The following is a 70489-nucleotide window of genomic DNA, read 5'->3' as shown; positions in this document are numbered from 1 at the left end:
TCCGCTGCTTTCTTTAAAAGTGAATGCTTTAGGGAAGATTAGTGGATAATAACAATCTCATATCGCTCCGTGGACAATACAATGTTTTGATTTCGCAAAGTCAAGTTGATATTAACACGGCGGGTTCTAATTACACTGTCGTCAGTGAGTGCATTTCACTAAGAATTTGCATACGAAATTGATACCCTAAAATTTTCGCATTTCAAAATTTAGGAGTAGAGCCACTATAGATGAAATGTTTGGTGTAAGTCATCGCAAGTATTGTCCATTATCCTCTGAAAGTCCCTGGTTTGAAAGGCTCTGGGATGCAAAGCACATTTTGTGTTTGACTTTATATAGGACTGCGCAAATCATATGCCATTTATGTGCAGTATATGATGGCCAATTTCCTACCAGCGACGGAAGAAAATTTAGAACTACAACAGGAGAGACTGATTATTTTAGAAATTACATTGTGTTTTTGTTATAACTACTGTTAATGAGTCACTGGAAACATTGAATATGAATGTCAAGGTGATTGGTTGTCAACGATGTATAGGCCTATTCAAAAGATCAATTTGAATTATTTCAGTGGAACAAATCCACTGCATCATCATTGTATAATTTTACTTCGTACTTATGCATGATCACCTTAGCAACTTGTTTGTCGAAAAAAAACCCAGAATATTGGGCGTCTAAGCGATCACAAGTGATCGATTTCAGCTTTAATAAACTGGCATGAAATGTACATGAATCTGGCAATGGGCTAAATGTTTTTGGCCAAATTCTAGAACCTGTCGATCGTGTATTTACCATAGCCACCGCTGAGTTCCTAAAGTATCAACTCTCGTTCCTGTTGGATTGTGCTGTGTAGTACGGAGTCAACAGCCTTCATAGAGTTGTTATTTTCAGTATTAAAGCTCAAGTGTGTTTGTGACTACTGTTTGCTAAATAGATCACAATTTAACATTTGAATATCTCAAGAAATTTAACTGCAGAGCCCAACATGCCTGAATACACATTTGTTCCGATTGAAAATAACTTTAAAAGTTTGTAGAACTTGAAAAACAAGTCGATGTTAAGAACATTTAAGACGTGATAGCGTGAGGAAAAACTAGAAGGGTCCAGTCTTGGTTCAGCCTTGACTCGAATTTTACATGAGCTTACAAAGGTGTATGTACGTAAAATAATGCTTTGATTAAAATTTAAAAAAAAATAAGTGTTAACCTAGTGAGTCATCACAATGGCCTACCTTTAACGTGCAATAAAAGTTTCTTATATCATACTAATCGAAACAAATTAAAATTGCATGTACAACCACAGGTCGTCCACGCTCCTGGAGACCCGTGAACATTTTAATTGCTTAACGCAGCGTAAACATAAGAGTTTGTATGAATGATATATGGAGAGGACTGAAAACAGTAAAATTAACAAAACTCGCTAAAACCGCGTTGAAACGGCCCAGAAATGCCACGAAAACACAAGTAGCACAGACAGAAGAGTCAAGGCAACTCATCCTTATTGAACTTCTTTTCCATATTTAAAACTGTTTTGAAAGGACACAACTGAGAGTGATATATCAAAACGTTGACGGCTCCCGGGAGACTGGGAGACCTCTGGTACAGCCTATTTACCGCAAGGAAATTCAGTTTTTCTTTAAAAACGATGACTGAAGTTGTATGATACTAGTAATACTGTGGAAAACTCATAACACCGATTTAAGGAAAAATTAACATGACCAGCTGTGTATGTTCAATGAGTTCCTATTTAATTTATCACAATTTTATTATTATTTTTTTGATTTAATTTAATTTCATTTTTTTTTTGTTTTTTTTTTTGGTCTTTTGCTAAACCAGTTATAGCAATATAATCGGGATTATTAGTCTCCCTTTAATGATGTTGTAGCTTTAAAATTTACACTTCAACGTAAATCTTGATGTTTTCCAGGAGAATCTGTTTAGTACGTGTATGTTTTCGTTTCGTTTCAAGCGAAGGAAAACCTCGACCGCTGTGGTGATGTCTTCTTTGATATCAAATAAGCAAAGGAGCTTCGGCCCTCGCTATGTTTTAATACATTTCGGAACTTTAATAGGACTTTAATTGGGAGGCAGATGTCCCCTGCACAAACAATAAAAAGTGAATGTGCCGGCCTATTTATAGGTGATTCATTCTCTTACCTTTATCTTCTCTTGTCTTGTTTTAAGCACTTGCCTGTCACCCATATGAGTACTGACAATCAATTCTACAGGTTTGTAGGCGGTTCTCTTGCCTACATGATAATTCGCTGCTGATTGTAAGCGATCTTCACTCTAATTTCATTCATTATTTTGTGTTTTGATTGTTATTTTAGAGTGGGTAAATTAATGTCATAATGTAATGTATAAAGTGAAATGCATATTAATAGTTAAGTATTACTACTTAATATTATCACTAATCTTACCCACTTTAATTACTAATTAGAACACCTGGTGTGTAAAGCAACTCGTTATAATGGACGTTCGTTGTTGTAAGTATAGCAACAATGGACAACTAGTGGACCTACTACAAAATTGGATTAATTTAGGTTCACGTTCTTTACACAAATCCCCGATTTGTGTGAATAACTAATCGACAATGTGACTAAAAATGTGACTGAGCAGCACGGCTAATGCAATTGTGTTGTGACCATGTGCAAAGTGGGGATCATCAATCATTTCGTCGAAACTGTTACAAGCACTCATTGCAAAGCGGGCTTTTTTTCGTAACGAAGTGCTTCACACAGCTACCCTACACGAACAAGTTATACACCTATCTGACTCTTTATGTAGACTAACCTCAAACTAATGTGTAAAATAAAATACTAATGCAATTGTTCTAACCATCTCATTTCAGTCAATAGCACCAGCACAACCACACCCACTTCACTTCTGAACAAGACCTACATTCTCACCATTCTTCGGTCTTCAAACTTTCCTATCGTTGGTTCAACGGAGCCGATTACAATGGCGCTATCATTCGTTACCACCGCGGCACCCATTACTCAAAGCGTTGGGGGGAGTGTGCGTTCGCTGTTAGAAGCTTCGTCGCTTTCGATCACCGGATTTACCGAACCGCTTACATTAGCATTGTTTACGAGTAGTTCATTATCTGGGAATCAAAGCAACGCTTCCTCATCAAGTAGTAGTGACAGGAGTTCTGCCACCATAGTGCAGTTAAGTTCCAAAGACACAAACCCTTCGAGTTCCTTGCAAATCATATCGCCTGTAACGCAAGATGTTGTTGGGAGTTCGGCAGGAGATATCAGCGCAACAAAAAGCATACTTTCGAATTCTACAACAATTTCGGGTGGCTTATCTAGCAATTTATTTACTTTGACTTTGTCTATAACCAATTCGTTGTCAGGGCATCGAAGCAACTCTTCCTCTATGTCATCGCGTAGCAATGGCATTGCTTCACCTCATTCCTTTCAGTCAAGTATTCAAGAAGCAAGCATATCAACTTATTTTCAAGTTCGAACGACAATAATGCAAACGATTTCCACGGCAACTGGGAATTTCGTAGGTACTATAGATTCTACGGAACTGATACTTTCGAAATCTGTGACAGTAGCCAGTTCCTTAGTTCATAACTCACATACAAGGACATCTTTCGTTGTCAATAATTCTTCGGCGTTTGTCCACCAAGGTGATTCCACCGAAACACTCCTTAGCACTGAGCACGAAGGGAGCTTTCATTCCAATGCAACTCCTGGAACAACCAGTGGATCATACTCAGGTAGCCAATTGGAAACTTCAAACGAAAACCACCCGCTAACCTTGCGTACAGACTTGGCGTCGTATATCTCCTCAACTATGTCTACGCTCATGACAACTGTTCATGGATCTAAAGCTCCCGCGTCGAATGAGACGGCTACTCACAGTTTATCACCATCCATCTCAGTCTCCGAGCCGAGCCGCATTGGTGTTCACTCATCTTTTGCCACGGCCGTCAGTAATTCACCTCTTGGAAAAGGCAGTATAAAAACTCTACAGCTTAATCAAACGATGCATAGCACATTCGGAAACTCCAGATCCTCAGAAACCAGACAAAGTTCCGAGTCCATGTCATCGTCCAATCGAGTTTCAGTTACGGAGATATCCACCTTCGACTCATCCAAACAGACACCTGATGTCTCCTCCGTTGTGACGTCATATCCAACTGGATTTTCACCTAACACTTCTGTCAAAGACAAAGGGCAGAGTTCAACTGCATTATCTTCATTTACTGGACTAGAGACGTCAATAAAGCAAGCAAGCCTATCGCAAGCGGAAAGTACTGTAAATAATTATTATGTGTCATTTCCAAGTTCACCTGGCATTGCCAATTCATTACAACCACTTTCAACATCTAAAACTCTATTCGTGTCAAATGGGTCTCTTACATACAGTAGAAATTCGATGTCCACCTCAGTTCTCATGGCAACGAAATCACTCTCTGCTTCATTGAATTTCCCGCAGGAAACAGCTGGAAGATCTAGCATTTCGCCTGACTCAAGTCAACCAATGAAGACTACGCCTCATTCTAGTCAAGTACTACCCAGTTTGTCTTTTCAATCAGCTACGGCAACGAGACAGTCCCCTTACGCGTCCATTGCGTCAATCTCGTCTTCTATTGTGAACACTTCTTCGTTAAACTCCACTTCAAATTTGACGACGACTGCCGTACGTCCTTTGCCGTCGTCCGAGTATAAGAACATTTCTACTATGGGAGTTTCACTTCTGAGAGCATCTACAACTCTAGAGAATACAAAAGGTTCCGCGTTCACGTCATCCTCTTTTAATGTGACCGCCACCACCATCGATTCCACGACCCAAGTATTCGTGACAGCAACCATTACTCCTTCAGGCAGCAGCTCGGTTGCCTATACACTCGGACTATCTCTGAAAATATCGGAATTCCAAACTTCCACGTCCTATATTTCATCAAAATCACCAGAAGATAAAAGCATCGCCACTGTATCAGATCTTACGCCATCTGTTCTGCCCACGAGTTCTTCATACCTGGTCTCCTCTACACATTCAACAGGGCCTCCTTTGAAAAATTGGACAGTTTCGTTTTCCCAGCCTGACAGCAGGGAAGGTTCTGTTACAGCCACGTTTATCAAGAGGCCATCGACGTCGTTTACATCAATTACACCAATATTTAAGACATCTTTCTCAGCAGAAAAGATTACATCCGATTTCATACCTACGTTAACGCTACCAACAGTGACCATGGCAACCTCGAAGTCAGATTCGGCTGCCTCCCAACTGGTTTCTACGAATGCATCGCGAATGATTCCCTGTTTGCGAAACTCATCGAAGACTGAATCATTCTCTGTCATTAGTAGTTCGGTTACTATCAAAACGGTGTCTTCATTCTCTGTCGTAAATACAGCTTCATCGCGGTCAGATCAAAACCAAACGCACACTTCCAGTACGCTTCAGAGGCTTTCACTGGCGACATTTGCAGAAACTGCCTCAAGGACAGCAAGCCATTCAGTTTCAGTGCATGGAAGGTCTTCTTTTTTGCATGAGAAGTCAAGTAAGTTTCACAAATCCGAAACAAGTAACTTTAAATGAATAAATGTAAAAAAATGTAAAATGTAAACAATGAATAACAGTAATTTTAAACCTTAAGTATTTTATTGTTAATCACTACTTGAAGAGTGCATGTTAGACATATTAAAACTGACTTTATGGGTCAATACTGCAACAACAGTTTAAAAACAGCACTAAAAATGTTCTAATTTGGTACGCTCTTCTTCAAAATCAAAAAAAAAAAAAAAAATACTCTGAAATAGTTAACCACTGGGGATTTGCTAAATGCAAAAAGGAAGCAAAGTTTTCAGTGATGATTGGCTTTGTTGCAACCCTCTTACATGAAGCACGTTGCAGACCCTATTACCCGTATCACGAGTCATCATTGACTTATTAATTAAAGTGAACCATTATGTGAAACGGGCTCTTATCTACGGTGATTCCATAAACATCATTGTTGGGTCGCTGGAAGTAGGTCTATCGGTTACCATGTTCTTGTGTGAGACTCTTAAGTGAAAGTGTCCGCCGTTCAAGATCTGGCAACGGGTTATTCTATTAACTTTGTTTTATTATCGAATTCTATAGGCTTGGCTTCAACCTCGAGAACTGAATCTTCATCTGAAAACCAGAGAACAACAGCGACAGTTTCATTGATAATTACCACAGCAACTCATTCGTCTCAACCTCATTCATCAAGTTATGTTCCGGCTCTTCAGACCACAGTTCAGTCCCTGTCGTTGACGACTTCATCACTCTCTTCACCTTTCACTCCGCTATCGCGAAATTATTCCATAACCACAGCTGTGGATTTATCACTTAGCCGGACGCTTCTGTCAGAAGTTGGATCTGTTAATGTGTCAACAGCTTCGTCCCTGAAGCTGACACGTATCAGCAAGGAAACGTCAAGAAGACCTTCCGTAAACTCTACACAGCAATCGAGAGTTTTGTCCACAGCTGCCAACTCCTTTCAAAGTAAGTTTCAACAAACAATGCATACACTTCGCGTAATGTTGTCTCCTTTTAGTATATATGGCGAGAAAGAAGCGATGAAGTTTTGTTGCAGAATTTTAACATAAGAGGGGGCTAGAGTATAACTAAACTCTGACACTCGTGATCCCTTGTAATCGAGTGTGTTAACTTCAGAAATGTCAGGAAAGTAAAGTCGGTACTAATTACTTCTTACTCGCAGCTGTAGAGAATAAAAAAGAGCTATCAGTTGAAGCTAATGAAAGTGGAAGGTTCTTGTAGTGTTTGTTTCTTCGCGTCAAATCTTGCAGGTTCGCTCTCTACGTTGGCCACAAACTCTTTGTCAGGGAGTCAGGAAGTAACAGCCACCTTGCTCCTCACCTCTTTACCTACAGAATCTTCACCAGAACGGCCGAACTTTACAGCAACAGTAGCATCCTTAAATGTGTCAGCAACATCTTTGTTCCAAACACACCAATCAGCAGTGCCAACCTTACCAAGACCATCCTCTACAGAATTAGTCAATACCACTTTGTTATTCAATCGTACTTCAAGTGTGAACATGCCACAAAGCCAGAGTTATCTGGCAACAACACTTTCATCTCGAACTTATTCACCAAGTGATATTCCTGTAGTTACCACAGGTTATACGGCGGTTTCGTCTTCACTTCAACAATCCACTCCAGAACATAGTAAATTATCGACGCTTGCCACAGCTGTGAAAGGTTCACAAAACCAAAGTTTCACAAAAACGGTGCTATCTGTGAATATGTCTGCAACGTCTTCAGTCCTAGTCCAATCATTGAGTAAAGTCCCAGTCGTTACCACAAGTTACATGGCGTTATCTGTTACACCAAGATCATCCACCCTAGGACAGAGCGATTTACTGACACTGAGTGCGGTCAGTTCACAAAGTCCGAGATTCACAGCAACGGCAGCAAGTGGAAATGCATCAAGGCCACTGTCGTCCCAAATCCTTTCGTCAAGTGAAGTTTCAGTTGAGCCCACAAGTTACATGACACCCTCATCTACTCTGTCATCCACACCGTTTAGAAGCGCTCTGGAGGAAAGTAACTCATTAATGCAAACAACAAGTGTGGCTAGCGGGACGACACCCACACCCTCATCGCGAGTCTATCCATCATTGACGGCAAATACAAGTGTAGAAACATCGCCAAGCCAGAGCTACACCACAGTGGCATCAGTGAATGTGTCTGTAACACTTTCATCCAAGATGAATCAATCTAGTGAGTTTACCGCTCTTACTAAAATCTCGTCTACAATAAAATCATCCGTTTCAGGCCGAAGTGTTGCGGTAACGCAAATCTCAAGATTAGGAATATCACAAAGCCAAACATTTACAGCTGGATCAGTACTAGCAACAACAACAACAACAGCAACTTCATCTGTAAATTTATCAACGAAAGCCTCGTCCCAAATGGCTTTTTCAAGTGATGTTACTATAAGCGCGACAGGCTTTTCCCCAATAACAAAATCCAGTTCGGTCGCCGTTGTACCTCCAGGCACCTTCGTACGCTTCGTAATCAGTGTTCCTTTGAATCAAAACTTGAGTGATACAGCGAACCTGACGAGAGGAATTCTTACTGTTTATCAGAACGGCACTTTGGATGGAATAACAGGGAATGTTTCTGTAAACGTAAGTAAAAGAAAAAAAAATTGTGAAGTACTTTCTGCAGTCTACTGAGTCAATTTTGCGGATATTTTGCGCTACTGTTTTGTTACATATTGAAAAAATGATTCCTCTCAGCGTTTTGGCTAGCAGTGGACATTATTATATATCCACCACTAGCAGCCTGCGTCCGGGAACAATTTGTTTAATGTCTGTTATGTGCGGATGACAGATAAGGACGCTTTTCTAAGCATGCTTGGGCATCGCCATAAATTTCTTTAAAATAGTCATTACAAGTTGTGTTACGTATTATTACTTTAAATCTCATTTCCAGGTAGTTTACCAGTTTCATCGAAATTTTAATTAATATATTTATTCAACTTTTAATCTGTACAAATGCATCAGTATGCATTGCGTTCCAATGTAATGCAATGCAATTCAATGTATTGTAATTAAGGCAAAAATCATGAAACCACTGCAGGAATTGTTGTGTGTTAATCTCAATTGTATTGCTTTTGTTACGTTTAGATCATCAGCATCGACAGGTCGTCTGCTCCGAACGCTACGATGTCCAACGTGAATATAACGTTTCAAGTTCTCAATGCTACGGAACCAGTTCTTTCTTATTATGTTATTCAAACTATTAAGCAGGCGGATATCACATTGAATCAAACCCTTGGATACACGGTACTACTTCTTTGTCTATAAGAAAAGGCATAATCTCACTAGGATCAAACCAGTCAACAGATTACCAGGGATGCGTTTACAGTTCGCCCGTTGCGATTTATATCAATGGGTAAAGAATAGGCACTGCGAGGATTAAGAGACCACGAACAGAATACGGTGATCCCTGTCAGCACTCAATACCGAGTCCAAGCTACTGCTAATTTACTAGGCCAACCAGTAGCTCGTTAATCAATGTTGAAGTGATATATCAAAAACGAGTTTCATCATATTTTCTAACAACGAGATGAAAGTTGAAATTATTTTTGGCGAACTTCGAGGTCTTTGGAACCGTGATGAAACAAGCTGTTTTGTTTTTATTCATCTTCTCAGTAGAAACTAAAGCTGATGAGAAAACTGAGAAAAAATTGTAGAGTACTAAGCTAATTCGATATCTAAACCGCAGGTCATGGTTATAATTTTGTGTGTAATAACTTTATTTTTTCTGGGTGATTTTTTTTGTAAAGCTATTTATTGTTATTGTTTTAGGTTGTACAGGAACCTTTCATCGTTTACCTTTCCCTGACCTCGTCCTTTTCTACAATGCTGGTGACCTCTTCGATCTCATCATCATTCAGTTTAACAAACGCCACTTCGGCGGTGAAGGACTCGAGCATTATGGTAACGGTTACCTCTAGTTTACCTGCAACCGTCAAGGCCACAGCTGTTGTCTATACGACATTATCTCAACCTGACCTAGTAACATCAACACGCTTTCAGCGAAGTTCGTTTTCACAATCGAACGCTATATCTTCGTCCGGTTCCCTTTCCCATACTCCGCAGACGTTGCATTCTAGCAGTATGTTGTCTCCAATTTCAAGTTCTGTCGCAACAGAGGAGAACAAAACAGGTATTACAAGTCATTTCCCGTCAACAGTAGTGAGCCGTTCATCTGTAGTTGAGAGCCCTTCTACCTTAGTAATTTCCACTGGAAATTTCACATTTGCATCAAGACGCTCGTCACATTTTGTTTTATCGACTACATTATTGAACGAAACGGCATTTACAATACCGTCGCTGTCATTGCAGTCGATCAGTTCAAGTGAAACACTGCATCTGCCAAGTGGAAGTGCGGTTCAGCAAAACTCGACGTTAATGCTGACACCAAGTCAAAGAGTGTCCTTGTCCCCATCGAGTGTTTCGATATTGCCGTCGACGGGAGTGAGCGTTAGTACCCTGTCACCAAGTTACGTGTCAGGACAATCTGTTTCGTTGGTCACATTGAATTTCACCGTTGCAGCAAGCAAAACTTCAACTCTGATTTCCTTGACTGAACCGAGAAACGGTTCCGAATTAGCCAGCTCTGTAGCCCTAAATGGTACTGTGGTAACATCAACCCAAGGAAGCTCTGCCTTCAGGAGCATGGGTTTGAACGTTACTTCACTGGAGTTGTCTGCTTCATCGATGTCCAGAAGTAGTGCTTTTGCGTCGGTAATACCTACGCGGTCATCAATATTGTACAACGTCACTTCAACAATCGATTCCGTGCCATTCAGCTCGTTGTCGCTGAATACAAGTATAGTTTCACAGTCCTTCATGTTACAAAACACGTCTGTTGGTATTTCAATGCTGCCAACTACTTCCACGCCTATTAAAAGCTCACGAACTTCAATTATCTTTCCCAGCACTTTGTCTTTAAGTCTTTCACAGCCGAGTAGAAATTCGACAATGTCATTTGGACATTCTGCGTCGATATTGAGGAGCAGTTTCGCTGTAATTAGCCAATCATCTCCAGTAATTAGCACTGATGGGATCGACGATTCCAAGACGACCATATCCCTTTCAACATCACCGGCCTCGAATGTTAGCCAAATGAGAACATTTACGATGGACATGAGTGAAATATCCACATACACACCGAGTTCAAATAGGTCTTCCCCGCATTCAACACCTTATTCGACTGTGTTGAGGTCGAGTCAAACTACAAGCTTTGTCTACAGTGGGTCGTTGCTGACACCAGGCGTATCTAGTATGGAGTCATTGCAAAGCATCACACCAAGCGGCTCTACCCTAGGTACCTCTCTGAGTGTGGCTAGTATAGGCAGTGCCCCTTCATCATCTATGAGCATGATTCAAACCTCAGGCGTTACGACAAATTTGTCTCGACCACTAGAAACGCAAACTTTAGTTGTTGACGGGTCCCCATCTGTAACGTCTCTTGAAACTACAATACGTTTTTCAGAGGCATTCACACCAAGTCTACCACAAACAATAGTCACCACTTCTGGTAAAAGTATGAAACGTAGCATTACCTCTTCACCTGATCTGAGACCAAGTGTATCAGTGGCAAATGTTTCTACTAAAGAAGGAGTCTCGATTTTCCCGATTTCTACAGTAATCCATACAACGCCAATTACAGTGACGACGATTAAAGTGACACCAACACGACAAGTGACTTCACCTCCGAGCTCTGTCGAATACCGTACAAGCAGCCTTACAGCTATTGCCACCCAGGAAAGTTTATCCAGTCGTCGGTCTGTAGATGCAATCAGCTCCTCCCTAGCGAGAGGTTCAATGAACTCGACATCTTTCGTCAGCAGTGCCAAATCTATGAGGACTATTTCTAGTAGAATTGATGTACTTAATTCGTCATCTGCATTATTTTCAAGCAAAGATCGTTCAAAGATCATTTCATTAAATATTACTCAAGGGACCACCCAGAAGGTCTCTGATACGACTCTAGCGATCACATCTTCGCTCCTGAAATCAACCACAGTAACTCCATTAATCGCAAGTTCGTCTGTAACTCTCTTAACGCCAGTTACCAGATTGAGGACTACAGTTTCAACAGCTCAAAGTTCGGCTGGGTCCTCAGTAATTTCGTCGGTTACTCCTTCAAGCTCGAATTTTTCTGTTCAGATGCCAAGGTCTACTAAGCGTATCCATCCAAGTAGTAACTCCCTTTCAACAAGAACAGTTTCTGAAAGCTTGTCGGTAACTGAGAGTAGCAAGATTTTACTTCATACCTCTGTACTGCACGTTAAATCTTCGTCGATTGATTTAAGGTCGTCATCACTTAAAACGCCCCCTACGTTGTCGACGATGAGGGGCGTGATTACTTCTCGCCAAGTTTTAAAACCTACCAGTGTAACCGGGACCCTATTAAAAGTGTCAGATGTATCAACTTCGATTATCTCCACTTCGAAAACGACGACAATGTCGTCTGACCAGTTGTCGCCCAGCACTGTTGAAGATGTTTCAACGCTGACACCAGCAAGAAGCTCTTTATCCTCGAAAACGTCGTCTGTAGTAAGCCCATCAACAGGACCACCCACCGAGCCTGTTCGTCCGACGGCGAATACGAATAGCAGTGAAGGACTTGTCGGTTTACAAATACTTGTACCAGAGACCGAGGATGAAGGTAATGCTTCTTTCCGTCAGGTAATTGAGGTGAGACTTGCAGCAGCGTATAGGTGGGGACAGGAAAAGGGAAGTGAGCGGAGAAAACGGGACCTAACGTGGTACTGGAGAAGATCTACGGTTAATTTAGATACCACGCGCGAGTTTGAGTCGTGGAAGAAAAGTGCTTTATACCAAGTGCACGAAAAAAGAGGCAGGCGATTTAGAAGACAAGAAGACAACATTACTGTACTGGTAAGAAACAAGCATATAATATATTTCAATTCTTCCAGTATTTTAGCACTGCGTTGACTTTATCCTGTTTCGGTTTTTCAACCAGAATTACCGAAAACTGAATCAAACAATACGTATTTATCTTTGTATCTAATAATAAATATATTAGATTTAAAATACTGTACTCAATCTTGTTAATTCATTTAAAAATAAAGGTTGTCTTCTCTTGTATTGTAACAGCATTATTAAATAATTATCATTCGTTTGTCTCGATGTTAGGGGTTGTGGTTGAAAATTATGTTAGGGAAGCTTAGTAGAGAAATCTTGAAAAATCACTCCCTTCCTTTTGAATACAAAAGTTCCTTATCACTTAAATGGAGTGCCCTGTAGACTGATATAGCCCTCCATGGTGCATCGATAAGTAAGACGCGTTGTAATTTACATATGATGATCAGACTTCAATGAAACCCAACAGACTCTACTCACTCTGGTTCTAATCTCTCATTTTATGTTGCGTATTTTTTTATTTTGTCTGGAACGTTACTCAACGTGCTTTGTTTGTTTATCACCACAGGCAGAAACCATTAGGCGGGCCAAGCCAATCGTAGGAGAGGAAGTTGTCGACATAGAATACCGGGTTTTCGAAGGACTTGAAATGGTATCTGCCGAAGATGTTGTGGACACAATGAACAGGCTGAGTGAGGCTGAATTGGTCGTTACCTTGAAATATGCGGTGGGTGTCATACATTTGTTAGCGTTTTTGTTTAATTGCAATCTTTGTTTCTCGTAGATACGTATGTTGCCTATTGTTTTTGTTTGTGTTGCTTGTGTTTTTATGTTGTTTATTTTTTGTTTTGTTTTTTTTTTAGGGCGGGGGGCAATGTTAATCGCAATATATTGCTCCGCCCTCTTGTAGTGGTAGCATCAGAGTAGATGTCTTGTGTAGGAATCTAATCGAACTTAAGTTTTCAAACATTCTAGGTGGAAATGTCCACGACAATTTCACAAAACGTCGCTATTCATCCCTATTTTGATCATTTCTAAAGGTGTTCCATAATTTGATCTCCGTTAGAAAAAATAGAATCCATAAAATTCATCTTAGTTGAAACCATAGTATTGTTTTATTCTTTCTTTCAGATCACGTTGAGACCGTATGTCGTGAAAGAGGCACCTGTAGAGCCTACAAACGCTCCAAGGAGAGACTCAAAATGGGCCACTCTTATCCCAGCTATTGCTGTTCCTGTAGTGGTGGTCCTGTTTCTTATCTGTGCCTTTGTATGGACCAGATTTGCTGCCAAGAGAAAGAGGGAACAGAAAAAAGTCGAGCCTTTAAAGGTCATTCTCTTTATCAGTTTGTTTTAAGTTATTAGAAGCAGGAGGTAGCGTTGCGTTGTGGTTAGTGCGCTGTAATCTGCTAGGTTCCATATTGAAGCCTGCACTCAGCTACTAGATGAATTTGTTGTGGGTTAAGCATTGTTTTTACATCGCCTCCCTCGCGCTTTCTAAATAACGAACTGGTCTGCCTTCTGCCACATTATGTTCATTTGTAATTGTTTCTTTTATTGAGTGGCTTGCCTGAGAGCCGACTCTTTGTGGCTCTTCATGTAGGCCTGTTCACTACTAGAATCCTAATTTTAGTCATAATTTTAGTTCATGTGTTAAAATGCCGGAGATGCTACCGTAATGAAGTGGTTTTCAGCGGTTAAATTTTGATCTAACCCGGTGAAACAGCAGTTCATGCCGCACAACAATATGGAATTTTAAACATGGTTTGTAATTCTGGAGACCCATCGTTTCACTTTTATTGATGTTTTTTTGCTTATTGTTGATATTTTTGATGTTGTCGTTGTTTGAATACAGGAGCAGCATTATGAAAGCCTCGAGGTGAAGGTTACGTCCTCCCATGATGTTATTCCGCCTAAAAATCTCCAAGGAGCTCCAAGGAAGAAAAGATCAAGGTTTGTATATCTGATAGTCTAGTGTACAGTACTATATGTGTAAAACGCACCGGCAATGGGACAAACAGTTAACCCCTACTATGCGTTTCCAAAGAGTGCTAATGGTTACCTAAGGTTTGTCATTTGTTTGTTTGCTCATTACTAACGTTTCAAACGTTGGTAACATTTTTCTTTACCTTGCCTGTAATCAGCATTTCCAGCACAAGCAGCAGTGATGTTCCCTCCAAGCGTCCCAAAGTGCCCCATCCAGATTACTCTCCGCTTGGGGGTCCAGTCAAACATAATCATCAATACAGAAGAAGAACAGACATTAAAGATGCCGATCACAAACCTGCCAAGAGTAAAACCCCTCCTAAAGACGACAAAATTGTGAATGGACACATCAAACACGAACATCATGTCAAAACGTCTGACGACGCGCGGAATAGTATTGAGGTACTTGAAAATATTTTCTGCGCATCAACCAGATGTGATTTTAATACGAAAAATTAGGAATTAATTGGCTGGGTATTTTTTTTTTTTTTTTTTCTTGCTAAGTGATAAAAGCAAGGGTATAATAGAACAGTAGCACAATTTGTGGTACTCAATAGTTGGAAGACTGGCGCCTTTATCCGCTTTCCTTCAGCGTGAAACGACTAGGAGTATTACTACGCTCCCCCACCCTCCCCCTCCTCCACTTTGCCTGGATGCTATGATATTTCGCCATAAGGTTACCTCGAACACTCAAACTTAAAATTCGCCGGTACGCATTTATACACCTGGGTGAAGAGGCAATTTGGGATTAAAGTGACCTGCCCAAGATCACAACATCACGAACCCGACCAGAACCCGAAACACGAGAGCTCGATACGGAGTCTGGCGCACATACCATTTGCCACTGCGTTTCCCGCATTAAAAGAAATACCTTTTTCAATTCTCTTATTCAAGATGGGGCACTTAGCAGGCGTGGTAGAGAACTCTCCGCAAATGAGAGACGAAAAACTGGCCACCAGTCATGGTCGCGAAGAGTTATCAGTACGTTTTGCAAAGCTGCCACCGCTTATAGAGACTTCTCTAGTTGGACGAAAATCGTCGATCCCGGAGAAAGTAGTACAGGAGAACAAAGAAAAAGAAAGAATCATTGCTGAATCGGGCGTCCCGCAGGTAAAGTGCTTTCATTGCGTTACAACCATTGGTTTATGTGTTGATTATTGGTTTATGTGTTGACATGTTAATTTTTCCTGGTTGTTTGTTAAAGAGTTTTAACTTTTTCAGGCAAAGTTTTAAGTAACTAACTCATTCAATATGAAAAAGTAAACTTGATTGCTTCGTATATAACGAAACAATTACATAACCTAATCTACAAAATTATACTGACGTTCGATTCTTCAAATATCAAAGACAAAGTTACAAAAATTATATCTTTTGAAAACTGCTTTTGGTTTCATCAATCCATAAAAAATTGATCAACTCGTGCATGAACCTTAAAAATATATATATATTTATGACCACTTCCCCATTAAGGCTTTTCAGGGTCAATGGAAATAAAAAAAAAAAGAAGAAAAAAGACTGAAACGAATAACGTAAATAAACGTAACATGGTTAAAACTCCCAATTGGCAGGTGGGAGACCACTTGGCTAATTACACGTGTGGCCGAGGTGCTGCCGAGAACAGCACCAGCTAGTAATCAGAGCGGGACTTACAGCCACTATCTCCGGATTTCATGTCCGGCGTCCTAACAACTCAGCCACGCCGCCTCTTATCTCTGCCCCGGCGATTCACTTTAAAGAAGCTGATCTTAAAATAAACATAAATGCCGTATTAAATTATAAATACATCGTGCCATGCTAAAACAAGAGATTCCGTTAACGCAGGCAATGAGCTCATAAATTAAATTAGTTTATATACAAAACGATGGGAGACCTTGTATATCTATCTACAGGCATGGTTGGATAAAATGAAAATGATTGAACTTCAAAATATAGTCGCTGCCAACGATGCGGAACTAAATGATGACGGAGATACTCTTAATCTCAAGGTAAACTTAATAGTTTGAGCTTATGTCTTAAAATCATTGAACTAAGGTAATAACGGATGTGTGGTTAACTGAATGTGATGGTAATTTAAAAGGATTGCGGATTACTAAATCCTTATTTTGCTCTAAAAAAGTGGAACGCTTCTCGTGTTATTTCCTCTCTCTCTATCATATAACTAAACTGATGAAGAACTCCCATATTAATCAGGAAACAGATAATAGCGCGCGTGCTTGCCCAGCCTGACACGAGCGCAACGGAAAATTTAAGGGAATTCAAAATTTTGCCTTCATTTGATCCACAGGTAAGTGTTTACTTTCGAATTCTCCTTGACCTTCTTGAGATGTATGAAAGCAGAAAGCGTTTATGTAGCCTTTTCCAAAACGAGTACGTGTACTTAGCCAATCAGTACGCACGTTATTTGGTCAAAAATCTATAAAAAGTAATGCTACATGCAGCGAATGACTCTACAATATGCCGCTTTCTTTATAACGTTAGGCAAATGTTGAAAGATGGAGGAACAAGATGCGGCATCGAGAAAAACTGCGACAGGACATGAGGGAGAGGGAGAGGGAGAGAGAGAAAAAGTTGAAGAAACTCGAAAACGATGAAAAGGGAGACAACGAGGCAAAGAGAGAAGACATCGACAAATCAGAGGTAAACTCGATCATATCTGAGCAATAAACCAGTTCCGAGTTCACTTTTTCTCTTGATCGAAATAATGAAGTTCATTTTGTGAGGTGATAGATATGTGATTTACATGAAAGTGGGCGTGTCTACTGTCAGTGTTGAGCTCATTTCCAGGCAAAACCTCTAAAACGGCCAATAGACAAAACCTTGCAAACGAAAATAAGTTTGATTTGCATGAAAATGAACATGTAGGCGGAACACATTTCATATGAATGGTTTCGCACGAAAATTCGTTTTGTTACGGAGGCAAAAGGTAACTCAGAAATAGCCTATTTAATCATACATTTCGAAAACTAATGAGACAAGCATGTAGTTTAATTTACTTATGCAAACAGTCAGTTAGGCATTTCTCCTCCTTTGTTAATTAAGCTTCCTTCCTCTTGTAATCATTGAAAACCTTTTAAGTTCAAGAAGATATACAAGAGAAATAAACCTCTACTCAACATAATAGTTTTAACCAAGAAGGCTCGCCTGACAAGATGCAAATTACTCTAAGCAATATGCACAGTCAAGCATATAAGTATCGAAGTGTTCATTAAAGGAAATCATCGCCAAAAGGAAATTATCCAACGCTCGAAACCGTGTACGGCAAAAGGAAACAGAACTGTAATGGTGAGAGGGTTTCTTTATCCCTTGCAGGGTATGTCAACTATTTCACAGCGAAGCCTTACAGCAGAGTAAGTCACTATTTCAATTCATGTTGTTGATAGAAGTATTTTTTTGCTTGTTTGTTTTTTCCTGTTGTTGTTGTTGTTTTATTTGATGAATTTAGTAAAAATCCGTCCATCCATCCACATGCACAACCATCTTTGTGGCCCATCCATCCATCCATCCATCTCTCCACCCACTTAGCCACCCACCGCTTTCTTTCTCTCTGCCAAACTGCTTGAATAATCAATCATTTGAATAATTTAAACAGCACTGTTGCGCTTCAGCAGTACTATTACATGATGAGTGATGCATTTTGTTTATGTTTTATTAATTCCGGTTGCTTTATTTTTGTCTTACCAGGCGTAAACGAAGGTCTCGGTTAGACCGCTGGAGAAAACATCGGGTAGGAACTTCCAGTTCAAAGGGCACGAGTAGCAGTAACAGCAGTAGCAGCAGCAGCTCGGAGAGTGACTCGGAGGGAAAGGAGAGGACCGAGAAAGGAGAAAAAGAGAAAAGAAAACGAAGAAAGAAAGAGAAAAGGAAAAAGGCAAAGGTACGTGTATCGAAAATTCAACCTTGCTCAAACTTTGCATAGTCTCCCCTAGTTTAAAAGCCTCTACTTATTGATAGTCTGTTGACAAAACCTCCATTTGCTTTGTAGGTTCCACCCCTCGCAGCAGGCCAGTCCGCGAGAGCTACTGCGGACGAAGCATTACGGGAAACAGCTTGGACGATCAGAGAGACGCCTGGTGTACGTCTTGTATCTGTCAAACCACACAATGAGGTAAACAAGCTACTTAATTGTGTACTTATTTACTCGTAGACAGGGTACGTAATTCCCTGAGTCGCCATTAAGTTTGTGAGGCTTTTCTCCTCGCATACACGTACCTTGCTTTAGAGAAAAATATAAAGTAGATGGAGAGGACGTTTGTATACAACTGATTTAATGACCTCACTCACTGCCTCTCGGCTACGGCTTTTTCCTGTCGTCAGGGCTGGGAGCAACAGCAGACGGAGCCTGCGTACATACCGAATGGCGTGCCAGCTCACAGAGTTCAACAGCCACGTCCGGTAAGCGGGCTAAAATAAACTTTCGTAAAATATGTAATTGAGTATTAAAAGGGAGTGGTTGTCAGAATTACTCTTCTAAGGGTACGTCGCCTAAAAGAAGCTTTTTCTCCTTCAACCACCACATCGCGTTGGCAGAAGCTGAATAGCAATTTTGAAGAGTTCGTGAAAAACTAGGATCGGTCGACATAGAAAAACGAAAAAACATATTTTATGTCAAGTCAGTTCAAGTCAGGATCTTGACAGAATTGTTTTTTTTGAACAGGTTTCCTCACGATCACAGCAAAGAGAACGAGTTCATTACCTGTTGGAAACTGGTTATCCTGTTTATCCTGTAATGTCCACTCCCATTGTAGAACCGACTGCAACAAAATACCCCGAGGAAGAGGTTCAGTACGAGGATATGGAAGGTACGGTGTACATTGCTTGTGAAGCCAAGAAGTAATGGCAAGGATAGGAATCGTTTTAATTCGATCCCCTTCCTTTTTTGTTTTAAATCGTTAGCGTAGTTAGCTTTGGTGCCCGAATTCGTTTTGAGAAGATGGTCTCTTATAACGACCATTGACTGGCTGAGCAAGAGTAATTTACTGCGTATTGGCTTTGAACGATACTTTTAAATCTTTTTCCACTTTGAGATTCGTTTGCAGCGATGGACGTGGCAGCTTTTGAATCTTGTACATGTAAAAGGCCTAACTGTCTTGCAAACGTGGTACTCTGCACATAACATTAACGCTCGCCGTAGTGGACACTAGGCAGCGAAAAAGACCCCCCCCCCAGGAACACTATAACTGTCCCGGGGCCCGTTTCTCGAAAGCCCCGGAAACCTTTCGGGCCCGTAAAGCCATTCTTAGTTCATCCGTATCTAAACACGGAGAAGTGTATACCCCTGAAGCTTCTTGTATGAAGGAAACCTATGTTCATGTTAAGAAAATGTGAATAAAACAGCTCTGTAATCGTAGGGTTCGAGGTTTTACTATGGCTTTCCGGGCCCGAAAAGTTTCCGGGGCTTTCGAGAAACGGGGCCCCGGACCTCTATCTATATTGGCCTCTTTAACGCGCAGCTAGCTGCTGCTGCTTTTTCTGTTGTTTACCTCGTTTATTTAATGTCTAGCGACGATGCTCCAGGTTTGCTTCAAAGATAAACGTGTTTCGTTCTCGTTCTGTGTAAATTAGGTTTGGATCCCTACATACCTCAGTACGAGCAAGACATATATCTTAAAGACGATAGCATTCCAAATGGTCCTCCACCAGAACCAAGGCAAGCGTTCGTTGGCCCGACATACTACGAAGACGACCACATCTATGAAGAGCCTGTTTACACCCCTGCGTCACGTCCTCAAACCCGCCTCGTAACACCTCGACAAAACCAAACGCGAGCGCTGATTCCAACGCATTATGCCACTGGATATGTAGGAAGGCCTAGAGGCCGACCTACCTCGGCATCACAGCACCCCGAGACAGCCAGGCCAGCTAGAACCAGACCAATCTCTGCTAGGACGGAGTCAATGCCACGGTATACTCCCTCGCCTGTTCGCTCTTCGCCTCCGGACCGAAGTGCTGCGCCACCATCTTTGCCGGTAAGAGTCATCTCGCCTCTTTTTCGTCACGTGGCAAATTAGCTTGCCACGCGAGCAACTGTTTTCTCCTTCATCTTCAGGTAGCTCTTTCCTAGTCCTTGCCTTTCTTTGAATTTTGATTGTATTTTCCGGGTTTTTCAGGGTTCCCGTTACATGATAAGTAATCGTCCTACTGTAGCTACCGCTCCACAACCAAGCATTGGTACTTCTCCGCGTTATATGGTAGATCCTGAGCGGAGACAAGAACCCCCCAGCTCCTTTGACGGTGCTCGAGTTATTTTATCTCGTGCTCAAGCCAACGTAGATCGCTTTGAACAAGACAGCAGGCTCCACGCCCCGGATGAACCCGACGCACCACCAGCATCAGAACCTCTATATGCCACGCCACAAAAGAAGACTCAGCCACACACACAGCCCACCATACGACATGCTCGAGCTCCACTGCAAAAAGGGAACTTGCAAACTAACAATTCCCGATTAGATATGTCGGCAATGGAACGTCAGGAGTTAGAGGCACAACTGCTGGTATCGCGCGCCTTGGCTCGCGCCAGAACAAACGTAAGAACATAGTATTCCTTACATTACTCCGATTAATTGGTGTTGTTGATTCTGCTAAAGAAAAGCAAATGTAAAAAAAAAAACGAAGGGGGGCTAGAGTACTAAGACCCGTTGTTTCAATTTTCACAAATTAAATTCGACGTTTACAGCCCGAGAGAACTAGTGCCTTGATTGGTCGCGGGCGTTTATTTCCCAGAAAATTGTCAGACTCTCCGAACCTCGGTGGCTATGTTGACAAACAGCAAAGTGGTGCGATCACAACATGTTGACGAGGCATGTGTTGAAGCCATGCTACTTCTGATCTGAAAGTACGATCGGAAACCCTCCGGTTGCTAATGTTCTTCAACCGTTTATCGCGCCAAACGGTTGTAGCGCTTTGACTAAAGAAAACCTTTTTATTGTTGTCTGTTTTTATCCTAACGTTCTGTTTTCGTACAAATCGTTTTGTTTCTCTTTGTTTTATGACATCGCCACACGCTATTTTTGTTATCTTTTTGTTGTCTATCTCCCAATTGTAATGACGTCTCTTTAGTTGTTTAGGATAAGGCAAAAAAAAAAAAAAAAAAAGAGTAGAATAGTTACATATTAGTTTACAATTTTAGATATAGTTCATACACATTTAACGGCTGTAAAAATACGAATCGTGTTGGCTGCCTGTAAATATCAAGAATTAGCAAAGATGAAAGTTATAAAGAGAATATTTGAGCTTCTTTTATACATGAAAAGATCTGCTTATTTGATGAAAGATATTTTAATAACATTAATGTATGAAATGATTAATTTATGACTGAGACGTTAAAGATAATTAAAGCAGAATAATAAAACAGGTGATGGAAATAGATTAAAGATGTGAATAAAATTTCTTCAATGATATATAGTTTGTTGTGTTTCTGACATTCCTTTTTTGCTTCATTGAAAAAGAGAGAAGTGAGTTTAAGCCTGGAAAGAGGTCTCGTTGTAAAACACTGCACGGATAAAATTGCGTTATGTATTAACCAGCTAATAATCATCGTAACCTTTCTAATTGAAGATGTTTCTTTAACTTCAGTGTAACTAGTGCAAACTTTCTAATCATTAAAAGATATAATAATGTGATATTAATGATATTAATCATTCAAATCTATTGTGATCTAACTTAGCATTTAACAGCGGAGAAAGGTGTAACGTGCTAATACCAGAAGCCCTTAACTAGAGACTAATGCTAATGAATAAGTTAAATGATCACGAGAGATGATCAGCTGAACAGAGTATTCTCTACAGCCTTTAAGGTAAGACAACATGTACGTCTATGTTTTGCATAATAATCAAATATCAAATATCGCATATAAATTTCGTTGATACATTTAGAGTGTAGTTCTCTGTAATGTTAAGGTTTTATTTGCGTTTTACAGCAGTACGTAGTTTTGCCATCGAAGTCAAGCTATCGATTTATTTTGCGACAAAGCAATGTCTAACTATTCAACCATCAATTAGAGACAAACGGATACCTTAAGACAAAATTTAGGTTTTAAAATGGGCAAAAATATTTCCTAGTTTACTAACTGTCTGACTGACTGACTGACTGACTGATCGACCGATTGATTGATTGATTGATTGATTGATTGATTGATGGATTGATTGACTGACTGACTGATCCTGATTGAACGATCGATCGATCGATCGATCGATTGATTGATTGATTGATCATTTCTGATGTGACCTTGTTTTCTAAATTTCTGCAGAAGACGAAGGACACGAAACAGCAGGATACTACTTTGTAAGTGGCTTTTTAGTTCCATTACCATGTCAATTCATTTTTTGGTGATGTTAAGTAAAAAAAAAAAAAAAAAAGTACACGATCAAAGACTGTTATACAACAACTAAGGACTGCCAAAATGAACTAATTTTGTGAAGCTTCTGAAGGAACTATGACAAAATATCATCTTTCTGGTGTCCTTTGCTTCACCCAACCGCTTCCTTGAAGCTACATTTTTCTGAGATGGAAGCTAGGTAAACGATCGGCCCTTTTGGGCAACTGTTATTTATCATGTTTATGCTTCCTATGCAGGAAAACCCTCCAACTTGTCAAGAAGAGAATTGTGCAACATGCACTTAAGAAGGAAAACAAGAAAAAAACAAGCAGCAAAAGTAGTAGCAACAGCAGCTCAAGCTCCAGTACAGACGAAAGTAAAAAGGAAGTAAAGAAATCAAAGAATCAATTAAAAACAAAATCACCAGGCAAACAAGCGGTTGTACGCCCTCTTCCAAGCCCGCCGCGTGTTTCTAAAACATGAGATGTGGCTGTTAATTTGTCAGGTTATTTACCATGAGGGAAATTCAAAATATAAAGTAAAAAATACAATATAAATATATATATATATATATATATAAGAGCTGTTATTTATTACCAATTGTACTCAGGACGAGAAATAAATATTTTAAAATAGTCAAATCTGTCTCAGGCATGCATTTACTGGGATCATGCGAGAGCCGAATTCAAAAAGTTCAGATAACGCACAGATAACATATTTAGACTCGAAGTATTTGCATCGTTTTTCAAGGGAGCTTTTGCTGTTGCACGATTCTTAAGTTTTTCGGACCTTTGTGGTTTGCAAAGTTCTTCTGAGTGGTGGTTGGCTAATGGGTGCGTGTAAAAAATAAAAGGAAAAAACACTCTATGGATGAAGTGGCTTAAAAGAACAGCTACCCGAGCCACTAAGCATGCCGATAACCGACCCGCTAAACTGAAATCCCTCGCTTTGGCCTCAGTTCAAACTTTAGGCAGGCATATCGCACATTCCTTTATTTGCAGAAAAAAACGGAAAATTGAATAATGCTGGTGGGTTTTTGGTCGAAAGTTAAAGGGTTAAGGCTGGGTAAAAAGAGAACAAAATTGGAATCAAAAACTGGTAGACGCTATGGATTCAACGACTCTTTTTAAACGGTTATGTCGGGTAGTAGAGATATATGAACCAAACTAAGTCTCCCACAATTTAGTCAAAAACATATTACAAAAACGATATTTCTCGCGTAGCACTCGGTATAAAGGATAACAAATGCTGAGGAATTTGCCAGAGTGCTCAAATGCTGTAACGACAGACAGAGGCTTCTCTTAAAGTTCATCAGTGTTTGTTTCTCAAAAATTAAGTATTTGAGGACTCTTTACACATTTCTGAGTATTCTCTAAGATGTTTCAACATTTTCTAAATCTATGTTTTCCAACATAGATCAGGAGAATAATGAAGTTGAGAACAATTGGAAGGTGATGTGCGAATCCAGCTCAAGTTCAGACAGCAATATATATGAAAACAAAATATGAAACTGATGGAAACTTTTATTTATAATAGAGGCAAACTATACAATAATATTTCATCAAGTCTTCATACAAAAAGCTAGAACCATCCTAGATCAGATAAGTGGTGAACGTAATAAATGCTATCAATGAGATCTCTTTTTACCCGGCTAAATTAAACTAAACTTTGTCTTCATGACTAAAAATACACAGCAGGTTAATCTTCTGGCATCTTCTGATCCATGTTTTTCCATTGCATTGGAGTAAAGACGCTTTTCCCTTTGATCATTGAAGCGAACCAATCCCCAAAGACCCAGCCCCTCCAGACTTGGGCGGCACCTCCCGATCGTCCACAGCACAGCACCATGAATACACTCTCTGAAAAGCAAAACGTACATTGGGTAAGAAAAGAATAACAGACAAACCTCGAGTGCCATTTGTAATTACTCTTTATAGACTCGAAGAATGGAAGTTTACCAGGTTTGTCGTTATTGACAGTTCGCCAGTGTAAAGGACCGATCAGTTTGCCAAAATAATTAAAACACACGCTAGAGTTTTTTAGGGTCGATACTCAACTCATATTAGAATTCTAAATTAGTTCTGGTGTTTAGGGGGATAAAGCAAAATAAATTTCTTTTTCATTATTTTGACCATCGGCGCCAAGTTAACGTTTGGCCTAAATGTATGTTCCTTGAACAGGGGCTGGAGAACCTCAAAATTGCGAGTCAGCTGGAAAAATGCTAATAAAAGCACTGATGGATAAGATTACATACTCACAATTTCATTGAAAAAAGCATGTAGTCTCTATCACATTTTGAATGTCGCACGGTCTAGGGAACAATGTTGGATGGTTGGCCTGAACGCAGACACACACACACATTCGTTCATGTTAACAAAACAAAATATAACGAGATTAAAAAGGTAAGCGTACTGTTAACATTGTAAGGCTTCATGGCTTTTCCTTCATGTTTAAGTTTCAAGTTGTCAGCGACGTATTTTCCCTGAATTTCAGCACCGTAAGCGAGCTTGATTTCAGGTACATCATTACAGTCACCAATAGCATAAACATCTGGTACGTCTTTTACTTGAAGGAATTCGTCAACACTGAGACGACCTAGCCGGTTCATTTTATCCCCTGTAAGAGAAACCAAAACCGACATACTGTATGTGATGGTATAACTACACTGTACTCTCTCAAACTATTGCCGGATTACAATAACGAATAGAATGTTTAACTCATGAGAATAAACACTAACCCAAATTGTTCTTGTATGCTTCAGTGTTGACTTTTAACCCAGTACAAGGAATGACTAGGTCTACTTTCATCTTGGTTCCTTTGTCTGTTACAAGCATGACGTTCTGAAAACCCTTTTCTTTCACTTCGTCCATGTTCACCACTCGTTCTCCTGCATAAATAAGAGAAATGCATAAATGAGCTAAAAAAAATGTCAAGAACTACAGTTGTCTACAGCTTGGTGATCTGAGGTGGAAAAGACGAATGCTTAGTCAGTTAAAATCACTTTATGCCAATTCACGCCGGCATCAACATTTACCGCTTTAGCGTTCGTTAATGAAAAGAAAAAGTCACCTGAAAAGTTTGAGAGGAATTCGGGGGAAACTAGCCTGGTGATTATTTTTCATTGGAAATAGGTGCCAATTGTTCAAGATATGTTAAGGAAAAATCACAGTCCATCTTATAGATATCTTTTGCAGTATATTACAAGGTGGGATATGTAATCAGTAACACAAGAGTACTCTTTTAAAAGACTCCCAAACTTCTCTTCTATATTCTACAACGTACCGAGAACCATGTTGACGCCTAAACTGATAAGCTTGGCCTTTATTGTGGACTGGAAGGACTCATTAACCTCATCGTTGACCAAGTTTTCCCTGGGATGAATCAGATAGACGTCAGCCTTGTCTTTATAGTCCTCCATGATGTCTCCCGCTATTTCCACGCCGACAGCTCCACCACCTACCACGCCTATTTTCATAGCGTCTTTAACCTGGGTGAAAGATTAGAAAAAACGATGAAGATCGCGACTCGTTTGGAGTGAAACAGACTCTGTTAAGCTCATTAGTGATACTTCAAGTTAAAAGTGAAGACCTCAACATCATAACAGTGTCTGGAAATATGTTCTTGCGTAATAATATGGATTTTAATTTTATGATTTCATATCTCCGTTTCCCTCTTAAGGTAGAGTTGAAAATGTGTTTCATCACATTTGGAAACATCTCGAATGTCTTCCATCAATCAAGGTCTTAAGGTCCCAGATTCTTTCTTTCTACTTTTTCTACTGAAAAGCTGTGGGTATCTTAAACATGCATTCAAAATTTGCAACATTTACCGTGTGACAGATCGTGAGCCATACAAAACGTCTGCAAAATTGAAATCACTTACAAGCTTCACGTAATCCTCGTATCTTTGCACAGCCTTCTCCTTGTTTACATCTAGTGGAAGTTTGGCAGGAAATGGCCCCCCTGTGCCAGTCGCAATAATGAGGTCATCATAGGCAAGTTTTTCGCCACTTTCCAGCGTAATCACCTTAATGGATGGATTGACGTCCACAACTTTCCCTCGCTTGAAGTTCTCACCAAATGTCGGTTTGTAGGGAATTAAACATTTCTTGGCAAAACCTGTGATTTCCAAATGTTAACAAATAAATAAAATATATACATATAATAACCTCAATTAGAGTTCAGGCAAGAAGAATCGGTGCATTTTATATGTTGTTAAGTATTCTCTAAGCTTATTTTATAACCGTTTCCTTAAGATAACAATACAGAGGACAAATATCGTCGCTTATTTTAGACCAAGTTCCGGATGGCAAGCTTCATATGCCGGTGAACTTAATGCAAATGACCAAAAGCTATTGTTTTTGCTCATTTACTCGTGACGTCTGACTTTTGTCCCTCTTTAATTGACGATTTTTCAAAACTTTGCAAGGGGGGGGGGGGGGGGGAGTTCAATCTGGAACCGTGCATTTTTTTTCCACTGCAGCCTAACCTACGTGCAGTTGTACCCGACCCATGATTTCCATCCATCCCACCCCTTGTTATGTGAAGGGTGTCTTATTCTTCATTAATTTTATGAAAAATTACAAAGAAAAATTCCATCACAAAGTGCTTTATTCCTGCATCTTTCTCTCTTAATGGCGCGAAAATCACAAAAGACTGTACCTGTCTCGACAGATGATCTCTGTGCGCCCATATTATGGTGAAACGCATCTCTGGCATCGATTAGGGTGACCTTGCACTGATCCTTCAACTTTTTCGCAGCACCAATTCCACCATAACCACCTCCGACGATGATAACATGGGTGTCCTTAAAATCTTTCAGGTTTTCATCTCGGGCGTGGACAGCTGATGGTAAGATTAACAAGTATCAAACGACTAATCACGGATGGCAGTAGCAGCATTTATGAATGGTCGTCGTCGACTTCAACAAGATGTTAGATGCAAGAGCAGGAGAAAATGGAAGTTACATGGTTTCCTCTTTTCAGTTAGACTGAGAGAAAAGCGAATTGCCAGATTGACACTTAAAAACTAGATTGTTAGTACTTGGAAAATACAAACAGTTATTATGAAATTAATAGTTGTTATGACTGCGAGCGAGGGTCTACTGGTTTGACCGTTTGGTTTATAACAACAAATCGTGTCACTGACGGCAAAACATGCCCGTCACGGCCACGCAGCTCAATAAGGTTGAAACGTTTTGCTTCACTTTAGCAGCGCAGACAACATTCATGATACCCGCCTGGGATAATGAAATGTGCTAATTTGTAGATGTTATTGTTCACGTAAATATTTTTCGGTACAAAGCCATGCCAACATCGTTTACATAATTATGTAATGTAATTAATGGTTCTCGAATATGATTTTACTTGAATCCCTCAAGTATGTTTTATCGTGACTTCGAACGAGCTATTTCGAGTCCCACTACAGACTCATCTGACTTTGTCAATAAATATGCAGTTCCTAGAAAGCGCTATGTAATACAAATGCGCATATTTTAGATAATTCACGCATGTGTTTGTGGTACAGTCCTGCCAAAACCTAAAAATAATTTAAAATCATTGTTGAATGCCTCAGTTACATAAGGCGAGCTTAGTTGATTTAAGAACATTGCAAAGCAAAGCTTGATGCGGCTGACTTGTTTCGTGTGGGTTAGACTTAATAACTTTGATCTCAGGTCAAAATATTTCTGTAAATATTTGCACCTAAGCAGCAAAAGTGAAATCGCATTATGAAGCAAAAGCCCTTTTTTGTCCGCAAGTTTAGCGCAGCCAAAAACATTGCAAGCGGATAATGACCTTCTCTGTCTGCAAATATAACTACAGCAAAAGCTGGGAGTTCAACATCATAAAATGTCGTGAAAATCTTTTTTAAAATGGAGAATTTGCTGTTTTGCGTGACAATTTGATATTATTATTATAAAGGTGTGCTGAAAAGCCGAGTGACATTGTAGGTCACGAAAAGTTTTATTACTCCCAACGATCACCTTGGCCACAATAAGATTCTAAAAAGAAAATTCCAAGTTGACACCTTACAATACAGTTACCAAGACTACCGAATGAGAAGTCTAGCCAGAAAGTCTTTGTAACCTATTCAATGTAGCAGAGCATGTTGTTTACAGCAGGCGCCGGCCATGACACGCGTGATCGATTTAATGCTAAAGCACATGCAAATTACAATCACTTAATTTTGCTGCAACTGATCTGTTTTAGCCCTCTTTCCATTGATTGACACCACAGCAAAATAAGGTCTGGTCAAAAGAAAACTACCCTGTAATGTAGATATACCAAAACCAGAAGCTAATTCATGTCTTTACCTGTGGAATAATGAGCTTGGTATCCCAATAAGGCCGCCGATCCCGCCGCCAAACCTGTAGCTAAAAATGGTGCTGCATTTCTCAGGCAAGCCGCTATCATTCTGTTTTAACCAAGAATGGTGAAACCAGTGAAAGTAAGAATCACGGGCGAAAACAAAACCCGTTCGACACGCGAAGGTGCTACTGTTGAATATTCATAAATATTCAAATTATGCGAAAGTGCCGCTGACAAAGAAAACATAAACTTGCGTGCACAAGTCACTGCCAGACGCCGCCAGATTGAACAAAAAGAGAGATAAATCAATGAGGACTGAAATTGTTGGCAGAGATGACAACACAAAAATAAAACGATGGGTGGATTAACACCTCAGGCCCGGTTTAAATGTCGCATTTTACATGCACCGAATCTAATTGCTGAATTAACTGCATGTAAAATGCGACGTTTAAATCAACATGACGGGACACAGGGAGCTTCTACTGGAAGTACCGCAGAGAAATGGTAGGAAATTTTCCTAGCATTCCTTATATACTCTCACTAGGGTTCTTCATCTTGCAGCCAGGGAAGACGTCATAATCTGTCTCAGTGACATGTTGATGATATCAAATAAAAAATAAACCAGAAAGGGCCGATGGAATATGACACAAGCTTTAAAATGAATTTACGCTGATATTAATAGTGTTTAAAAGTAAATAGTGCGTTTGAGTCCGGGGGGGTACTTCGGGAATTTCTGGGTGGGGATGTGCCGCTGGGACCCTGGAGCCCTTAGCCTATACCAGCTAATTGAGCTGAATTTTGCTACCCTATACTAGAGTAAACTCCCCAAATCCCCCCCACCCACCCCCCCCCCCCCGCCACCATCTATCGACACTATTGCGGCTGATTTGCGTAAATTTGAACTTGCCGATCTGATTTTTTTTAATATTTTTGACTGGCACTTCCTGGTTTCCTTAGTCTAGATAAAATCTTCAATTAACTAGTCAGTTTTGGGAAAAATGATTCCCTATTCTAGACCCAAACGCTCTGAGTTATATACCTTATGCTAGAGTATAAAAGTACTTGGAAACCATACCCTTCACAGCGACACATACCTATATAGCCCGTATATGCTAGTGTACCCCCCCCCCCCCAAACGGGCGTTTAAGTCATTCCCGAAGCTTTCAAATGATGGCGGACTCCACCAGCGCCAATAATCTGCAACAAAACAAAGCCATTATTATCGGATCACGTCTAAACACACGTGAAGAAAGACTTGGGCTAGAAAAAAAAGTGAGCGGACAAAACCAGGGAATCCCGATAAATCAAGTAATCCCGCAATGATGAACGTATTACACAACATGAACCTTCCTCTGCTTCTCTCCCCTGAACCAAGTTCAGATCTACGAACTGAACTTAAAGATAACAAAGTGCCTACGAATGGATGTTGGGCGCGGCGAGCAGACGTAAATGTCTTGTTTACCCAATGAAAGCCATCACAATAAACTCTGAGCTTGCATCGAGATGCTTGTCCGGGCGTAAAGGAGCGTTTGAGTAATCAATCTAACACAGATCTTAATGAATAGAAACCCAGATGATCTGGAATACCTGTCTGAGTATGTCGTTGGCAGTGGGAGCCACGTGCAGTATTATCATGCTCGGCAATTGAAGTTATTGTGTAGAAAATATCGCACAACTACACAGTCGAGGGCAAAAAAAAAAAAAAAAACCGCGAGGAGAAACTTAGTACACGGAGCTAAGATAGATTGTCAATGCTTTAGTAGACCATGCACGGCTACCAATGGCTTGGCCAATCGCTTGGCCAATGGCTCGTGCACGTAGCAAATCCTACAAGTCCGTAAATAACGACCTCCGAAAGAAGTGAGCCCACGCCCCATCCCCTTAAAATAGAGGAACTAAGGTTCAAAAGTATAACTATTTTTCCAATCAATAACCTGAATAACGTACCATAAACTGATGACGATTCAACTAGGGAAGGTATAGCTTATTCCAGGAGGCGTCATAAAGCGCCTTGGTAAAACAAACCCCGCAAAATTTTCATCAAGTAACAAGAAGGTACTAACAGGACCTTGTCTTCAAATTTAAATTCCTAAAATTGACAACTTTGCATCATTATTATCAGGAACGCATTAATCATATTGAAATTAAAAACTCGACCAGAGCATTTAAATATTTATAAAGCAGACTAACGCAGCAGTGCATCATGAACAGTAAAAATAGTTCCAGGTGTCTTACATCACGGTCTACATATAACGTGCCCACCCATTTGCCAGCAACATAAATTTGAAATGGATTGAAGAATTTCTAAACGATTTACGAGAGCTCGATGTTTGTACGAATTACACCCACAGACTTACAGGAACACACCCCTGTTTTCATAGAATAATAATAATAATAATAATAATAATAATAATAATGATAATAACAGAAAGAGATGATTACAGTAGAAGTCATTTGCGTCCCCTCACGGGGTGAAAGATTCTCGCCCATATCAACTTTCTTTTCTCTTGTAAGTTCTGGCGCGTTTAGAGATGCACCACACTCGCGTTTTAGGTGCGGGAATCCCAACCAATGCTTACCCAACTTTTTAAAGGTGCTACTTTTAGCCCTCCTCCAAATCTACACACGTATATTTCACTTGTGGAAATCTGTGGATTAGGACAGTGCTTGGGTGAGTGACTCTCGCCTATATTAACTTTCTTTTCTTTCGTAAGTTATTGCGCGTGTAGAGCTGCCTCACAGTCCCGTTTTAGATGCATGGATCTTAACCAATGCTTTCTTAACTTTTTAAAGATACTACTTCTAGCCCCCCTTCAAATCTACACACGTCTATTTTACCTGTGGAAGTCTGTCGCTTTGGACAATGCTTCGGTTAAAGATTCTCGCTCATTTATATCATTTTTTCACTCGAGTGTTTTCGCACCTTTAGCGATGGGGCAAACTCTGGGAATCCCAAACTATGCTTACAAGGCCTTTTAAAAATGCTAGTTTTGCCACTCCCCCAAATCTACACAAGTGTATTTTACTTGTAGAGGTCTATCGATTTGGACAGTGCTTGGGTTAGATATATCTTCCCATGTCAATTTTCTTTTTTCCCGCGTGTTCTCGTGCGTTTAGAGATGCGCCACACTTGCGTTTTCGGTGCAGGGATCCAAACCATTGCTTACCGAAATTTTTTAAGATGCTACTATTAGCCTACCCCCAAATCCACCCACGTGTATTTTACCTGTGGAAGTCTGTCGCTTTGGGCAATGCTTCGGATAAAGATTCTCGCGCGTTTATATCTTTTTTACACTCGACCGTTTTCGCGCGTTTAACGATGCGGCACACACGCGTTTTTTTGTTTCGGGATCCCAAACTATGCTGTGCATAAAACGCCTTTTAAAAATGCTAGTTTTGGCCCTCCCCCAAATCTACACAAGTGTATTTAATTTGTGGAAGTCTATCAATTTGGACAGTGCTTCGGTTAGATATTCCTTCCCATGTTAATTTTCTTTTCTCCTGCGTGTTTTTGCGAGCTTAGAGATGCGCCACACCCGCGTTTTAGGTGCAGGGTACCAACCAATACTTACCTTACTTTTTAAAGATGCTACTTTTCGCCCTCCCCCAAATCTACACACGTTTATTTCACTTGTGGAAAACTATCGATTAGCATAGTGTTTGTTTTGGAGATTCTCGCCCATATTAACTTTCTTTTCTCTTGTAAGTTCTCGCGCGTTTACCGATGCGTCACACTCGCGTTTTAGGTGCTGGGATCCCAACCAGTGCTTACCTAACTTTTTAAAGGTGCTACCTTTAGCCCTCCTCCAAATCTACACACGTGTATTTCACTTGTAGAAGTCTATGGATTTGGACAGTGCTTGGGTGAGAGATTCTCGCTTATATCAGCTTTCTTTTCTCTCGTAAGTTTTCGCGCGTTTAGAGATGCGCCACACTCACGTTTAAAGTGCGGGGATCTTAACCAATGCTATCTTAACTTTTTAAAGATGCTAGTTTTATCTCTGCCTTCAATCTACACACGCGCATTTTACTTGTGGAAGTCTGTCGCTTTGGACAATGCTTGGGTTAGAGATTCTCGCCCATTTAAATCTTTTTTCTTTTTTTTTTTTTTTTTTCACTCGCGTGCTTTCGCGCGTTTAGCAATGCGGCACACTCGCGTTTTTTGTGTTGGGATCCCAAACTATGCTTACAAGGCCTTTTAAAAATGCTAGTTTGGCCCTCTCCCAAATCTACACAAGTGTATTTCACTTGTGGAAGTCTATCGATTTGCAGAGTGCTTAGGTTGGATGTTCTCGCCCATATTAACTTTCTTTTCTGTGGCAAGTTCCCGCGCGTTTAGAGATGCGCCACAATTGCGTTTTAGGTGAGGGGATTTTAACCAGAGCTTACCTAACTTTTTAAAAGTGCTACTTATAGCCCTACCCCAAATCTACACACATGTTTTTTACTTGTGGAAGTTTATCGATTTGGACAGTGCTTGGGTGAGAGATTCTCGCCACTATTATCTTTCTCTTCTTTCGTAAGTTCTCGCGTGTTTAGATATGCGCCAAACTCGCGTTTTAGGTGCGAGAATCTCAACCAATGCTTAGGTAACTTTTTAAAGTTGCTACTTTTACCCCTCCCCTATATCTACACACGTGTATTTCACTTGTGGAAGTCTATTGATTTGGACATTGCCTGGGCAAGAGATTATCGCTTATATCAATTTTTTTTTCGCTAGGAAGTTCTTGCGCGTTTAGTTATGTGCCATACTCGCGGTTTTGGTGTCGTGATCTTTAACTATAATTACTGAACGTTTTAATGATGCTAGATTTGGCCCATTCTCAAATATATACACGTGCATTTTACTTGTGGAAGTCTGTCGCTTTGGACAATGCCTGGGTTAAAGATTCTTGCCCATTTATATCTTTTTTTTACTCGCATGTTTCCTCGAATTAGTTTAGAGTCCCTTGGACTCTGAAATATCGCCCAAGTTCCTGGAAATCGACTCAAAGTAGGTCAATATCATGCTGCGCGCAGCCCGGTCTCGGCGACTTTCTAGAAACTAAGTGGCTATATTTCGGTCAGACTGCTCATAACGAAGCGTTCAAAAATATTTCCTCTGTCCATTTCACTAAAAAATCAAAGTCTTTTCGAGTTAGTTTAGAGTCCCTGGGACTTGGAAATATTGCCCAAGTTTCTGGACATCGGCCTAAAATTGGTCAAAATCACGCTGCGCGTAGCCCAGTCTCAGCGAGTTTCTAGTCACTAAGTGAGTTAAGGAGGGGATATATTACGGCCAGACTTCTCATAACCAAGCGTCCAAAGATTTTTCTTCTGTCCCTTTTACTGAAAACCAAAGTCTTTCGAATTAGTTTATATCGCACAAGTTCCTGGAAATCGATTCGAAGTAGGTCAAAATCACGCTTCGCATAGCCCGGTCTCGGCGACTTTCTAGTCACAAAGTGGCTATATTTCGGCCAGACTTCTCAAAACCAAGCGTTAAAAAGTTTTTCCTCTATCCTTTTCACTAAAAATCAAAGTCTTCGCGAATTAGTTTAGAGTCCCTGGGACACGGAAAAACCGCCCAAGTTCCTGGAAATTCACCCAGAGTTGGTCAAAATCGTGCTCCACGTAGCCTGGTCTCGGCGACTTGAAGCACTCTCCAAATCGACAGACTTTCACAAATGAAATACACGTGTGTACATTTCGGGCAGAGCTAAAAGTAGCATCTTTAAAAGGTTAGGTAAGCATTGATTGGGATCCCCGAACCTAAAACGCGCGTGTGGCGCATCTCTAAACGCGCGACAACTTACGAAAGAAAAAAAAGTGTATATGGGCGAGAATCTTAAACCAAAAGGTGTGGAAATCGATAGTTTTCGACAAATGAAGTACACGTGTGTAGATTTGAAGCAGGGCTAAAAGTAGCATCTTTAAAAGGTTAGGTAAGCATTCGTTAGGATCCCCGCACCTAAAACACGAGTGTGGCGCATCTCTAAACGCGCAAGAACTTCCGAGAAAAACGAAAGTTGATATGGGCGAGAATCTCTGACCCAAGCACTGTCCAAATCGAAAGACTTCCACAACTGAAATACAAATGTGTAGATTTGGGGGAGGGCTAAAAGTAGAATCTTTAAAAAGTAAGGTAAGCATTGGTTCGGATCCCTGCACCTAAAAGATAAGAAAATTGATAGTGGCGAGAATTTCTCACCCAGAGCACTGTCCAATTCGATAGCCTTCCACAAGTTAAACGCACGTGTGTAGATCTGGGGGAGGGCTAAAAGCAGCATCTTTAAAAGGTTAGGTAACTATTAGTTGGAATCTCTGCACATGAAATGCAAGTGTGGCGCATCTCTAAACGAGCGAGAACTTACGAGAGAAAAGAAAGTTGATATGGGGAAAAATGGCCAACCAAAGCACTGTCCAAATCCACAGACTTCCACAAGTAAAATACACGTACGTAGATTTGGGGGACGGCTAAAAGTAAAATCTTTAAAAAGTTAGGTAAGCATTGGTTGGGATCCCTGCACCTAAAACGCGAGTGTGGCGCATATCTAAACGCGCGAGAACTTACGAGAGAAAAGAAAGTTGATATGGGTAAGTATGTCCAATCCAAGCATTGTCCAAATTGATAGACTTCCACAAGTGACATACACGTGTGTAGATTTGGGGAAGGGAAAATTTTGCATCGTTAAAAAGTTAGGTAAGCATTGGTTGCGATCCCTGCACCTAAAACGCGAGTGTGCGAATCTCTAAACGCACGAGAACTTACGAGAGCAAAAAAAGTTGAATGAGCAAGAATGTCCAACGCAAAGACTGTCCAAATCGATAGACATCTACAAGTGAATCACAAGTGTGTAGATTTAGGGGAGGGCTAAAATTAGCATTTTAAAAACGTTAGGAAAGCATTAATTTGGATCCTCGCACTTAAAATGTGAGGGTGGCGCTTCTCTAAACGCGCGAGAACTTTCGAGAGAAAAGAAAGTTCGTATGGGCAAGAATCTTAAACCAAACAGTGTGCAAATCGATAGTTTTCCACAAGTGAAATACACGTTTGTAGATTTGGGGGGGGGGGGGGGGGGGGGTCTAAAAGTAACATTACGTAAGCATTGGCTTGGATCCCCGCACCTAAAATGCGAGTGTGGAGCATCTCTAAGCGCGCGAGAACTTACGAGAAGAAAGAAAGTCGACATGGGAAGGAATGTCCAACCCAAACACTACGCAAATCAATATTTTTTTACAAGTGAAATACACGTTTGTAGATTTGGGTAGGGCTAAAATTAGAATCTTTAAAAAGTTAGGTAAGCATTGGTTGGGATCCCTACACCTAAAACGAGAGTGTGGCTTATCTCTGAACGCGCGAAAACTTACGAGAGAAAAGACAGTTGATAGTGGAGAGAATCTCTCACCCAAGCACTGTCCAAATCGGTAGACTTCCACATGTTAAATACACCTGTGTAGATTTGGGGAGGGCTAAAAGCAGCATCTTTGAAAGGTTAGGTAAGCATTAGTTGGCATCTCTGCACATAAAATGCAAGTGTGGCGCATCTCTAAACCCGCGAGAACTTACGAGAGAAAAGAAAGTTGATATGGGTAAAACTGTCCAACCCAAGCTCTGTCCAAATCCATAGACTTTTACAAGTGAAATACACTTGTGTAGATTTGGGGCAGGGCTAAAAGTAGCATTTTTAAAAGGTTAAGTAAGCATTGTTTGGGATGCCTGCACCTAAAACGCGAGTGTGGCGCATCTCTAAACGCGCGAGAACTTCCGAGAGGAAAGAAAGTTGATAAGGGCTGGAATCTCCAACCCAAATACTGTGCAAATCGATAGTTTTCCACAAGTGAAAAACACGTGCGTAGATTTGGGGCAGGGCTAAAAGTAGCATCTTTAAAAAGTGAAATAAGCATTGGTTGGGATTCCTGCACCTAAAACGCGAGTGTGGCGCATCTCTAAACGCGCGAGAACTTTGGAGAGAAAAGAAAGTTGATATGGGCGAGAATCTCTGACCCAAGCACTGTCCAAATCGAAAGACTTCCACAACTGAAATACACGTGTGTAGATTTGGGGCAGGGCTAAAAGTAGAATCTTTAAAAAGTTAGGTAAGCATTGGTTGGGAGTTTGTCGCATCTCTAAACGTGCGACAACTTACCAGAGAAAAGAAAGTTGATATGGGCGAGAATCTCTCTCCCCATGAGGGAACGCAAATGACTTCTACTGTAGGCATCTGTTCCTGGTGTTTTTTTTTTTTTTTTTTTTTTCTTTTTTCTTTTTTTCTTTTGAATTCTATGAGAATAGGGCTGTATTCCTCTAAGGCTGTGGGTGTAATTCGTAAAAACACTGAGGTATTATAAATCGTTTAGAAATTCTTCCATCCAGTTCAAATTTATGTTGCTGGCAAATGGGTGGGGACTTTATATGTAGACCGTGATGTAAGACACCTGAAACTATTTTTACTGTTCATGATGCACTGCTGCGTTAGTCTGCTTTATAAATATTTAATTGCTCTGATCGAGTTTTTAATTTCAATATGATTAATGCGTTCCTGATAATAATGATGCAAAGTTGTCAATTTTAGGAATTTAAATTTGAAGACAAGGTCCTGTTAGTACCTTCTTGTTACTTGATGAAATTTTGCGGGGTTTGTTTTACCAAGGCGCTTTATGACGCCTCCTGGAATAAGCTATACCTTCCCTAGTTGAATCATCATCAGTTTATCGTACGTTATTCAGGTTATTGATTGGAAAAATAATTACACATTTGAACCTTAGTTCCTCTACTTTCAGGAGATGGGGTGTGCGCTCACTTCTTTCGGAGGTCGTTATTTACGTAGGATTTGCTGCGTGCACGAGCCATTGGCCAAGCGATTGGTCAAGCCATTGGTAGCCGTGCATGGTCTACTAAAGCATTGACAATCTATCTTAGCTCCGTGTACTAAGTTTCTCCTCGCGGTTTTTTTTTTTTTTTTTTTTTTTTTTTCCGCCCTCGGCTATGTAGTTGTGCGATATTTTCTACACAATAACTTCAATTGCCGTGCATGATAATACTGCACGTGGCTCCCACTGCCAACGACAAACTCAGACAATTATTCCAGATCATCTAGGTTTTTATTCCTTAAGATCTGTGTTCAGTAGATTGATTACTCAAACGCTCCTTTACGCCCAGACAAGCATCTTGCTGCAAGCTCAGAGTTTATTGTGATGGCTTTCATTGCGTAAACAAGACATTTACTTCTGCTCGCCGCGCTCAACATCCATTCGTAGGCACTTTGGTATCTTTAAGTTTAGTTTGCAGATCTGAACTTGGTTCAGGGGGAGAAGCAGAGGAAGGTTCATGTTGTGTAATTCGTTCATTATTGGGGGATTACTTGATTTATTGGCATTCCCCGGTTTTGTCCGCTCACGTTTTTTTCCTGCCCTTTTTTTTTCTTCAAGTCTTTCTTCACGTGTGTTTAGACGTGATCTGATGTATAATGACCTTGTTTTGTTCCAGATTATTAACGTCGGTGGGGTCCGCCATCATTTGAAAGCATCGGGAATGACTCGAACTTACTATTTACTTTTAAAGCATTATTAATATCGGGACTTTATTTTAAAGCTTGTCTCATATTCCATCGGCCCTTTTCTGGTTTATTTTTTATTTAATATCATCGACATGTCACTGAAACAGATTATGACGCCTTCCCTGGCCGCAAGACGCAGAACCCTAATGAGAGTATGTAAGGAATGCTAGGAAAATTTCCTACCATTTCTCTGCGGTACTTACAGTAGAAGCCCCGTGCGTCCCGTCATGTAAATGCGACACATGTCAATTAAATGCGAGTTCAGTCGAGTATTCGACTGATCCAGTCGAATATACGACTGAAGTTCGACAGTTGATTTAAACGCCGCATTTTACATGTGCCGATAGGCTTTTGTGCATTTTACTTTTATTTCCCCACTAAAATGCTTGGTTTCCCCCAAGTAAGTCACTAAAATGCTCGGTTAATGCTCATTTATAGGGCTTTTTAAATTTTAATGATTTTAACGCTTCAACACAATTAACAGTTCAGAGTGCTTAACAAAAACGTAACAAGTTAACAACAACGTATGTAATAGTTTTAATGTACCAAAAGATAAATGAATATAATTCTCTAAATGATCTGTTGTTCTGTTAATCCTTTGCCCTCTTTCAGTGATACTAAAGGGAAGAGGCTGAGTTAAAAGTCTTCATTTTCTCGTAAAAAAAATAATTGTCATTTCTATTTTCTGCGGAAAAAAATACTAATTTCCCGGGAAATGCCGCTAAAATGCTCGAATAATGCTAGATGCTTTTGCCTCACTAAAATGCTCGAAAAAAATGCTAGCATAATGCACAAAAGCCTATGTGCCGAATCTAATTCATAAATTATGTTAAATTATATTTTACCATAATATCATGGGTGACAAATTGCTCCTTAATTTTGGCGCGAAATTTCAGCGTTAATTCATAATTTCACATGTGAAATTACAAAATTGCTATGACAACATCGCTTGTATCTCGATCACTGCCAAGATGGCGTCGAGATTTAAGACGGTGACCATTGAAGAAGTTACGGAATTAAAAGAGGCGGTAGAAAACTTAAATTCGTGAAAGAGCACAGTTAACTGGGTGAGGGTTTTTGAGAAGTGGTGAGACGAAAATAGACTTGAGAGAAACCTAGAGATGAATCTTCCTGAGCAGTTGGATGACTGAAGTACTCGGGCGGTTTCACGCCTTCGTGTGTAAACAAGACGGAACCGATTACGAACCTGGGTCCCTAAAACTGATTATCTAACCACTCAGTCCGGAAAACGGTGGTCAGAAAGCTGAAGACCAAGGGAGTTCCAAACTCAGTGGCCACGTTTACAATTTCCACAGCTGTAATGTGGTGATAAACCAAGGACATGCCGGGCAGGCTAACGATTCGTGCACAACAAGCCGCGATGTATAATTTGTCCGCAACCATGCTCCTTGCCAGCTCTGAAGGTTTTTCAACTTTGTACATTTTCGCTTGACTCAGTCATTTAGGCAAGTTTTCTTAGACCATAAAGTAAATTTTAGTGATAATTTCACTTCAAAACAAACTGTCAAAACTTTATACGGCATCGGGCAAAATTTTAGTTTCAGCTCATTTCAACGAGCGCCGTTGTCATTTCATTCATCAGTTCATGACGAATTAGAGCCAATCATTTAAGAAAGATTTGACAGTTGCCTTAATTTTGAAACATTATGAACAAGCACGAAGAATTCGAAAGGTCTTTTTTCGAGAAGAAACTCAGAAAAATGACGAACTTTAGCAATAATGTGTGCTTTAAACTAAAACTATATTCTTCTTTATGTCCTCGGTTTTCTGGCGATAGAATAAACCAATAAAAAAGTTATGGTTGTGAGCGTAATTTTTCACCCACGATATTAAAAGGTAATCAAATGGTTTTCTCGTAAAATTAGGAAATAATTTCACTTGCGTTTTGTCAAAATTCTGATAATTTCCCGAGCCTAAAATGGCTCGGGAAATTATCAGAATTTTGACAAAACAAGTGAAATTATTTCCTAATTTCACTCGTCACCATTTGATTACACATTCTAACTCCACAGTTTTGTGCTGCATGACATAAGCACAACAAGCTGAAGGGAATTTTTGGCGGCAAATTTCAATAGAAAGAGTGGCGGCTGTTGAGGATACCAGTATGTGTGTTTCTTGCTTTGCTTCAACAAAGTAGGCTGGGAGAAGTGTAGCTATTGTGAAGCCTGCTTTCGGGAGAAGATGGAAAAGGAAGCCGAGAACGAAGTCAGTGGACAGGAAAGTGAAACAAGTATCAGTTTGTCTTCTCGCTCAATGTGTGGTGGTAAATCATTGCAAAGCACGGCAAAGTGCAAGAATCTACGAAAAAGGTATGTACTGGCCTTGCAAGCGAGACCGAGATGTCAAATTCGTGGCTTTTTGTTTTATACTGTTTGTTTTCTTGTTTCCTTATGTTTCCTTCACTCTGGACTGATAGCATAAGCTTAAAGCTTTTCTGTATTTTAACCCGTACACACCTGGATTGTACAGAAGGATCAGAAGGTGTTTTTTCGTTAATTTCATGAATGACATGAATGAAGTTTAAGAAATAGATTTTATCGTAAATAGTGTTGAGCTATTTTCAAAAAATTCATACGCACTAACTTTATTCTGAAAAGGCAAAAATAATGGCAGCTCCAGGCTGATTTGGATCACAGCTACAGCAATAGTTACAAATAAATAAATAAATAAATAAATAAATAATATGCTACTTTTTTATTTGGTAGAGTGGAAGATGATAAATTGGAAAATGATGACATAGCCGAGAAATCCAGTGTGATGATGAGGTTGAGGAAGGAGGGTCACTAAGAATTTTTGTTAAGAAGTCTAAGGGAAGGAAAGAGAAATCTGGACGTAAATCACCTTGGAGCTCTGGGGACATTGACGACTTCAATGAAATTGTAGTGAGCAGTACTTACTGCAAGAGAAAGCTCATTTTTACTAACACCAAGTGTCAAAGGAACGGTAAAATTTATGCGGAAATTTTGACCGAATTGAAAAAAAGGGCTTCTGCAAGGGGTAAAGAGTTTAAATTCAGCGTGAACCAACTGCGGACAAAGTTCAAAAAATGTGTTACTGACTGCAAACAAGCAGCACTCACCATACGAATACCCACGGGGATCAAGAGCTTCCAGGAAGACCGAGGGCATGGAAACTGGTTTAAGCCTCTTTTTGAAGTGGTTCAGACAAGGGATTCTTGTCAACCAGATCAAGCCATATAGCCTTCTTCGTTAGAGCAGTCCACGAGTTCAGAGAAGTCTTGCAAATCAGCTGATTCAGATAAATCTTCTCAAGATCATCTGGAAAATAATGAGGATTCTGAAGGGGGACTTTTTGTTCCTATCAAGAAAAGGAAGAAAGGAAAACCGAAGGAAAAACTCGAAGCTGCTATTATGGAAACCACGGAGCTAGTTAAAGAGGTTGTTAACAATGATCCAACGAAAGAGCTGATCAACTTCTTGCGAGAAGAAATGAATAGATCCCGTGAACATGAATTTAAAATGATCCAGCTTCTAACCCAACCACATTTAGGGTCTGATAGCTTTCATTCTGGAAGTGCACATGCTGATTACAGAGCATTTTTTCCAAATGTATGAAATGGGCCAGGATTGCCAGAAGGGTCCTTCAGGTCTCTCACCCCAACATATAACATGCCATCGGCTTCAAATGAAAACTTCCAATTTGGTGATGGCAATGTGTTTCAAAATTTGTAAGGCAGAAACAAACTACATGTCTTTAACTGCTAGGCAAAGTTGCAGTTTAGGCTTATCATTTCACAATCAGATTCTTGTTTGATTATAAAATGCATGGGTCTATAAACCCTTGAAAGTCCCATTACTGATCAGGCTGCTTGAAAAATCAAGGTCTTTAACAAAGACACAGGTCATGAGAACACAAGGATGATGACTAGAGAAGACTGTTTTGACAACATCTGAATACAACAAGATATATTTGGAGACCATTCAGGAGAAATTGTTTGTTGATGTTGAGCCTTGGGGGATAAACAATATTGTTTTAATGGGGGGGGGGGGGGGGGGTGGGGGGAAGGGGCAATTTTCTGAGCAAGAAATTTTGTCCAGCATCAGGTTGTGCAAGATTGCTATGTTTGTTTTGCATGGCTCCCTTTGAACCATATTTTTTACATTATTCCTTTTGCCAGAATGTTATTTTTGGTGATTGCTTAAACCCCACCCTTCCGCTTCCCCTTCCCCCGTCAAAAATATAATGGTTTATCCCTACCATTTAGAAAGGCATGCACTATGGACACTGAAATTTTTCCATTTCTCACATATTGTCAACTAAAAACCCTTTTCATATGTCCTGCTCACTGCAATGAAAGCATTTGTTGACTGGTTTCTTTCCACAGTAAAGAAGTCAAGACACATGACAAGTGTAACAAACATTTACAACTCGTAAAGTTAACACTTGGACTACAGTTATGGGAAAGTTAAATTATTGACCATGACTAAAGATGGTAGCGTGCTTCAGAAGTTTACCTAACAAAAGGATAGCTTTGCCTTTGTAGTCATATAACCTGCAAACCATGCAAATGGGTTGTAAGTGCTTTCCAGTTATCAAATGGTTGGGTTTCAATTACTTTAAATGGAGTTTGCCACCACATGTTTTGAATAATGATGATTCAAGAAATTTCAACTTCCAATAAGTATTCCTATGATGATGATAATTATAATAGGAAGGGCAATAACAACACAATATGAATTACTGGGCAAAAGAAATGTAAGTCCTTGTTGTAGTTTATACTTACTTATACCAAAATGGCAACGTTAATATTTCAAAACTCAGGCAAAGACAGCAGAATATCTGTTACCCTTTTAGCTGCAAACTAATTCATTGGTGATAATTTCGAGGTGAGTCTATAAGTTTACACTTGCCTGTTAGTCTTGATAATGTTCTAAGATGGATATTTTGAATGAATGTTGTATGTAGATCCTTGTGAAGAAATCCTTTGAATTGTGCATTTGCAATGTTTATGAATAAAAAGTTGATAAAACTAACTGCTGCAAAAATACATGAACTGTACAACAAGTGTTTTCAACTAGCCTGCAAATAAGCTTTATTGCGATGTGGAAGAGAGCTTGCTCACAGACTAGTTTTTAAGCAGGTTATAGAATCAAGTTAAGAAACTCTCCCAGTTTCTCCCTCTACCCATAACTTCCCACAAAGGGCATCTCTGACTCTAGTGGCCACTCCTGAAACATCATTCACACTTTCTCACTCTCACATGAGTAATAGTTTCTTGATTTCATCCCTGTTTCTTCTCTCTTTGCCATCGGGACCCAATGATAAGTCAAGCTTTCTTGGAATGGAGTCTGCTTGCAGGAGACAAACATTGTGTAGTACCATACATGTGAGTGTTGCTGTGCGGGCATGTTCCTTGCCACTTTCGTTTTTCCGAAGCAGCACTAGACTACGAGTAATCCCTCTTTCGCTTAGTCCGTCGTGCGTGACGCGAAAGAAAACCGCGAGAAAAAAATGACCGCGCGAAATCCTGCGGGCGAGGAGTGCTTTGACATTTCTTTGTGATAGCAAAAGCATAACAAGAGAGCAACCATGCAGAAGCGTCTTCGTCTTGCTAAACGGTTATGCACTGTCATTTGCATTAAAAGACGCCGTTTCCTGTTAGCACGAATTGCGTTTGCTAGGAACAGACCACGCAAACGTGAAACGCTCTCGTTGCATGGACTTTTGTCAGCCATATTGGCGGGATACTTAGAGCGGAGTCTGTGAAGAAACATCTCATTCTCGTGCTCGGCAATTAAATTCGGCAGAATTAAATGCGACGTTTAAATCAAATCAGCCGAACTTTCACTCGAGTCGACTAAAATTAGTATTAGATTCGTCGCATGTAAAATGCGACGTTTAAACCGGGCCTCAGTAAAGGGAGAAAAGAGCTGATCGAAATGTTTTGTATTATATTAGTTTTTGGATACACTTTCGATGAAATAGTCTACGAGAGAAAGAAACACCTCTTAAGGGTTATTTTCAAAATTTCCAAGAAGCACTCCCGTCCTTTTTGTTTCGTTTCCCCAGAAACGAAACGGTATTGTTTTCAGTTCAGGGGTGATCTATTTACATAGTGATTTGTAATATCCAATCAGAGTAAAGTTCGTAATTGTTAATGTAAATACGGCGGCAAAATTTCAGCCAAAACTTGGTGCATCGCAACAAAATGTGTCATTTGCAACATTTCAGTGAAACTCCCGTTTTTCGGTATTATCTTACACAAGAAAGCTGCGAACTGGACTTGATAGTGATAGTGAAAAAGAAATTTGTTTCCGAAGTAGAGACACCGCTACACCACGCGATTTGACCACCAATGCGATATTTTGAGCCGATGGAAGCAGTTGGTTTTGTTTAGTTCAACAAAAAAAATAGTACTGTTTTCCGTTTCAGAGTGATTTATTAACATAATGAGTATGAATGTTATCCGGGTAAACACTTGTAATTCACAAGGTAAACATGTTCAGCAAAAAATAACTTCTCGAAACCGAATTTTATTTCCTAACACGGAAAGAAAAGGAAATTAAAATATCATGCAGGTAGAAATAATTGGGGACTTAAATGTTCCTAAGTCTTACTGAAACGATGTATTCTAAAGAAACGAAGATATCTGTTTCCGCGCTTCATTTAAATGTGATTAAGATCACAACTACGGCGACATAATTTTGGTCAATCAGAACACTTATCAGGAACTGAACAATCCCGCCCCTTTTCTGTGGCTGTTTACGGGAAAAGAACACGCACTTGGTGCGTTTGGACGATACTACAGATACGATATATTGTGGAAGGTAACTAATTCATCTTATTATATTGCTAGCTCCGCGAGCGGGCAAGATGAAACAAATCCTGCGCCGTGATTGGCTACCCGAGCGGGCAAGATGGAGCTATCTTGCCCGCTTGGGACTACCCGCCGTGTCCCGCAAGAAAAATTTCCCCGAAATCCATATAATAAATTCTTTATTGACCAAGCTTGTTCGGTCAAGATGGCTGGATATTAGCCTCGTTCCTTTTTTGCGAGTTTATGGACCTCGACTCCGTCTCGGTCCATAAACTCGAAAGAAAAAAACTTGGCCAATATCCACCCATCTTGACCTCACACTTGGTCAATAACCCATACATATTGTAATTTAATTAAAGTTAGTATATCGCAAAATAAGCACAATATGGCCATTTTATGAGGTTTCCTTCATATTGTAGGTGACGGCATTTTCCAGATTTAGTTGAATTTCTCGAATTTTCCGCCACAATTCCGGTAGCTTTACTTCTTAGAGCGCGCTTTCAAAAATAAGAAAATTTGTATTTCGACATACCGCGGCATATCAAGAGCAGGTTTCCATGAAAACACCGATAACATTTGTATTTTAGCCTCATAATATTCAAGCGAAAGTGGAGGAATAATTACACAACTGTCGTCACACACGAGACGTCCTTTTTGGAAAGAAAATATACTGCGTCACTGACAACGAAACGTAGAGTGCCGCATCCATTCGAATGAAGGACTGCCCGGCACAGACATGGAAAAATTATGCGTCAAATGCTTTTGCCTCTTAGCTTTATTTAGCCTCACACACAATACTCTGAATTTCTAAAAAAATTGGCGTGGCTATGCGGCCCTCTCCCCAAAGCACTTACCCTATTTAAGACCCAAGTCTGCGATTTTTCTAACCTATTTATGGCCTGACCCTTAAATTAATACCCTGTTTCAGACCTGCCGTAGTTCTCTAGTTCAGAATGATGTTAAAGGTATTGTGAATTGCTTGAATTGCTGGTCGTAGCGATAATGATGAAAAAAGTAGCTTCTTCTAAAAAAACATACCTAATTCAAGACTAGAATGCAAAACCATACCAGTTTGAGACCAAAATGGCCAAAATCGATACTCTACTTCTGACTAAAATGTCCTAAAAAAGACATGTCCCTCTGACGCTGAACATATCTATATAGCCGATATAAGGGAGCAGCCCCCCCCCCCCCCCTCCCTTAGGGCAGAGTGAGGGTGAAGTATCACAGGTAAATACATTTTGAAGCGCGTTGACTGTAATAGCGGAGCTCCGCCAAGCGGAGCCCCATACTCATATAGGAAGGAAAACGAAACCCATGAGTTGATTTTCTCATGGTTATCATGGCTAGCGGTATTGCTCGTGGGCGTGTACGCACGACGGTGACGAGTGGCCTAGGAGCTACGCTTTTAGGCTGTTTTAAATCTGTGTATTATCGAACGAGATAAACTAACTAGTACTACCAAGGAAAGTTCTCGAGTGAAGATTTTGTGTCAGGATTTCGAGTCAGGATCGATGGTAAAAACACGGTATCAGCGATACAACTCGGCTGTCTCACTCTTGCCGCTTGTACTTGGTAACCTTGGTTCAAAAAATTGAAAATGACATTGCGACACTGAAATGGGTTGCCACGTACGCTTCAAATTGCAAAACTTTACATGGATCAATCACCGGTAATCTTTTTATTTCTTGTTTCTTGCACAGCTCAACTTCTACTGTACACAGGTTCACCTCTAGGAGCTATTCAGAATAAAGGGAGCTTGATGTAGGTCATGAAAGGCAGGTAACTGTTCTTAAGTATTTAAGGTGGTCGGTTTCTTCGCTCTAGATGGCTTAACCTTGAATAAAAGAAAAGAAAAGGAAAGCTGAAAAGAAAAGTACAGAAAAGAAAAGAAAAGAAATATATTACTTTATTTTAGCGTGGAAGTGTTTAGCACTACCGACTGTACTAATTTAGGCGACTGGGTGAAATAACTAAACAAACCTTATAAATTAATTGAATAGAAACTTGTTAAAAACCTCAACCGGCTGGAGGCTGACCAGTTGGCTATTTGGAAAGCGCAAAGTAGTTGAATTCGGGACCACCAAAAACACATCCATCTACTGGTAGGGAGGAGGATTTGAACCCGGGACCTCCGGATCACAAAGCACGACGCAGAAAGCGGAGTGCTTTTATTGTTTCGAGGTGTTTGGAACCCCTGATGAGACACGAAGCACAAGTTTTTTATAGGGCTTCTAAAAGTAATCACACTTCTTTATTAATTGGGGGGGGGGGGGGTATTGTTTCAGTGCTGTAATTTCCCATTCATTTTTTTTCATTTTATTTATTTATTCTATTCTAAAATTACAAAGATAAATATAAAGTAGACAAGTAAGAGGAGAAATGGAAAAGGGCACAAATATAGCAAGCTAATTAGATGCCCTTGTTTAATTGACAATAATAATTAGGGTAAAAAAGAAAAAAAAACTTAACATAGGAGAGGAAGAGGTATGAATTAATTAATACTGAGCAAAATAATACTGGAAGAGTGCTTTTTTAAAACGTTTTCTAGTCGCTAAGTAATTTCCCAGGAGATTATGTGTTTAAAAAATAATCAAAATGTGGGAATTTGTTGTTGTTCCTTGTAAGTCATGTGGGAGTGAAAATGGTAGAGTCTTTTGCAGCGAATACCGTAAGCCGTTTTCGTCATCCAAAAACTAAGGAGGAAGAATCAAGGTTGTTGCAAGGGAGTATTCCTAGTCAACTCCCTACAAAATCAAATGGGCGATTAAAATTTTTTACGAATGGCAGATTAATAGAAAAGTTACAGTTCCTGTATTTGATGCTGGTGGCGCTTTTAAAGATTATGCAGATTTGTACAAAGCTCAGTCATTGAGTACAGATTAGACAAATATGGGTGCCAACACTTTCAACTACTGGCTGAGTAAATTTCTCCAGGTGGTTGCTAATGGTAAAGGGGAGGTGTATCCAGCAAGGCCCCTTTAGGGGATTATCTGTGGCATCCGAAGGCATTTACAAAAAACTGTGGGAAGAGAAGTATTAAATCCTTTAGATGCTTCGGATAAAAGGTAAGAGGGGACACAGTATTTGTTATGATACTATTTTCTTCGAAGACTACAATTAAAATATAGGTCGATCTTTTTTTAATCTTCCTATGTTTTATTGTAGAATTTTTATTTTCCGTCGTTGTCTTGACGCCGAGATGAAGAATGGCACACGGCAAGGTGTGAGTTTGCAAACAAAGAAAGAAGTTAAGGAAGCTGTTACAGACGAAGACAAAGAAAAGTTCTGGAGTGGAGGATTATTTGGCAGTGGAACAGCTAAGCAATGATTAATTAGATACTATTTATTTCTATAATGGTATCACGTTTGGCTTGCTTTGTGGTGAACATAAGAAGATTTGTGTGAATAACTTTTCTTTCAGGCCAAATGTTATTAATTTCGAAGACAATGTATGTAAAACTTTCCATGGAGTTATTAAACTGAAGTATTATTCTTGTGTTCAATTTGTCTTGTTTTCATGTCCAATGAGAAGACAGACAAAAACCATGCGTGGTTTTGATATGTGATCCAAAACACGTATGGCTCTCATATATGTTTTCATTGGGCATTAATACTCATGCGCGTGACGAATTTAGCCATTTCTTATTGGCTATGAACTTATGAATTGTTATAAATTTGTATAAATTTAACTCGTGAACGTACGGTTGGGAATCCTTCTGCGATAAAGGGCCAGACTGTTAACATCAAGAATTTGCGAACGGGACTCAACGCTCAATGCTCAACGAGTTTGCCTTAGAATTCTAAAGGTCTCTGAAGAAGGCCGAGACGAAACGCCGCGTCAGACTAGCCACAATTTTAGCTTTAAGCGCTTATAACTCAAAAACGAGTTCGGTGACCCCCATTTCCCTCCCATTTTTTTGTAATCAAATGATAAGATGCAGCTTTTTTGCAAAGTTTTAGAAAATTATGCGAAGGGAGTTCAAAGCCACCTTAAATTTTCGAAGATATAAAATTATTCAATAACTATATGAGTCACTTATTATCATTATTATTATTATTATTATTATTGTTATTACTGAGTTTGTCTTTCTTTTAGAATCGGAATGCTGTAGTTGAAAAGCTCACATTTCACGAAACTACTACTTTAAAAATTTTCCGTTAAGTAGTCCATGCTTTCGAAAACGAATTTCGCGTGAAATAAGTTTGCATCATCTTGACCAGGTACCAGTCAATGGTTGCATTCCAAGAAAACGCTCGAAGAAATGTAAGCAATAAAAAAAAAAAAACAAATATATATTCAGTTTTAGTTCAGACTGAGAAAATAACCATTCAAAATCTGTATAATTATCATTATAAATCTGTATAAAAGTGTGTAAATCTGATTAGCTTCTTTTCGCTGTGAGGAAGAAGAAAATGGTTTCCGAAAAGAGTTCTCAGCAGTGTACAGTATCAGACGCCTAAAAGCTGATCTGGAGCTGCGAAACCAAATTTATCTCCGGACATCCAAAACATTCATTTAATAACAGTACTTCTAAGGCTGTCTTGTGAGTTTTTCTTTGAAATTGTTTTTTTCGCTCTTGCAGATCTCCGGTTGATATTTACAGACATGCACACTTAATTATGTATGACAAACATTTCCGTTCCTCTTCTTTAAAAGAAACCCAGCTGGATTCGAGTTTTTCTCTTTGCCGTAAAGCATAAGAAAAGTACTAATTAAGCAAAAAAATGTCGGGATATGCATCTCCTAAGCTGAACTACCGCGGGTGATCATCCCAACAGCTCCTTCCATGCGTGTCAACGACGGGTACAATTACGGCGAGAGTACACTTTCCCAAGTTTTTAATAGGACACCTAAATCTTTCGTTTGCCTATGTAATTCCATTTTTCGATTCATACCCTTGGCCTATGTAAGATGTGAAGTCAGCTTCACAACTAAAACCCACGACAGCGTTAGACATGAAGTACTGGAAGTCACGTGATCGATTTTTTTAGTCAGTCTGTCATGTAGCTAGGCATGAATTTGTTCTTCAAGTATGGATCATAATAATAGTAATAAATCTCTTTCCTTACCTAGCAGTCGAGTAGTATCTGATGAAGAATCAACAAAGCACGTAATATTTGGAGACGGAAATTTTCATCTGACGTGTCACTTGTGAATCACAGATATCTTTCTAGTTACCCGAGCAGGTTGTCGACAAAAAAGGTCATGTATATTGGGTTGAGAGACAAATTTTGACCAATGATAGATCGACAAGTCCTTAGAGCTCATAAGATTTGTTTGTTTGTCTGTTTAAGATTCAAACGAGCTAAAACTTGAAAGCGCAAGTTTCTTTACAGCTGTGAAGGTTGGTAGATTACTTTGAAAACACTTATAAATTGACTTTCTTAAATGTTATCGTTTTCAACTTATTTTAGATTGATATAACTCAAGATAACTTTATCTGATCTCATACATATTTACCAGTGGGCTCTCGAGTTTTCTTATCTCAGGGTTTGTGCTGTTAACGGTTTTGTTTTTGCCTTACTTTTCACATGAACACAATTAAGAAATTTTACAAATCGCTGTTTACTGAGTCTATTACCAGAACGAGTAATTTCTTAGAAAATTTAAGTTAAATGTTTCAACAGCGCCACACCCGTTAGCTTCATGAGAATACCCACTGATTAGTTACAAAATGAACGTAGACTAGTTGAACGACAGTATGGTCAAATCCAATGTAAACATGATTTTTCCTTTGAAAAAACTTGTTCTCCTAAAGAGTGCTCTTTTTCTTTCTTTCGTCGAAGCATTAAGCGTTGGCATTTCTTTCGTATACGTACATACATGTTTATTTGTCACAGGAACAAAATTTTGATATTTTTCAAATCTCTTTTCATTGGGATCATTATAAAGGGGTGCTATTTCTTTAAAAAAATGTAGGCTAAATGGGTCCCACGCCCGCCAGTTTCACTAGAATTCCCCTGAATAGTTAAAAAAACTACTCTAGACAAGTCGAGGGACAATGTGGTCAAATTCAGTGATTGGGTTGAGCATGTCGCCGTACAATTGACGATATTTGAGCTCAATCACCACTGTTCATCGTCATTCTCTCAGTAGAATGGAATTCTTTTATCCAAGACAAGACATCTACATTTCTTTGTTTGCCTTTATTTCGTAATTCAATTGTAAATACCCCTGGTCTATCTACGATAACCTGTCCGGTCGGCAATACTACGGGAACCATGACAGCCTTAGACATAGAGAACTGGAAATCACGTGATCGCCTATTAGACTTTTTTTCTGTCAGCGGACGTGTCAACCAACACATTTCATCAAGCAAACCATTAGGTTTTTCTTCAAGTATGTATCACGTAATAATAAGACCATCTCACGGATCCTACAGCCCTACAACATCCGTGTAGCCCACAAACCTACAACTAGGTTACGACAATCACTGACCAACGTTTAAGACAGGGACGAACCTAACAACAGACAGGAAGCAGTTTACAAGATCAGATGCTCCGACTGCCAGGCTTCCTACATTGGTGAGACTGGCAGAAACCTTAACACGAGACTGACTGAATACAAACGGGCCACGAGAAATGGTGATGCCAACAATCACATTGCTGTACGTCATCAACTGTCAAACCACAACATTGACTGGGACTCTGCTCAGTGCTTAACCTACAGTACAAAATATTTTCAATGACTGACTCTGGAAAGCTGGTACACTAACCTAGAACAAACGCCTCTTTACAGATGTCAACAACTACCGGCGCCTAACAAACGACTTATCCACGACGGAAACGAAACCGACAAACGGACTTCCAACAAACCGACTTAATTTGACTAACAATAGACGGACCAAAAACAGACCAATTTGACTAACAATAGACGGATCGAAACCGACCAATGACTGATGACAAACTTCATACGAGTCTTTCAGCCAATACCATCTTGGCTAAACTGACCAATCACGTTGAACGGACTAGACTTATAACATCATCAACTGACAAACTCTTTTCACTTGACTCTGATGATGACTTCCGCTCAGGTTGTCGAAACGTCAGTCACAAACAACAGTTCTTTTCAGAACTACCCTCACCCGGACGATCACAGCTGGCAGTCAAGCAGTATCTGTGAAGGATCAATAATTCACGTAATGTTTGGAGAGAAATTTTCATCTGACGTGTCACTTGTGATCCGTAAATATCTTTCTTCTTACACGAGTAGGTTTTCCATAAAAGACGTCGTCGGCTAGCAAGTCGACCAATGATAGATCGACACGTCATCCGCCCCCAACTCAGATCTTTTAAGCATGATTAAGCAGCTCCCTTAGATAAGATTTGTTTATTTGTCTGTTAAGGCGTAAAACAAAACAAAGCTTTAAAGCGTTTTAATTTCTGAACAACTCTTAAGGTTGTGTGAAATCGTTTGAAAGTCACTTATAAATTGACCTAAGTAGATGTTATTTTGTACGTAACTTCTTTGAGATTTACATAACTTAAGATAAATTTTTATGATCTTACTATAACATATGCGCTCTCGTGTTTTCTTATTGTAGGATTTGTGCCATATATAAAGAGCTAAAAGTCTTGCCTTTGTTGGAGGTAAGTTTAAACATTTTCCCACTGATTTGTCATTGTTTCGTTTAATCATTAAACAGCCTTGCCCTTCCTGTGGTATATGCATGTGTGCTTGTTTAATATGGGAACAAAATTTAGAATTGTTATTAATCCCTATTTATTGGGATCATAACCAGAACGAGAAATTTCTTTAAAAAATTTAGGTTGAATGTTGCAACATGAGCCGCACCTGTCAGTTAAATTAGATTTCCAGTGAATAGTTACAAATTAAATTACGCTAGACACGTCGAACGACGACATGGTTAAATTTAGCGTAAAATCGCTTTCTCCTGTGAAATAATTAGAGCGCGAGTAAAGGTAAATTGCATTGGCCCTCTTCTTAATTATGTATAACAAGCATTTCCACTTCCTCTTTTTCGAAAGATTTCAATTGGACTTGCCTATTTTAGTTGCGCAGTTAATGATCTTTTAGAAACTCTGGTTTTTCCTCTGTTTTAAACACACCACACCTACATTTATTCGTTTCTCTTATAATTGCATTATTCGACTGCAAATATTCTTGGTCTATCTTGACCGATATACTGGATGGATATAATATCATGATTTCTTTTGTGTCCTTGTGGCAAACTATGAAGCTAGAGATTAAGCCGATTTTTCCTCAAATATCACTTACTTATAAACCTCTTTTTATTGCTGGTAATCAAGCACTTTCTTGATGAAGAATCAACAAGGCATGTAATGTTTGGAGAGAAATTTTTGATCTGACGTGTCACTTGTGATCCGCACACATCTTTCTACTTACGAGCTGCTAGTCAATTAAGAATGTCATTAGCTAATTTGCTAATTAGCAAATTGGCCAATGAAAGATCGTCAAGCCTTCTGGCCCTAACTCAGATCTATTTAGCATTGTTAAGCAGTTACCTCAAATAATTTTTGTTTGTTTGCCTGTTAGAACTTAAAACGAGAGAACTGAGCTTGAAAGCGTAAATTCCTTTAAAACTATTAAAGTTGGTGGAATCATTTTGAAGTCACTTATAAACTGACTTTCTTAAATCCATTATTCTATTTTTTGTGTCCCTGTAGCATGCCAAGTAGATTAAGTTTTTTAGTATAGATTGCATATATAAACGTCTTTTTGTTAACTGTCATTCAAGCTGTAGCTTGATGAAGTATCAGCAAATTAAACACTTAATGCCAGGAAAGAATTTTTCATCTGACGTGCCAATGACCGAGATCCGTACCCGTAGATATCTTTCGACTCACACAAGCAGGCTGTCCGTAAACTGAATGTCATATTGGTTGGCCCAGTAGATAAATTTGCTTATTAGTAAATCGACAAATGATAGATCGACCGGTCTTGCGGTCATTGTTTTCTCATGTACTTTACCTCAGTCATATATATATATATATTTTCTGGTTACGGCCCTGCTTCCGTCCCTAACTCAGAACTGGCTAAGATGCTCCTTTAACTATGATTTGTTTGTTTATCTGTTAGAGCTTTAAAGGAGAGGAAACTTGAAAGCGCAAGTTTGTTTACAACTGTTAAGGTTGGTGGAGTCACTTTGAAGTTACTAATAAATTTACATTCATTAATGTTAATTTTACCCCTTTTCTTTTAATAATAACAGTTATAATAATAATGATACTGATAATAATAATAATTATAATAATGATGATGGTGATGATAATAATAATAACATTGCTATAGCGCAAATTAACGTATATATAAGATCAAATGCGCTTTACAATAACATATACAATCCTTGAAAAATAACATCAAAATACACTTAGAGAAGTATTCAACCTATATTCTAACAAAGAAAGAATCGATTACAAAATGTTTAAAATTACCTCTGCTACTTAATTAAAAGGAAACCTTATCTTATTATAAGAACTATTAAAAACTCTATCTAATCAAAACTCCTATCTAAAAGCTTAACTTAAAAGGTGAGTCTTCAGTAAAGTTTTATTCGTGAGATATCTTTATCTGATGTAACATTCGGGTTCTCGTGCATGTTTTCTTGTCAAAGGACTTGTGAGATATAAAGAGAGACCAGCACTGGCGGTTGTGCCTTTGTTAGAGGTAAGCGCATTCCTCATATGTGTAATGTAAAACAAAACCGCCCCCCTTCCCCCCTGCCCCCCCCCCCCCCCACCCTTAGCTTAAGGTATGTATCCGCCACTGTAAATATATCTTATTATATGTTTTGGTATGTAGTATCGCTGTATATTATTACGAGTTGTGCCGTATTTTGACGAGCCCATAGGGCGAGTCAAAATACAAACAACAAGATTTATTACCCAACTGTTCTAGTAAATAAAGTTATCAATAAAAGAAAGAGAGTGTGACAGTTTTGCCCGTGCGCGCCGACCTGTACGGCAAACAGGTTTTCTACTGTACAATATCGCTATATATTTGTTCTGTTATTTGAACGGTATTCGCTGCAGTTGGATAATAAATACATCTTATTAGATGATTTGGTGTGTAGTATCGCTGTATATTTTTACGAGTTGTGCCGTATTTTGACGAGCCCGTAGGGCGAGTCAAAATACAAACAACGAGTGAAAATATACAGCGATACTACACACCAAAACATCTAATAAGAGATTTGTTATCCAACTGCTGAAGTAAATATATGTATCAATGAAAGAGAGAGAGTGTGACAGTTTTGCGTGCGCGCACCGACCTGTACTGCAAACAGGTTTCTTACTGCACAAATATGGCAAACAGGTATTCTACTGCACATCTGGACGGTATTCGCAGTATTATCAGTATTGGACCGGAACTAAATTGAAATTGAAGCTTATGCGGGGGAATATCATTAAAAAGAGATTAATGGAATTTGCATTTCAAAAGACTTCCAGCATTAGCCTCAGTTGCAAGCTACTTCCAGTCCAATGCCGAGTATAAGATTATGGCCTATCGGATAGTTCGTGCACGCTGTTTATTGGACAGTTGTGATTGAATGAGTTCTTTTCGCCTGCATCTCTGTCAAAAGCAAGCCTAAGCCTTGTGTTTTTATTCATGTTCATTGTTATGGTTAACAAGATGTTATAGCGGAGCTCCGGCGGCCCGAAGGGCCGCCAAGCGGAGCCCCATACACATATAGGACTGAAAAGGAAACCCTTAATGGATTTTCTCATGGTTATCGTGGCTAGCGGTATAGCTTGTGGGGGCGTTCGCAGGACGACGACGAAGTCGCGCAACATGGCGGCCATACTCCAGCTAATAGGTTGACAGAGACATGAATCCTCGGTTTGTAGCGTAACTCTTTGAAATTGGACATCCATGTTATGGTCAATTGACATCTGTCAAAACAAGGTATCCGCTGACCGTATCACGTGACCTTATCGCGGACTCAAGTTTAGAGCTCATCGAGGTCACGTGTTTTTTGAACTTGACCGCTGAAAAAGTGCTGGTTTTCGATTAGGTCGCGGGCTCATCAGGTTAACTTGCTGGCCGGGTTGTTCGGAAGTCGGTTAACGCTAACCCAGGATTATTATTTATTTATTAATTTATTATTAATAATTTTTCTTGTAGACAAATGTCTTTCACTGTTTTTTGTGCATTTTTTCAAGGTGATCTCAAAACAGGCTAATTTACCTCAGGATACTCTGAAATTAAGCTGTAAATGTCGGGTGCTGACAAGCTGAATGTTTTATATGCAAAAGTTTCACTATTCTTCGTTTAACAATTATATCCTGTCAAAGTTTGAAGGAAGTATGAGTTATTCTAAAACTCCGGGATGTACGAAGCGTGACATACCTATAGTTAAAAGCTATTTTCTTAATTGTGGGACCTGATCTAGGATCAAGTCTATGAAAACTCAAAAGTAATAGCATCAATGCAAAAACGTATTGAATAAAATTTGTGGGAATTCTCCACTGTGCGCCGTACAGAGCTTGCCGAGTTTGCCAAATTTTCGCCATTTTGATGGTAAAAAAAAGATAACAGCGGTCGAACCTACAACAAATATAAATGAACCGTAAACTAAAGACAGCTACACGTCAAATTGTGGATTTTAAATAATATTTTCCTGGATTTAGCCGTTGTTTCCGGGAAAAAATCCACCTTTTGAAAAAGTATAAACTATGAATATTATTTCCATTGATATGCAAATTACAGAAGCCGGATGAGTTTGTGTTGCGATGGGATAACAGAATGCCACATTACCTTCTGGGCAAATAATTGTTCCTTATCCATGGAGAAAAGAACTCTAATTCTCCGTGTAAAAGATTTTCCTAAGTTGGTGAGTTCCTCTCATTTCACACCAGGCAGTAAAGCAATGTCCAGTTGTTCATTTTAGTTAAACTGTATATGACACCTTTTTTTTTTTTAAGTATTTTCCTTCCTTGATATATGTAATAAACGAATAATGTTTTGAAAATGCGAAAAAAAAAAAAATAACAATTTGCATAATTGTTTTTTTTTTGGGGGGGGGGGGGGGCAAATACAGCCAATTTTCCTGTAAAAGTGTTCCGGGAAACTGAGGACGAGAATTGTGTTTGTGACGTCACAGTGTTTGATATCATTGCTGTCGCAGGAAGCCGCCTTATCATTTCTCCTGCACCTGGCTTCAAATGTGCCAGTGATTTGCTAGGTAGTAACGCTAATTTTCGACCCGTCTCATGCTTCAAACGTTTCCCTTCGCTTTCAGCCATATTGGTTTGTTTATCAAACACAGTGACGTCAGAGACGTAAATCACGTAACATTTTGGCTGCGCGATCTCTGGAACAATTTCAACATGAAAGTAGCGCGTATTTTGAACGAAAAAAGGGGTTTCAAAATATTCTCACGATCTAAAAACTTTACAATCGTTTTTCTAACATTATTAACGATCAGCATCAGGGGGAAAAAAATTGTGTCATATACAATTTAAATTGAATTAAGACGAGTCTCGAGAATTTCCCTAACACCAAAACATTTATGCTGCTGGACTTATTTTAGTTCATAAAGGTTTGCATTGGTTTATTTTCGCTGGAGTATAATATCGAAAAGAATTTTGTTTTGATGTTCAAAATGTCAGTGTGGAAAAAAATTACATTATTAATGAAACAGTGAGTTTATTAACGAAAAAGTGCGTGGCGAAAAAAGCAACAAACAGTACAAAGAAGTTCCTCTTCTTGGTCAAAATATTGCAGGCTGAATTGGCGTCATTTTATGGTCTTTATGACTAAATTCTATTCTTTTACTCTAACAAAGGGCCCACTTAACTTACAATTCCATGATTCACTTTTATGAGAGACATCTCCGAAAGAAATCAACGGAAATTATGCACATCAAAAGCACTCATTTTTAGAATCAAGGGGTTTAATCGAAATGTTCATAAGTCATCTTTAATGGCAGTGAACAACACTGTTTACAACCGTACGCAATTTCTGAGTCGATTCTTTCCACTGAATGATTTCAATGGGACAAAATATTCTGGTGTCACAGTGTGTATTCTCGTTAAAATAACTTCAAAATTTCTACGATGAACATAAGATAATTTCTAAACCAGTGAACGCAAAATACGGAATTAACGGCGGAGATAACTGTTTAGTAAAACCTTCATTTCACCACTTCATGACGTTACGTTTTGTATTCGCTTTCCCATCCTCACACTGATGCGCCCGCCCTCTTCCATCTTTAAGATAAATAAAAAAAATAGAAATAAACATCGCTATATTTACGTGTTTATGGCACAAAGGGTAGAAAAGCCGAGCAAACAACTGAAACAAATGATTCCAATTGAACATAACATATCTTGGGTTGTGACGTGACTAAGCCGCCATCTTGGATATTCAATCCTTCCTGGGTGACAAAGCCACCATCTTGAATTCGTCTCAGGGTGACAAAGCCGCCATCTTGAATATTCGATTTTTCCTAGGGTGACAAAGCCACCTTCTTGAATTCGTCTCCGGGTGACAAAACCGCCATCTTGGATATTCAATTCTTCCTACTAAGGGTGCCAAAGCCACCATCTTGAATTCGTCTCCGGGTGACAGAGCCGCCATCTTGAATATTCAATTCTTCCTGGGATGACAAAGCCACCATCTTGAATTCGTCACTGGGTGACAAAGCCGTCATCTTGAATATTCAATTCTTCCTAGGATGACAGAGTCACCACCTTGAATTCGTCTCAGGGTGACAAAGCCTTGAATTCGTCTTAGGGAGACAAAGCCGCCATCTTGAACATTACGTGCGCCCAAGGGTCATGCCCCATATAACTCGTTTAATTAAAATTTAGTCAGTATATATGGGTTATTGACCAAGCATGAGGTCAAGATGGCTGGATATTGGCCAAGTTCTTTTTTTTGCGTTTTTATGGACCGAGACGAAGTCGAGGTCCATAAACACGCAAAAAAAGAACGAGGCCAATATCCAGCCATCTTGACCGAACAAGCTTGGTCAATAAAGGATTTATTATATGGGATAAAACACCAAAAAATGATCCGTGTACGTATTTATTTTCAAGGACTGAAAAGGAAGCCCGTTACATGCAAAAATCAATGGCGCGTTCTCCTTTATCCTAATTGGCTGAATGCAGAAATACAATCATTTGATTGGTTTACATTTTTGACGAGTAAATGTCTAACTGCTGAATCAGAATAAACGAATGTACGAAACCGCTCGAGGCAAATTCGAAAAGTTTTTTTTTTACCTCAAAAATGTCTAAAATGGCTTAAATTTTCAGCACTTAAGCTCCAAAGAATGTTAAACCATTAGAGCAAGACAGTTCATTTCATCTGGCCGTCGCTTTCGCCGATCCTTGGGCGCTTCGAAGAACTGTCGCTTGGCTCTGTGGTGCAAAGCTGCCCCGACGTAAGCTGGATGTTGAAAGTACAGTTGTTAAAGCTTCCAATCGTTGCTCCTGAGAAAAAACCCGATCCCATCTGGACTGGATTAAAGGTGGCAGACTCAACACTGGTAACAGAAGTGGTGGGACGAGTTGTGGTTTCTGTGCGAGTGGAGATGCTAGAAAGCTGGTTGCTGCTGGAGCGGCTCAGCGCAAGGGACATTCGCCGTTGATGTTCATGCGAGGCCGATTTGTAAGCGTCGAGACTTTTCAGACTGCGATGGCCACTTAACTGTGCCACAAAATTATCTGGGACGTCTGCATCGAGGAGACGTGAAATGCAGGTCTTTCTCACCGAGTGGTTGGTTACTCTGCCCTGTAAACCAGCATTTTTCGCAGCGGTGGGGAGAAATTTGCCGATTTCGTTTTTACCAAGCGGACTTCGCATATACCACACGTCGTCATCTGGTTTTCGCTGATGTTTGACTGCGAGGTAGAAGGGGGAATCTGGCTTGTTCATCTCCAAAGGACGACGGCGAGCAAATTCTTTGAAGAATTTAACCGGGCAACGCTCGTTGCCGGTTGCTTGCGCAGTAGGGTGGAAAGCACGAACACTGTATGGCTTGTCTTGGCCTTGACGTGTTTTGGACCCTCGCTCATATCTCCACACAAGAATCTCATTCTCCGTTTCTGGGTCTTTCTCCAAAGTGACGTCTCCCCACTTTAATCGGCGGCTTTCGTCTCGAGCTCTGAACCCAAAGTGAAGGGCAATTATCCACCACAAGGTACGCTGCAAGGCTGTCGGATTGGAGGTCCCAAATTCACCACACTCGAAAAGCTTGTCTTCCTCGGCCTCGGTCAGCTCACGGGCAGCTTGTGGTCTGTTCCCCTTGCCATGTTCCACAACAAGCTGACGGCGCTTGGCACTTAACACTTCTCTGGAGAGTTTGAAGTTGTCTCCGTCAATAATATTTACATTTGAACCTCTTTCGTTCAAGGCGCGTTGGAGACTACGTTGAAAGGACGTCAAACTGACAGGCTCGTACTCTGTGCCGTCCAATTTCTTTGCGGCTTTGAAAAATTTGCACAACAGCAAATTCAGTTCTTCCTGAGGTATGTCACACAGTTCCCTATTCTCGTTTTCTTGTAAACAAAACCGCTTCCATACCTTCATGTCACTTTGTGTTTTTAGTTTTGTGTTTGCCGGTTTTTGTTGCAAAATAAATTCATGAAACTCGTCAACATTTTTGTTTTCTTTGTTTTCTTTCTCGTTGACGCATTCAGTTTTCTCGTTTTCCAGCTCCATCGATACACAAACCACAGGAAATCTTTAACTGTCACGGAAAAGATTTTTCAGGGAAAAACTAAGAAAGAAAATTTTGGTAAACCGGCTTTCGCCTCGGATGAATTTTCCTTGCGGGACAAAGCCCTTATCCCGAGCGGGCAAGATAGCTCCATCTTGCCCGCTCGGGTAGCCAATCACAGCGCGAGATTCAGTTCATCTTGCCCGCTCACGGAGCTAGTCATATAATAATACACTAAATTACGTATCTAGTAACCTTTGGTATCCATAACCTTAATTGCCATGTCATTAACTAGAAGTTTGTTATCATTTAACTCCAAGTTTATCGTTATGCGTTCATCTAACTGTAAAAAAACAGGTGGAGAAGCTAACCGTTCTGTCACACCCCTTATACAGCCGCCTTACGATTTCGACCATATTTTGGGGGCTGTAAACGGCCTTTATCATCACTTGCAAGCCAACTGATAGTGCATGAAGTTCTCGGTCTTAATGTCCAGTTGGTGTCGGGATTAAGGTAAGCGGGTGATCCATTCTGCGGGGCGGGTACATTCATTACTGTTGACGAGATAAGAATAAGACACCGAGAAGACAAGTGCTAATGGGATCACTTATATTGTGATAATGTTATTCTAGCGTAAAATATTTTTTAGATTATGTTTCACTGACGCCATTGACTAGTCAAGTGCTAAGTTACGTAATAAATTTCGATCAATCGCTAAACCGGCCTTAATTGATCTTGGTCTTCTTTCCAAAGGAAGTCACTGCTAGCTGGTAAAAGAAGAACAGAGCTTGACTTTCGAACAACTGCTGAAAATGTGGATTAAATCACTGATCATTTGCTTAGTGTCCGTATCATCAATTGAAGCACGGTAAGCTGTTCATTTTTATTCTTTAAAATAATTATTTTTTTCTCATCAAAATGGAACAGACCACCCTTTTGTTTGTTTCCTTTGCCATCTTGCCTCCTCTGACCAAAACACTGAAATCAACAACTTTATATCTTGACTAGGCATCACTTAGAACGTTCGTGAAAATAACAAATGAATGAACGTGTTCATAAGTTTCGTCAGTTTGATTCGAATTGCACGTTTACTGAATCTAGCGAGCTCCAGGTTTCCCAGTACTTAATTGGTCGTCAAATTCATTCCAAATCCTACTTCAAGAAAAATGGTAAAGCATCACATCAAGACAACTCACTAGTTTGCCTGTTTGCTTTTTCTTGTTTTGTTTTGTTTTGTTTTGTTTTGTTTTTTGAGAACATATCCATTTTCTAGAAGAGACTCGATTAAAATATCCAAAAACTTTTCGACTATTGGCAATAACATTCTTTCATATAATGATTTAATGAATCATTCTGTGTGGCCGAAGATTTCGTAGAAATTTTCTCCAGATTCTCAGTTTAGTTTCTTTTGCTTTCACTACTGTACGCTGGAACATTTTATTTCCATAGTTTGGTTTAGTCTCTTTCGCAGCCGTTTTTAGGGTCGTCACGCAACGCTCCTTTACAACTCTATCTTTGTTTAATTACATACAGAATGTTTTTGTTTACCTTTGCGGGGGCTATATTAATTGAATTTGAAAACAAAAGAATACGCATCCATAGAAGCTCTGTGAGCTTGTTAAAGCATTAGTTGTCGTGAACTTAGTTCTTTTTAGTTCACCTTGTAACATTAATCCAGCGGCGGTTTTGTGGAGTGTGAGATACTTTGACGTAAGGCCTGACGAATATAGATTTAAAAAAGAGAAATTCCTCGCTGAAAAGCTATAAAACTAAATCAAAATCGCGCCTTCCCGTTACTTACTCCACAATTAAATGCCAGACTTGAGAAGTGGGGAAAACGACTTTGCGCCATTAACGGAATTCCTTAGGACAGAAAAGGTGTCGCATAAGTAGAGGAAATTTGCCGGTACTTCGTAAAAATAGAAAAGCCAACAGTAAGCAGCTTATGAAAGATAACTTACCATGATAACCACCTGTCTGTCTGTATTATCATGTAACACCTTCTGGTGAGACCTACCTGAGGTTGGAAGTAGTTAATATTTATGACCTTGTCTTGCCTTGGAATCGCTTGATTAGATCATTGTTTTGAGAGGCTAGCATAAATACAGGTGCTTTCTAAACTGTTCTTCGGTTACACCCCTCCCCACCCCCTCCAGTTGGTGAACAGTGTATACCACTGTTCCATATTGGGTTAGGTTCTCTTGACGTTCTGGTTGTGTTCTTGATTAAACTCTGCTCTCTGAGCCAAATTTGGTCTCTTCAATTGGTCTCCAAAAAAATTGATAGGCTGTAAGAGGTCTTTGTCTTCCTGCAGCGAGCGAGTTTTCCAAAGTTTTTAAAGTGCTTTCATGTGCATAGATTTTATGAAGTTTGTAATGCCAAGTTTATAAGCAGCTTTCCAAGACCAAAAACCTTTTATCACACTGCCAAGATTTTCCTTGGCAGATGTACGGACTGTAATAAAAATCGTATAATTGTGTCTAGACCAAAGTCTTTACTTTGAAAGAGCCTCTCTCCATTACTAGTATCCCATCCAGTGAGCGGTAGGAGACTATATTTAAATAACTTAAAAATTAACCAGAGTTGAGTGCTCGTCTATCTAGACTTGAATACAGTTCTAAATAACTAACGTACCTTACTTTCGGAAAGCCATTCGTTTCAATTAAGAGAATATTTGAAACACTTCACGTCTGTTTTCAGGGGAATTCGAGTTCGTCGAAACTTAGGAGACGTCTGTGAAAACATGTGGAAGGCATCCGGGAATAATATGATCATGGGAACTGACTTGACAGTGGACACGTCCAACACCGCAAAAAAGTTGTTCACTTTAACATCAACTGGTGAAGGCAAACTAAAAAATGCCGTGTACACCAAATTCAAGGGTAAGATTTTCAGAAGAGTTGATTGTGTAAAAAAAAAGGGATAGAAATACGTTTTCTATTTCTTCAAGCAGATAACGATGCTTAAACTAGTCCTATGTACAGTAGAATGTGATACGAACACTTTCGTTAGCAGCGTTCTTAGTTGATGTGATCTCCTTCAATAACTACAGAAAACAATTTTAAAAAGTGTGGCAAAAAAATTTCTGATTCAAATCATTTTATGGTGTGTTTTTAGACGTTTTGGAGACGTTTTTTTATTACGAGAGGTTGCTGAAATCGTTGATACTAATTTACACAAAATCTAGCTAAAATCTGAGCAAAATCATATTCGTGTTACTGACCGTGTTTGTATTATCAATATACATTGTGAAATAATTGCTCTTCTTATAATATTTACGTAATTGTTTGCTTGAAAAGCTCTTTTAGATAACTACGTTCCGGATGAGTTGAAGCCGGAAGTGGGCGATCCCAAGGAGGCGACTGAGGAAGATGATTTCATAAACACTATCGCCGTCGAAGGTGGACCTATGGACATCGCTTTCAAGTACCTGCAGGCAGCTGGGAAGACCACCACCGCGGTAAGATATTACCGAACGATCGTGATTTCACATTAATTAGCTTCAAGGCGATCAAGGTGCGTAATGTAACGCTGCTAATAGGGAAGATATTCGTTTGCATACATTGTTTTGTTATTTAAATGTTCAAAATGTTAAACAAAAGAGTTCTTTGTTTCACCAGCCAATAGTTCTCTGGTTGGCATATTAATAACAATAGGTGACTTCACTGATATCTTTTCTAATAATAAGTTAATTTCAAAAATTGACGGTTTCAGCTTTAGCCTCTTGTCTGTGTGATCATATATTTTTTTCTGTTCTGCTTTGTTCTGTACTGTTCTGAATTTAATCCACTTTTGGGGAAACTATACGAAGATACAGTATATAGAGAATATAGAAACGGCGGCGCGGAGATATGAATTTTATTTTGGAGTGGTAAAAAGCGCAGCAAGTGAGTAAAAGATTGTTTTAACACGAGGAAGATTGCCATACTGACGAAATGATGAATTGTGATAAATTTTAATTTTTTGCCAAGTGGTAAATTTTATTTTTTTTATACAGACATAATGCTATGAACATGATCTAAGGAATTAAATAAATATTGTATAATACATGCAGAAATTCTAGCGCGTTCATTGGCGAATTTTTAGTGGCAATAAGCGGACAGACACATGAATATATATTTTAGGACTTAACATGATTTACAATTACAGTAATCATGTATATTGTTTACCTGTTGTTGTTGTTGTTGTTGTTGTTGTTGCTGTTGTTTTGATTCGTTTTGTTTTTAACACCATTCATTCAATTTTTACTTTCACTGTATGTCCCCAGAATTTAAACGCATTCAAGCCAGTACTGAAGACCATGTGGTTTGCAAAATATGCTAAAGGAGACAATGTCAATCAATATTCTGGTTTTGAGCACACATTTGTTGGTAAAGATATCTTATCGTTATCACCATAGTTTTAATCTAGGTATTTTTTTAGTATCCCGGGTACAGGATACTAAAAAAACTAAAGTTTGGTAATTAAATTGTTTTTCAAGTATTAAAGGAGAATAAGAATTTAGAAATCATACTTCATTTAACCCCTGATTTTTTTTTTACTTTAGAATAAAAATTAGTGATATGAAAAGTGAAGGACGTTTCGATGACTCCATGTTATCATTATCAAATTCTTTACAAAACAATTGAATACTTTAATTAACACCCTTTTAATTCCCTAAATATTTTCACACCATTTTTACTAGTTATATTATTTCGATATTCTATCATATATTTCGAACTTGATTATGATGACATGGAGTCATCGAAACGTCGTTCACCTTTCATATCGCTAATTTTCATTCTAGTGCTTTACGAAACTTTTTGTTATCAGGATCGGAATTTTTTTAAAATTTTATTAATGAATACTAAATTACATCTACACTACCACAAAAAACTACACTACCACTACCAGACTACTAACAATATGCAATTAGTATGTTGCAGTAATGCAGTCATATGACAATAGTAGTAGAATTCCACGAATATACTAATGCAAATCCTGTAATCTGATCGGCTGAGCCATTGTACACTATCAGACATTAGTGCGCATTGGCTTGGTGTGGTCGACCAAATTGCAACATTTTCTCGTTGCTCTGAAGTTTTGAAAGAACATTTAGAAACGAAAAGATAACCTAATTCCAGAGTAGACTAAAAAAAGGAGGTTCACAGATTTTTGAATTACAAAAACTCGAATTCGTTTGAAAGAAACTGATGAGCGCGCGTATTCACAACTGCAAATATCAAATTGACAGTTCAATCCGCGCAAATTTTCTAAGGCGTGGAGTTTAATACTGAGATCAGAAATAATTGGAATCGTTATTTGAAGCAAATTTCAGTTAGAATTCTACTAAAACAATTAGATCATTCGCTATCGATTCCTACGAGGAGATAGAATTAGTTACAAGACAAAATAGGAAACAAAGCATAGAAACTTATCGGCTACATTCACTATGAATTATATGCATTTACAGAGTTTTGCTACTTTTCAGCGTCTTTTAAGTTATTTTTCAAATATTTCTTTTTTACAATTTACAAGATTTACAAGATAATACCTACAATATCTGAAAATTATGAATATTACTTAGATTTGCATGTAAAAAAACAGGAAGAAAACGAAATTTTTCCCAGCCAAACTCGATGAAGATATACAGTATTTTGGTGTCCGGCAAACAGGTTTTCTACTGCATAGATAACTGTACAATATCGCTGTATATCTGTACTGTTATTTGGACGGTATTCGCTGCAGTTGGATAATAAACAGCTTTATACAACGAATGCAAATATGGCGGACCACTTGGTCAGCGTCCGGGACGAGTCGCATGAAAGTGAGGCTAGTTAAGCCTTGATGTTTTGTTTTGACAATGCTTCACCAGAAAAGTCTTGCTTCGTCGTCAATCTGGTCTGTTTTATTTAGCTGTGGCTACGAGCTGCTGTGTTTCTGAACGCCACGAGAAGGGATATAAATTTTCCATCGTTCGCCTCTTAAGAGCAAACTTTAACAGTTCTGCTGTGGAAGATTTCAATTCTTTCTAGTGGCATTCAGGAACACAACAACTTATACGGAGGGCGAAACAAAAGCGGACCAGATCGACGATGAAACAAAACTTTTCTGGCGAAGCATTGTCAAAAGAAAACATCAAAGCCTGACTAGCCTCGCTTGCATGCGACTCGTCCCGGGCGCCAACCGAGCGGTCCGCCATATTTGCATTCAGTGTATTGTACAGTTATTTGTACAGTAGGAAATACGTTTGCCGGACAGGCCTGTGCGCGCACGCAAAACTGTCACACTTTCCCTCTTTCACGGATAAATACAGTAGTTGGATAATAAATCTCTTACTAGATGTTTTAGTGTGTAGTATCGCTTTATATTTTTACTCCTTGTTTGTATTTTTCAAAATACGGTACAACTCGAAAAAATATACAGCGATACTACACACCAAAACATCTAATAAGATATACTTATTCCATGCCATAGAAAATACAGCCGATAAGAATACAGGAAAGCCGTTTTATATTCGACAGTATTACATCCAGCCTTCCATCATGCACCGCGCGTATGTCGCATTGATTGTTTTGGCAACTGTATCCTCTATGGCATGGTATAAAATAGTTATATAACGCTGTCTCGGGGTATAACATTGAATATCCCACTTGTCACTTGTATTTTCTTGGTGTACACACTCACCTTAAGGCTCATATGTATAACGAAAAAAACTGCAAGTGGCTCGTGGAATATTCCATGGTTTACCACTCGAAAACGATGCATAACTTATATATACATGTAATATTAGTTGTTCTCGTTATTCGTCTCATTTCTACTCTACAAATTGCAGGTGTTTAATGATGATGATAGAAAATATTATACTCACATGGCAGCAGACACCATGAAAGCTGTGCTAAGGGCTATATTCTTTCAAGCCACAAAAAAAATATCCGAAGAAATAAAACAAAAGCGGGAAGAACATCAAATTGAAAAAACAAAGCGACAAATTTGACCTGGTCCATTGATTTTTACTAAAATGTTGCTTTCAGTGCCTATTTTCTTGAAATAGGGAATGTTATATTTCATGTCAAAATGGTTGCAATTTTACATAATTCAAAGGAAAGTCCTTGCGCGTTTTTTATTTTGCAACAGGTGAAACTGGCCTCGACAAGAAAAAAAAGAATCTCGTTGTAAAAGGTCTTCATAACTGGTACCAGTTTCACCTAGAACAAACGGCAGGAAGATTAACTTACACACCACCCCCAACGAATAAGGTTGACACAACCAAAAAGGTAATGGCTTCTTGTGCTCTTGCAATGATATCTAAAGATTACTTTCAACTGATTCAAGGAGACGCCTTGCCTAAATCGCTAACTTTTTTTCTTTGTTTTGTGTCATCGCAGCCGCCATTTATCAACGTAAAATTTTCTTGGAAGGGTGTCAACAAGCCGCCGGGTAGCAGTTTCTACGTGGGAACAAGTCCTGCCTTTGAGATGGCGCTGTATACAGCATGCTTTTTTGGAGAGCCGGGTGACTGCACGTGCAATATAGGTGGTGTGCCCGTCACGATAAAAACCATCCACTTTAGAGACACCGATAAGGTTCTGACTTCATACCCGACGGCATAAATGTGCTTCACAGCGTCATCTGCAGACTTATTTTACTACTGCCTGTTGCTCTTAACCTTCAGAATCCCGCTCTTTCTCGCAACACTGTGAAAAATTAAATAAATTTACCAAAACGCTTTGATTAAAAATAAACTAAGATGTCTGTGGTGTTTATTTAACGAACCCATTAAGTAAGAACACTTGCACAAGTTGTGCTGTGACATGCCCTGGAATGCACCATATATACCCGCGCGCAGCTGGTTTGTCTCTGTCTCTAATTAACAATTAGATTATTCCCACAAGTCCCTTATTAAGCGAGTATAAATAAGAGTTATGCAGCTCATTTCAACCTAGACTGCAAAACAGTCGTTTTTGGACGTTTTCGGAAGGCGTGAAGCGCCGTAACCGCGATCCATTCGCCCTCGCCGTTTTTACATTCGCTTCAGACTATTCGTTCGAATATTCACTGTTACCGGCATTCGCAAAAAATACGACTGTTTTGCAGTCTAATTTCAGCCCAGTTCGCGTTAGAATCCTTCACTTCGTAACTTTACGTGTCGTATGCTGCTTGCAGTTTATGGGGACCCCATTCCAGCACCTTTACTGGCATAAGTGAACTTTTTCTTATGGTTTGTTACTTTTAGTCAAACGGAAACTTCTATTTGCGCACGTTTGTCCCTTGTTTCGTTGCCTGGCTTCTTTCCCTGGCTCTGCCTTCTCTTTCTCCCTTTAAGTGTTTGCAAGCTTCAACTGTGAAGAGGCAGAACTGTTTATTACTTCATGTATTCGTTGGCTTACAAACGTCGGGCTGGTACATTGCTTTTCCGTCGGCTACCTTCATGTTTACACGCTCGTGTTCTACTTTAGTAATTAATATTCAATAATGGTTTTGGTATACGAGCTTTGCCTCACAAACATCAGGTTTGTTCAGAGTTTTTTCCACTCGGCTCCCTTTAGTTTGCCCGCTTTATATTGCTTTGTACTATTAAGTGATGTTATGATGTTTTGGCTGCATGTACTATTATATATTACCTTGGCTCCTGTACTTTTTACTCGCTTGTTTTCTTGGTTTGTAATTTTCAGCAACATTATCCCCTTGTTTTGCTTTTAGTTTGTACACCTATGTTCTTGTAACTTGTGCAATGAACTTGGAGTTGTGTTGTTCGTATAGTGCGATCGTCCGGGTGAGGGTACGTAGTTCTGAAAAGAACTGTGTTGTTGGTGACAACACAATCGACTGACAAACACTATTCACTTGACTCTGAAGATGACTTCCGCTCAGGTTGTCGAAACGTCAGTCACCAACAACAGTTCTTTTCAGAACTACATCACCCCGACGATCGCTCTATGAGGACTACTGATACTCCTGGGTTCAAACCATCAGTACTATGTTGGATTTATCTTATTATGCATGTGCTGTTGCACCGTTTCCCTTCTTCCCATGGTAGCCTGAAAGGGTGTCTAAGGCCCTAGTCGGATTACTGACGCTCAGGGTGCCATCCCTTGGGTAGGTGTTTTTCGCGTATCTTGCGCGCCTTTTTGTTTATCCTTTAGCATGTGCTTCCCGATATGTTATCCTGTTTTGCCATTTAAGGGATGGCAGCTTTTGCATGTTTTATTCACGGCCTCATCTCCGTCAACAACCTAGGCGAAGACTTAACAAGAGTAAAAGTCTGCGCAGCTTTAGAGCCGAGGTAGCCCCACTCTATCCCGGCCACGTAGCGATGTTACTAACCGTAATGAATGACAGAAAAAAGAGCCCAGATCACCAAGCTGTTACAGACAATTGGTTTGTCGACATGTCTTAATTAGCTTTCTCTTTGTTTTCCAACTGATCCCAACCCTACCTTTTCTGATAACGAGACGAGGACGAAGGTGCTATTTTCCTTATTATGTACGTTCGTTGA

The 70489-nt window shown here is 39.5% G+C and overlaps 4 protein-coding genes and 2 pseudogenes across 12 annotated transcripts in view; 4 read left to right on the top strand and 2 right to left on the bottom strand.

Moving 5' to 3' along the window:
- Positions 1–23354, top strand: part of LOC110069430 (uncharacterized) — a 24063-nt gene extending 709 nt beyond the window's left edge. The window contains exons 2-22 of one of the 3 annotated variants that reach the window (XM_089289404.1): positions 2851–5520; positions 6102–6488; positions 6878–8139; positions 8641–8799; positions 9325–12429; positions 12983–13141; positions 13546–13743; positions 14269–14366; positions 14558–14801; positions 15294–15509; positions 16289–16384; positions 16878–17036; positions 17709–17746; positions 18081–18273; positions 18382–18504; positions 18714–18791; positions 19054–19198; positions 19962–20365; positions 20507–20923; positions 22645–22679; positions 22971–23354. In XM_089289404.1, the coding sequence (XP_089145530.1) occupies positions 2851–5520; positions 6102–6488; positions 6878–8139; positions 8641–8799; positions 9325–12429; positions 12983–13141; positions 13546–13743; positions 14269–14366; positions 14558–14801; positions 15294–15509; positions 16289–16384; positions 16878–17036; positions 17709–17746; positions 18081–18273; positions 18382–18504; positions 18714–18791; positions 19054–19198; positions 19962–20365; positions 20507–20923; positions 22645–22679; positions 22971–23196 (10412 nt within the window). In that variant the 3' untranslated portion in view covers positions 23197–23354. Of the gene's footprint in view, positions 1–2850; positions 5521–6101; positions 6489–6793; positions 8140–8640; positions 8800–9324; positions 12430–12982; positions 13142–13545; positions 13744–14268; positions 14367–14557; positions 14802–15293; positions 15510–16288; positions 16385–16877; positions 17037–17708; positions 17747–18080; positions 18274–18381; positions 18505–18713; positions 18792–19053; positions 19199–19961; positions 20366–20506; positions 20924–22644; positions 22680–22970 lie in introns of all 3 variants that reach the window. The other 2 variants (XM_089289403.1, XM_089289405.1) reach the window with 2 other exon arrangements.
- An 864-nt stretch (positions 23355–24218) lies between these two features.
- On the bottom strand, positions 24219–29242 carry LOC110069401 (ferroptosis suppressor protein 1-like). Of its 3 annotated transcripts, XM_020776932.2 has the most exons (7): positions 29026–29241; positions 27375–27557; positions 26596–26831; positions 25996–26200; positions 25451–25600; positions 25126–25329; positions 24219–24572 (listed from the first exon to the last, which is right to left on the bottom strand). In XM_020776932.2, the coding sequence occupies exons 1-7, from the start codon at positions 29123–29125 to the stop codon at positions 24412–24414; spliced, it is 1239 nt and encodes a 412-aa protein (XP_020632591.1). In that variant the 5' UTR covers positions 29126–29241; the 3' UTR covers positions 24219–24411. The 3 variants fall into 3 exon arrangements, with proteins under 3 accessions (XP_020632591.1, XP_089145532.1, XP_020632599.1); XM_089289406.1 differs by lacking the exon at positions 25126–25329 and having other exon boundaries at positions 29026–29242; XM_020776940.2 differs by lacking the exon at positions 27375–27557.
- A 236-nt stretch (positions 29243–29478) lies between these two features.
- LOC149111797 (uncharacterized) lies at positions 29479–42272 on the top strand (annotated as a pseudogene).
- A 5662-nt stretch (positions 42273–47934) lies between these two features.
- Positions 47935–48458, top strand: LOC149111796 (uncharacterized; annotated as a pseudogene).
- Positions 48459–50623: 2165 nt separating this feature from the next.
- Positions 50624–68735, top strand: LOC110039754 (uridylate-specific endoribonuclease B-like). 5 transcript variants are annotated; one of them, XM_089289484.1, is made up of 11 exons: positions 50624–50706; positions 52906–52951; positions 54423–54474; positions 54958–55010; positions 61407–61524; positions 61765–61879; positions 63712–63893; positions 64311–64471; positions 65279–65381; positions 68128–68267; positions 68379–68735. In XM_089289484.1, exons 6-11 carry the CDS (start codon positions 61824–61826, stop codon positions 68601–68603), a joined length of 867 nt encoding a protein of 288 aa, XP_089145610.1. In that variant the 5' UTR covers positions 50624–50706; positions 52906–52951; positions 54423–54474; positions 54958–55010; positions 61407–61524; positions 61765–61823; the 3' UTR covers positions 68604–68735. The 5 variants fall into 5 exon arrangements, with proteins under 5 accessions (XP_089145610.1, XP_089145608.1, XP_089145612.1 ...); XM_089289482.1 differs by lacking the exon at positions 61407–61524; XM_089289486.1 differs by lacking the exons at positions 50624–50706; positions 61407–61524 and adding an exon at positions 52351–52500.
- Positions 59561–61193, bottom strand: LOC149111795 (uncharacterized protein KIAA1958-like). The gene has a single exon (XM_089289481.1). The coding sequence runs from the start codon at positions 61011–61013 to the stop codon at positions 59649–59651; it is 1365 nt and encodes a 454-aa protein (XP_089145607.1). The 5' UTR covers positions 61014–61193; the 3' UTR covers positions 59561–59648.
- Positions 68736–70489: the final 1754 nt, after the last annotated feature.

The sequence above is a fragment of the Orbicella faveolata genome, unplaced genomic scaffold (assembly GCF_042242905.1).
Source record: "Orbicella faveolata isolate gen_17 unplaced genomic scaffold, um_ofav_v1 contig_2, whole genome shotgun sequence".
NCBI classification, from domain to species: domain Eukaryota; kingdom Metazoa; phylum Cnidaria; class Anthozoa; order Scleractinia; family Merulinidae; genus Orbicella; species Orbicella faveolata.
Note: the sequence above shows the minus strand (reverse complement) of the source record. Positions and strands in the feature narration are given on the sequence as shown.

What these genes read in the sequence shown, in the direction of transcription:
- LOC110069401 (XM_020776932.2), bottom strand. Translation starts at nt 29,125, where the DNA reads ATGATAGCGGCTTGCCTGAGAAATGCAGCACCATTTTTAGCTACAGGT. An exon ending in GAGATCATCTGTCGAGACAG is followed by an intron (nt 26,832 to 27,374) that starts GTACAGTCTTTT and finishes TGGAAATCACAG; the next exon opens with GTTTTGCCAAGAAATGTTTA. An exon ending in ACGAGGATTACGTGAAGCTT is followed by an intron (nt 26,201 to 26,595) that starts GTAAGTGATTTC and finishes TCTTTCACCCAG; the next exon opens with GTTAAAGACGCTATGAAAAT.
- LOC149111795 (XM_089289481.1), bottom strand. Translation starts at nt 61,013, where the DNA reads ATGGAGCTGGAAAACGAGAAAACTGAATGCGTCAACGAGAAAGAAAAC.
- LOC110039754 (XM_089289482.1), top strand. Translation starts at nt 61,824, where the DNA reads ATGTGGATTAAATCACTGATCATTTGCTTAGTGTCCGTATCATCAATT. An exon ending in GTATCATCAATTGAAGCACG is followed by an intron (nt 61,880 to 63,711) that starts GTAAGCTGTTCA and finishes GTCTGTTTTCAG; the next exon opens with GGGAATTCGAGTTCGTCGAA. An exon ending in TTTTGAGCACACATTTGTTG is followed by an intron (nt 65,382 to 68,127) that starts GTAAAGATATCT and finishes ATTTTGCAACAG; the next exon opens with GTGAAACTGGCCTCGACAAG.